The sequence below is a fragment of the Lampris incognitus genome, chromosome 7 (genome assembly GCF_029633865.1).
Source record: "Lampris incognitus isolate fLamInc1 chromosome 7, fLamInc1.hap2, whole genome shotgun sequence".
NCBI lineage: Eukaryota > Metazoa > Chordata > Actinopteri > Lampriformes > Lampridae > Lampris > Lampris incognitus.
In genome coordinates, this window is record NC_079217.1 from 12,987,171 (window position 1) to 13,046,165 (window position 58,995).

The following is a 58,995-nucleotide window of genomic DNA, read 5'->3' on the forward strand; positions in this document are numbered from 1 at the left end:
AGTGGGGTTTGTCATGGCCAAAGAAGGCCGAATCAGTTCGTCTTCAGACGGATGAGGTCACCTACATGAGTGATGAAGCACATCCGTCAATATATGTTGTGTCCGGATGAACTGATTCAGCCTTCCTTATCCGGATTATTGAGCATGCACCAAGACATGATTTTTCACGGTTTTATGAACATAAAACAGTGAAATATGACGGATGTGTTGTGGTGGACACGTATTGGGGACAGAATTCAACCCAGGAACTAAGGGTTAAGTCATGGTTGCCCTGGCAGGTTAACGCAGGGTTAAGTTATGGTTGTCCAGCCAGTTTTCGGGTTATCCTTGCCACCTCCGTTCAGTCGAGCTGTGGGTTTTGTTTGTCTCGCTGATTTACTGTGGATTAAAGAAAGTTGCCTACACGGCTAAAGTGTGAACCTACGGTCTTCTCCGTTACTTCGGCTCTACACTGGTGACCCCGACGTCGGTTTTCGGATAAGTTTTCTGAAACCACACACATTATGGCTACGAACGCCGTTGCAATTAAACTGCCGGAGTTTTGGGAGTCTTCCGCGGCTACATGGTTCGCGCAGGCTGAGGCACAGTTCGCGCTCAGAGACATAACAGCAGACGAGACCAGGTACTACTACGTAGTGGCAGCGCTGGGGTGCGATACGGCTTCCAGGATAAGCGGTTTCATAACCAACCCACCGGCCGATGGTAAATACGCCGCACTTAAACATCTCCTCCTTGAAACTTTTGAACTGTCAACAACGGAGAGAGCACGTCGCCTCTTCGCAATTCAGGGCTTGGGAGATGGCAAACCATCGGAGCTAATGAGCAGGATGTTAAACCTACTGGGTCAAGAAAAGCCATGTTTCCTGTTTATGGAGCTGTTTCTGCGCAACATGCCGCCCCACGTCCAGACTGCGCTCGCTAACTCCACCATCACTGATCCCCGTGAGCTGGCAAAGGAGGCTGACCGATTCTTCGTCGCTACACAACGTTCCTCCTATGCCGGGGTGCTGGCTCCTACCTTCATTGGCCCCCCGCCGACATCGCGGGCGTGGCCCGACGGTGGCGCCACAGCATCAGACCGCTACAAGCCCTCTGGACTCTGTATGTACCACGCTCGATTTGGTGCGAAAGCTAAACGGTGCCGTTCCCCCTGCAACTACAGGCCGACGGGAAACGAGAGGGCCAACACTCAGTAGTGGCCATGAGTGTTGGCGATACGAGCAGGCTACTCTTCATCCTCGACACCATCTCCGGTCGGCGATTTCTTTGTGACACGGGCGCACAGAGAAGCGTGCTCCCTGCTACTGACGTCGACATCATGGGCGGGGAGCGGGGCCCCCAGTTGGCGACGGCTGACGGCAGCCCTATCCACACCTACGGCGTGCGGTCTGTAGAACTGTGTTTTGGTGGACAACGTTTCACGTGGGAGTTCGTCATGGCCAATGTAACGCTTCCCCTCCTCGGAGCTGATTTTTTGTGCGCTTACGGTTTGCTAGTGGACATTCAGAACAGCCGTCTGGTCGATGCCTTAACCTTCTCCTCCTTCGCATGTACGCGGAGGGAAGCGGCCTATGCAGGTCTAGCCAACTCTCTCTCAGAGGCAGACAAGTTCACCCGCCTCCTCGCTGAGTTCCCTGACCTCACCCAGCCTACCTTCTCTGCACCCACCGCTAAGCATGGGGTGGAGCATCACATTGCTACGAAGGGGCCCCCGGTCTACGCCAGAGCCAGGCGTCTCGACCCCGCCAAACTCGCCATTGCCAAGTCTGAGTTCGAGCACCTGGAACGCATGGGGATCATCCGCCGCTCTGACAGCCCGTGGGCGTCCCCACTCCACATCGTCGCTAAGCCTGATGGAGGTTGGCGCCCATGCGGGGACTACCGCCGACTAAATGACGCCACCACGCCTGACCGCTATCCTGTCCCGCATATCCAGGACTTTTCTGCAAACCTGTCTGGCAAATGCGTCTTCTCAAAAGTCGACCTGGTCCGTGGTTATCATCAAGTTCCCGTGCACCCCTCAGACATCCCCAAGACAGCGGTGACAACCCCATTCGGCCTATTTGAATTCCTACGAATGCCATTTGGACTCAAAAACGCGGCCCAGTCCTTTCAGCGGCTGATGGATTCAGTGCTCCGTGGCCTTGATTTCATCTTCGTCTATTTGGACGACATACTCATCGCCAGCGCCTCCGAGGAAGAACACCTGTCCCATCTTCATGCCCTCTTCACACGCCTCAGCCAGCATGGGCTGATCGTCAACCCGGCGAAGTGCCGGTTCGGGCTGACAGCCATTGATTTCCTCGGGCACCGCATCACTGGGGACGGGGCAGTCCCCCTGCCCTCAAAGGTGGAAGCGGTGGCGGCCTTTCCGCGCCCCCAAACAGCTCGTGCGCTCAGGGAGTTCATCGGGATGGTGACATTCTACCACCGCTTCATTCCTCGAGCCGCCTTTATCATCCGGCCACTGTACGAGGCGCTGAAAGGCATGTCCCCCAACCAGGCGGTCGACTGGACAGCAGAGCGGGACCGTGCGTTCACCGAGACTAAAGCTGCGCTCTCCCAGGCTACCCTGCTAGCGCATCCTTCACCTACAGCGCCTATTTCCATAACCACGGATGCATCGGACTATGCTGTTGGTGCGGTTCACGAACAGTGGGTGGGGGGGGCTTGGCAGCCTTTGGCCTTTTTCAGTCGCCAGCTTACACCCCGAGAGCGCAAGTATAGTACTTTTGACAGGGAACTCCTCGGTCTCTGGCTCGCCGTCCGGCATTTCCGTTTCCTGCTAGAGGGCCGCGAGTTTACTGCGTACGTGGACCACAAGCCCCTCACGTTTGCCATGTCCAAGACGGCCGAGCCATGGTCCGCTCGCCAGCAGCGACAACTCTCCTACATTTCGGAATTCACTACCGACATCCAGCACGTCGCTGGTAAGTCTAACCAGGTAGCTGACTGCCTGTCTAGGGCAGTGATTGGAGCGGTCCACCTAGGCCTTGACTATGCACAGATGGCTGCGGACCAGGCCACGGACCCGAGCATCCTCCGTCTCCGGGCCTCCGACACGGGGCTCCGCCTGCAGGACGTTCCTTTCAGCGACACAGGTGTCACCCTCCTGTGTGACGTCTCCACAGGACAGCCCAGGCCCATCGTCCCGCACAGCTGGAGACGCCCCGTATTTGAAGCTGTGCACGGCCTCTCTCATCCAGGCGGTAAGCCATCCGTGCGCCTGACCTCTGCTAAGTTTGTGTGGGAGGGACTTAAGAGAGACGTGAAAGCGTGGGCCGACTCGTGTGTTGCCTGTCAGCGGGCTAAGATACACCGCCACATTAAGGCGCCCCTGGAACGCTTCGCAGTGCCGGAGAGACGATTTGACCATGTCCACATCGACCTGGTTGGTCCCCTACCCCCCTCCCATGGGTTCACCTACCTCTTCACTGTGGTGGACAGGACTACGCGCTGGCCTGAAGCTGTTCCCCTGGCATCCACGACGTCTGCTGATGTGGCCCGGGCTTTTATTGGGTCGTGGGTCTCACGTTTCGGTACGCCTTCCGACCTTTCATCTGACCGTGGGCCACAGTTTACCTCAGAGCTATGGAATGCTGTGGGTGAGGCTCTGGGCGTCAAGCTTCATCGCACTACCGCCTACCACCCTCAGGCGAACGGCCTATGTGAGCGCTTCCACCGGTCCATGAAGGCTGCGCTTCGGGCTACTCTCAAGGACTGCAACTGGGTCGACAAGCTCCCATGGGTCATGCTGGGCCTGCGGACCGCCCCAAAGGAAGACCTACAAGCCTCCTCTGCGGAGCTGGTGTACGGCACGCCGCTGCGAGTCCCAGGCGATTTCATGCCCAATGCAACGCGTCCCTGGTCAGCTGTGGACCAACGAGCCTCCTTGCTGGACGGGGTCAGAGCTTTCACACCCGTCCCTACCGCCCAACACGGCGCTCCGGTGTCCCAGGTGCCCCCAGGTCTGCAGTCAGCGGACTACGTGTTCATCCGTCACGACGCACACCGCCCCCCTCTGCAACCCCCTTATGACGGCCCCTTCCGCGTCCTGGAACGGGGAACTAAGCACCTGGTGGTGGATTTTGGGGGCACGGCCGAGCATGTTTCAGTGGACCGAGTTAAACCCGCACACCTGGACTTGACGCAGCCGTTGGAGTTAGCCCAACCTCCTCGTCGCGGTCGTCCCCCGGCTCCGCCTCCTCCCCCCGTGGAGGCCCGAGCTGCCTCTTCTGCTCCTCAGGCCGACCTCCACAGGCCCGCGTCAATGCCTCCCACAGACACTCCGGCCCCTGTTATCCGGAGCCGCCGCGGACGGCCTATCGTCCACCCGCGCCTGCCTGACTTCGATTACTAGGGCGAATTCTGGGGGGGCTCATGTGGTGGACACGTATTGGGGACAGAATTCAACCCAGGAACTAAGGGTTAAGTCATGGTTGCCCTGGCAGGTTAACGCAGGGTTAAGTTATGGTTGTCCAGCCAGTTTTCGGGTTATCCTTGCCACCTCCGTTCAGTCGAGCTGTGGGTTTTGTTTGTCTCGCTGATTTACTGTGGATTAAAGAAAGTTGCCTACACGGCTAAAGTGTGAACCTACGGTCTTCTCCGTTACTTCGGCTCTACAGTGTCAACATTATTACGAGGTACACAGCGTATATCCGCCTCGAATCTATTTAGAGTATTACTTAGTGGCACCCAACCGCTGAGCAACATGAATATGCATACATACCAGCGCTAATCTTACACCTGCAGGAAAAAAGACTCATTTAAGATGTGGAAATGCTCACCGATGCACCACCCACAAGCGCAAGTTAACCGCTTGCGTTTGTTGTGTTTGACACACACCCGCCGGTCAAGTTTGGCTGCAGTTTATGCACAAATTTGGACCCTTTTCCTGTGCACGTTCAGTTAGACACTTTAATTCAATCCGCCGGTTAATCTCAGTTGGAGATAGGTGGGGTGTAACGGACCTCAGTGACGTCTGTGAAACCCCTCCGTTCGGTGAGACCGCTACCAGATGCACCCGGGTGTCTACACACAATGAAGGCCTGCTTGAAGGTTAATTGCACTTCTTTGCCCTCGCTGGATAGGAGACGAGTCTGACAAAGACTGTCCCAACACGTCCCTGTCATTATCTAACAAGCTGTGAAATATTCTACTGTCGATATATCAATCCCACCATTTAATTGTCGCATTATAATTAATGAACAGTTTGGAAGGCTTAACTATGGCATCCCTGTTTGTCGATCAGTGAATAAAAATACATAGAACAAATTTTTTTGTGGAAATTTCCCCCCAATTGTACTTGGCCAATTACCCCGCTCTTCTGAGCCATCCTGGTCGCTGCTCCGCCCCCTCTGCTGATCCGGGGAGGGCTACAGACTACCACACGCCAGCGACTCCTTTTCACCTGACAGTGAGGAGTTTCACCATAGGGGGAAGTAGCGCGTGGGAGGATCACGCTATTCCCCCCCAGTTTCCCCTCCCCCTTGAACAGGCACCCCCAACTGACCAGAGGAGGCGCTAGTGCAGCGACCAGGACACACACCCACATCCGGCTTCCCATCCGCAGACACGGCCAATTGTGTGTGTAGGGATGCCCAACCAAGCCAGAGGTAACACGGGGCTTCGAACCGGCGATCCCCGTATTGATAGGCAACGGAATAGACCGCTTCGCAACCCCGACGCCCCCGCCAGGTGGAGGTTTTAAGCACCACACAGCTTTTTGAAAAGGCCTTTTTTTTATCAAACTGATGAGAATGAAGGATTCACTCCCCCCCCCCCCAACACGACAAAAACAAGGGAGTGAGAAAACAGGTCTCAGATTGACCGTTTCATCTGTCAACCAGTTGGGAATAGGCAGAATCAAGTGAGGAGTGTGATGTGTCTTTAACAAATATATACAACAGTTTGTTTTCACATTCAAAAGGAACCGTTTTATATTCAGAAGCAGTTCATCAAACGTAGCCAACATCTACTCACCGCAATAAAGCGTGTTAACTTAAGACCTTGGCAGTATTCAGCAAAGGCATAGCACGGAAACAGCACTGAACAGCCACATGTGCCCGCAAACAAACAAGAACAAGGAGGAAGTCTCGGGTCTTGAAGAAAACCATCATGCAGGCACAATGCGGATCACACAGGACCTAAGAGAGGACACAACGAGACCTCAGGAATGCCCTCGGGTCCTCTGGTTATGATCCGGCGAGTTTCACGAGCTGAAATCCAAAACTTGGAGCGTTCGAAAAAGATCTTGCGTCCGGAAAAAAGGAGGCAAGGCGGGCAGAGGAACCATGTGCTCGTACCAAAACCCAAGCAAGAAGAAACAAGAGGTGAAAGATGCGAGGTTTTCACACAACTTTAGTCATTCTGAAACAGTGCCTTTGAGACAGAACATCGACATGCATTTCCACAGATGTCAAATAATACAAAAAAAATGTGTAGACATAAAGCAAGTTAATGAACAAAAACTTGCTTTGAGGACTGCTCATTTGCCAACGTACCGGAAGCACTCTTTACTGCGTTAAGCAAAAGACGTGTTTGAATGGATCATCACATACAAAAGTGGCGTGAAGTTGTGTTGTTAAGCCAAAGTTTCTGTGTTGCCCTGTGAATATGAAAATTGCAAACATACAATGACAGCATACCCTTGTATCTACTGTAATAACTGCTAAATTCAGACAAGTTATTCCAGATATAGCAAATTAGCCGCAAGTGATACTGTACAGCGTCCATCACTTACCTACAGTATCATGGTATGACAATGAAATCTTTCTATAAATACATTATTAAACATCTTTTTTTACTGGATTCAAAAAGCAGCAAGGCCAAGATGGTCAAGCAGTCTGCTGTCAGAAGCCATAAACTATGTGTCATCATAAAAAGGGTTTAAAAGGTATTGTTCCAATTAAGAATAAAAAGTCCATATGCTCTACTCCAAACTACTATAAACACTACTCTACAATAAAGTATTTTGCTTGTGATTGCAAAACTGCAGTTTTTCACATACCGACATCTGCTTGTTTTTTTTTTCTTTTTTCCAGTTTTGGCCAAGTGAGTAATGCAGTCCCCAGAAGACAACAACAATAGATGCAAAACGTGTTAGGTTTGTGACAGTCTTAGGGTTCAGTCAATTTGCTTGTTAATACTTATTGTGCCACTCGCACTGACCGACACTCACCTCCTCAATGTCCAAGTTCTTCCTGGATTTGTAAATAAACTCTCCAATAGCTACGAAAACTGAGAGGACAAGTCCAGCAGCCAGCACAATGAAGATGCCCCCTATGTTCTCCACCCCAAGGGCGCTGGCTTCTTTGCTGTCCTCCTCGGGGCAGCCGTTTCCTCTCCACCACTTCTCCTTCATCATGTGCAGCTTTCCTTCTTCTTGCAGCTGCAAGATGGCTATGGTCACCTTGTCTCTGTAGGGGGACCCTGGAAATAGAGCACACATGTGCGAGTATGAAAAACATTGGCATTTTCACACCATATGCTTTATGAATTATTTAATATTTGATTTAAACTCTGACAGAGCACAAGCTGCTAACTAGTTTGTTAATTATTAGTCTTACCAATGGGGGTTCCCACTCCATAGCCCTTTGAATCAATCAAGCCCCCGATCTGCGTGAGGTTGCAGTTGCGCTGGCTGATGTACTCAATGCTGGTTGACTCCATGAGAAGGGCATAATCTGTGGTGAGGACTCTCTGAATGCCCTCCTGGTTGTTTTTCACCAAGGCGGTGTTTTTTCTGCTGCTCATAAATGCCCACATCTTCTCATAAGTGGAGATTTTAGATTTCTGTTGAAAAAGAAAAGAAAAGAGGGATATACAGGCCTTTAAGCGGTGTCCCTCACAGCAATTCACAACTTAAGCATGGATGTGGGCATTATTATAGTATCACTATAGGGTCACTGGTTCATGTTCACCCATTTACGGTACATCGAATGAAAATGAGAGTCTATGGGCTGATCTGGGGATTCATTCAGTAGCATAGAAGAGAAGAAAAAAAAAGAATCGCTGTCTGGCTCTCTGCTCTCCAACAGATGGGATGTGACAAGGGTGTCCAAATCTCCCAGCACTGATTCAATTTGTAGTCTACATTCAGATGTCCTATAGGCAAAGCAATCAATCCTCATAATCATGTGGATGAATTCCTAACAGGTCTTAGTTTGACAGCATGGGCTCCACAAGATGCTGGACTCCTAACCCTTACCTTTACACCCTGCTCGTCGAATGACCTTTCTCTCATCGTCCATTCGGCAACAGCATGACAATGGCATTGCTCTCATATCTGAGCACTGACAGCTCAAGGATTATTTTTTTTTGATTTTGAGATACTTTATTAATCCGCCTGGGAGAGTTACGCTCTGCATTTAACCCATCCTAGCTGTGTAGCTAGGAGCAGTGGGCAGCTGCCGTGCAGCATCCAGGGACCAACTCCAGTTTGTCTTGCCATGCCTTGGTCAGGGGCACAGACAGGAGTATTAACCCTAGCATACATGTGTTTTTGATGGTGGGGGCTACCGGAGCACCCGGAGAAAACCCATCACAGACACAGGGAGAACATGCAAACTCCACACAGAGGATGACCTGGGATGACCCCCAAGGTTGGACAACCCTGGGGTTCGAACCCAGGACCTTCTTGCTGTGAGGCGACAGCGCTAACCACTGCGCCACCGTGCTCCCACATGAATCCCAGTGTGTGTGTGTGTGTGTGTGTGTGTGTGTGTGGGGGGGGGGGGGTAAAGGCACTGTTCCTCGTTGTACTGTATCCCTCCTCCACTGTACACTCACTTTTCCGCCTTTTTGAATATATCTTTACCTTAAAAAAGGTCATGGTGGAGCCATCTCTCACAGCACCGTATTCTATTTTGGTTTGCTTTGCCAAGTCGTCTGCAGAATCAATCGGTGAATCCATTCTCTCCACAGTGAGAAAGGCAGCCAAGTTGGCAGTGTAGGATGAGATTATGATCAGTGTAAAAAACCACCATATCCCACCAACTATCCTCGTGGAAAGGGCTTTCGGCATCAGTTCGGATCCTGTAAGATAATAACAAAAGACGGATGAAAAGACGTGCAAAGAAAGTAGGACTTTTATGGGTATGGCTGAGAAAGAGAGGATACACCCCATGAATAGACACTTTGGATGAAACTGTGACAAAAATACCCAAGACTAAAAGAGTGTCTTATACTGTCTCAAGCACACCAAAAATATTCTCCATATAACAGTGGGGGTTAAAAAAAAACACACCGCATACTGAATGAAGCATCTGACAGGTATGGGGGAAAAACCACTGAAAAATAATAAATGAATGTTTTTCCAGAGAGCTGTACCTTGCTGCATAAGCGCTCCAACTCCGAACCAGACACTGTTTATCAGGGTGAAGTTGTTTTCAACCACATCTGAGTCGGGGTTGCAGGGGTGGGGGTTATACCACTCGTAGGGCGTGAACCTGCATGTAAATAACCACACGGAGGTGGTTGGAAAAAGAGATGTCATGGCTCAAAGATATTTTTTTTCAGCTCAGTAAAACGAGCTGGAAAATAACGAGATTCGATAAAGCAATTTTCAACAGCATTTAACTGGGACGAGCTTTAAAGCCCCTTTGTCTATTTCTCATTATTGATTATTCCGAATGTGCAAAAAAATTATTCCAAACAATCTTCCCATTGATGAAGAAAATGAAAATCAATGTGGAATATTAGTAAGGCTGCATACAAACAGATGGTTTCTGTGCAGCAACCCATTATGGACCTTTGAAGCTTGGCTCAGCGATGATTGTTGTGCTACCAGCGTTGTTCGAGACAAGATATATCGAAGTCAAGTCAAATTTATTCACAAAGCACATTTAGAAAAACAAAACAAAACACGTTGAGCGAAGTGCTGTACACAGTGGTGCCCCCAGAAATTTTTCATAGGGGTGGCCAAATGGGGCCACTGAAAATATTGGGGTGGCACACCAAAACCCAAAAGCCATGACTGAATTTCGGGAATTCTATGATGCTGTTGTAGTATACTGTATAGGCTAGTTGAAAACTGTCAATATGAGAGTTAAGAAAAATATACATTATTCATTTAAATGAACAGCACCTAATGCAAAATATCAGATAGAAGCATATTATGCATAATCAGAAGCATATTCTGCGTATGCAACTCGTGGCTGGGGGGGCCAGCGGGGCGGCCAGGGATAGTATCAGGGTGGCCGTGGCCACCCCTTGGGGGCGCCACTGGCTGTACAGAACAGAGCAAGTAGCTGAAGTGTGTCTTTGGGAAGCACTCTGACGACTCATGCTGTTGCTCATGGTGGTGCATGCAGCTAACCTTTCCTTGCCAAAACACAGCGGTGACCACTGACAATGCGAGACTAACTATATCCACCTGCTGGACGTTTTGATGCTCAGTATGTGTAGCTGTAGCAGGAAAATGTGCTTCTTTCTCAGTATTGTAACCGCGCTATTTTCTCGCCCGGTGCGGGATTCGATCTGCAGTGTACTGCACCACAAGGCGACATCGCTAACCACCCTGGCCGATTGGCCAGTGAGTCTTTTTTTTGTATTTTACAATATCTTAAAAACATTTCCAGAGGAAATAGTTAGTTTTGTATAATAAGTATTGTTGTGTGATCATATTGGAAATACTATATGTAAATATAACTTTGGGTTATATATGTTTTGGATAATAGTGTAACAATTTAATTTTTAGCCCGGTGCGGGATTCGATACGAGGTGTACTGCACCACAAGGCGACATCACTAACCGCTCGGCTAAAGGGTCAGACTCGTTAGCTAGGGGCTAACGTGTCTTATTAGTAGTTTACAGTCGTCACCCTCTCCCGGAAGCGCGCCCTCGCGCTTTGTTATTCCCGCGCTCCAAAGAGACTTCTGAGGATCTGCACACTTCCGGATCCCACCAATGTAACCGAGGGTTTGTAGATGTCGCCTATACTGTATGAAACTATAAAATAACAAATACGGAGGTTCCACTTTCACACGAGGACCACTTTATTTGGATTCTTCCCCCAACAGAACTCCACAGCAACAACGCTGCGCACAGCACTTCCGCTCTCTCTTCAGCCTTCAAAATAAGAGCTCAAGGCATATACTGTGGCAACAGCTTATAACGGGAACTTAAAATCACTAACAGGCAAGTCCAGAAAAATAGGTTACAATAGTGACACCTGCTGTTCCGACAAGTGAGCTACGTCGAATAGGCAAGATACTGGTCATGTGATCAAGTTGACTGGTTTGAGAGGAAACGCGTACATTGCCGGAACCGTTTGAAGTTACACACGGAGTGAAGTGTCTTTGCTAAAGAAGAGTGTCAGTGCGACATTAAAAGATTGTAATGACTCCTAATTTTCTGGTCAGAAGGCGCACGCGGTATGTGATTGTTTGTTAATCTTTATACCTTTGCGTAATTCGTTTATTGTTTCACAAGTTCACGTGAATGCAAGTTTGAAGAGGGCATTGATGCTAGGTTTTAGTCGGTAAGCTACATGGCTAACCACAGCCTCATGGACGCTAAATGTATTTGGCCAAGAAATGGCTGTTGGCCAACAGTCATGTTGTACTGATAATATTATAAAATGTAATATTTATTTCATTTCAGTTTTTCACGGTGTTTGAAGTTGTGAAAGAGGACGATAAAACGCTTGTCAAACATCTGGTCGGAACGTGGTTTTGTCCGCACCAGAAGAAAACCTTTGGGAGTAGTTACGGTGAACAACGTAGCCGTTCATGGGCGCGAGCGACGAGGTTGACCCGCGTTCTTGAGAAGGCTGTAAAAGCCCGCGTCTCTTCCGGACTCCATTACCACAACCCACGAGGAAGATCTGCCTGCGTAGCCCAGCACTCGTTCGACGTGACATCGCGAGCTTCAATCCTCCAATCCAGCGCGGAAGTGGAATCTAAGCGCAATAAGGAGACGGTGCTGCAGCTGCCAAGGACAGCAGTAAGGAAGGTATGACGTCTTTGGGCAGTTCTGTTTGCAATAACTTATAACACCCACACCAGGTCAGACTGTATCTCTTAAGTTTGGAAACCGTTTCTTTTCCCGGTTGATGTTATTATTAATATTTCTTGCAATTCAAAATATCCTTTGATAATTGATAGTGTGTATTTCCCTGGTGGTTCTATAGTTAGTAAGTAAGTACGTTTAGCAAAATGGAGCAAGGCGCACCAGAAATTCATGTACTAGATCAAGTAATCCAGGCGCTAGAAGATGAGAAGGTACAATTAGAGGGGAAATTAGAAACTGAAATTGAAGACTCGGAAAGACAAAAAAAATGGAGGAATGCATGGCTGAAATTTATGCAGATCTTGAAATACAAAAGGTAGGACTCCAGGAGCCATCATCTCAAGGTGGACAAGAGGTGGGGCGATCAGAAAGGGAGAAACGCCCAACAGAAAAAAAATGCTTGAGTTCAGAAAGGATGATATAGCACGGAAGGAAAGAACGTTTATGTTCCCATATGTAAACTTCAAGACAGAGGTTCAGTTCATCAGATCTAAACTTAAGGAGGAATGCACTAAAACTGAGTTAGGTGAAATGACCGTAGCTGTGGAAAAATGAGTCAGAACTAAAACAAGAATATGAGAGTTTACGTGCACTGACCACCCCATCTCAAGATATAAGAAGGAGAATGGATAGCTGCACCTCAGTTACTACTGAAATAATTGTACCCCTGAAAAGGTGTTATGCGGAAGCTGGTACTAAGGCATTTGATGCAGTGGCTGTGAAAGAAAATCTCCCCCAGTTACTCCAAAGAGAAGATGCCAGGTCAATATATGGATCAACTGTGTCAAGAGCTGGACAGGGTAGTCAGCAAGGAAGTTATATGTCAGTAAAGAAGGCAGAGGCAGCGACACGTTTGGCATCAAAACATGCTGAAACAAACAGGGAAAAAGAAATCTCTGCCCAGAGGAAGGAGGTGCTAGCCCAGCAAGAGAGGTTAAAAATGCTTGAAGATCAAAGGAACCTTGAAGCCATGGAGGCTGAAGATAATGTATATGCTAAAGAGGAATCAAAATTGAATGCTGAAATAGGAGATACTGGAGTACTAATCACTTTGCCTCCAAGTCAGCTTCGCAGCATGACAGCACTCCGTGCGCCCAGGTTCCCCAAGTTCCTCCTTGCTCTAAAAGTAAACTAGAGCCAAAAGCGAATGAAGGTTTGCTGGTTCAAGCATTAAAAGAGTCCCTGGTGATGACTAGACTTCCGGCACCAGAGCTGTTCATGTTTACAGGAGACCCACTCAAATTCACTGAATGGCGCACCTGCTTCAAGGCTTTAATCGAAACAAGCTGTACAATCCCAGCATATAGACTGTTCTATTTGAAAAAAATAAATAAATGGAGAGGCACTTTGTGTCTTAAAGGGAACATTTAATAGAAGTGATGAGGAAGCATACACACAGGCTTGGGATGCCTTGAACAAACGCTATGGCCACCCCTTCATTGTCCAAAGAGCATTCTGGGGAAAACTAAGTAGCTGGCCAAAGACAGGACCAAGAGAATCTCTGAAATTAAGGGGGTTTAGTGATTTCCTCATCTCCTGCAAGCATGCAGTGCCCCATGTACAGGGTCTAGGGGTTTTGGATGATTGTGAAGAAAATCAAATTGTTACAGAAACTTCCTGACTGGGCAACAACCCGCTGGAATCAGTATGTCACTAAAACACCAGATGAAGGGAAGCCATATCCAGGTTTCGAGGAATTTTCGGACTTTGTGACAGAGGAGGCATGCATTGCACGCAATCCTATTTCTTCCCTTTATGCATTAAAACTTGCAGATGAAAAACCTGGGAAGGTGCAGAAGCGTCTCAAAGTCAGCACCCTGGTGACGTCAACGAAGGTGTCTCAAAAGGCAAAACAAAAACTACCTCAAAGGACTCGAGTGCATCAGAAAATTACAAAGGTTCCAGAACCAGCCCTTAGAAGACATTCAATTTCTACAGCTGTTGAACGGAAAATTCAACAAAATGCAGAAGACATCTGGAAATGCCTCTACACTTCAGAGAGCGTCCGGACCTTCCTAATAATAATTAGCTCAAGAACAAGATGTTTTATAAATTAATCTAAATTTGAAATAACATCTGGTATGTGAACGTTAATTACCTGTTTATGAGACATTTACAAGATTTATTAATTCTGTTCAAACATGGCCAACATAAATCTTTGTAATTTTGGTAGCAGTGTAGCTGTAGCAGCTTCTTTCTTAATATCTTCAAAAACATTTCCAGAGGAAATAGTTTGTTTAGTATAATAAGTGTTATTGTGTAATCGTATTGTAAATTATATTTGTAAATATAACTTTTGGTCTCACAATGTTTTGGATAATAATGACACCTAGTGTTCAGATAAGTACCAGCAAGAGTTAAAGGGAACCAGCAGTGGTTAAAGGGAAGGTTTACAAGATGGTTGTGAGACCAGCTATTTTATATGGTTTGGAGACAGTGGCACTGATGAAAAGACAGGAGGCAGAGCTAGAGGTGGCAGAGTTGAAGATGCTAAGATTTTCATTGGGAGTGACGAACAAGGACAGGATTAGGAACGATTATATTAGAGGGACTGCTCAAGTTGGACGGTTTGGAGACAAAGTAAAAGAGGCAAGATTGAGATGGCTTGGACATGTGTGGAGGAGAGATGCTGGGTATATTGGGAGAAGGATGCTGAATATGGAGCTGCCAGGGAAGAGGAAAAGAGGAAGGCCATAGAGGAGGTTTATGGATGTGGTGAGGGAAGACATGCAGGTGGCTGGTGTGACAGAGGAAGATGCAGAAGACAGGAAGAGATGGAAATGGATGATCTGCTGTGGCGACCCCTAACGGGAGCAGCCGAAAGTAGTAGTAGTAGTAGTGTTCAGATAACTGAGCTACATTGAATAGGCAAGATACTGGTCATGTGATCAAGTTGACTAATTTAAGAGGAAATGCGTACATTGCCGGAACCATCTGAAGTTACACACAGAGTAAAGTGTCTTTGGAAAAGAAGAGTATCGGTGTGACATTAAAAGATAGTAATGACTCCTAAATTTCTGGTCAGAAGGCGCACATGGTATGTGATTGTTTGTTAATCTTTATACCTTTGTGTAATTCATTTATTGTTTCACAAGTTAATGTGAATACAAGTTTCAAGAGGGCACTGATGCTAGTTTTAGTTGGTAAGCTACATGGCTAACTCCTCATGGACACTAAAAGGTATTTTGCTAAGAAATGGCTGTTGGCCAACAGACCGATTTTGCATCGATAATATGATAAAATGTAATATTTATTTCATTTCAGTTTTTCACGGTGTTTGAAGTTGTGAAAGAAGACAATAAAACACTTGTCAAACACTCGGAACGTGGTTTTGTCTGTACCAGAAGAAAAACTTTGGGAGTAGTTGCAGTATGTTTGCGAGTGTGTGTGCATGTCCAAAAAGTCAGTAGTCACACACACACACAAACACAAACAAACTCATTTGTTTTATTTTTTTGCAGTCAGTGTGCCGATACAAATACAAGAAACACTGACATAGACAACAGGGCACATAGCTTGTAGGCACAAATAAACAACACATGGACGTAGGCACAAACTAGAAATCAGCCACATCAGGAGGACTCAAATGCTAGTGAATAAATGTAAGTTTTGAGCCAGGACTTAAAAGAGTTGATGGAGGGGGCAGATTTGATATGGAGGGGATGCTGGTCCTCAGTCTAAGGGCTGCAACCGCAAAGGCGCGGTCACCCCTGAGCTAACATTTAGTTTGCCAATTGGCATCCTTTTTTTTTTACCCCCCCCCCTTTTCTCCCTAATTGTATCCAGCCAATTACCCCACTCTTCCGAGCCGTCCTGGTTGCTGCTCCACCCCCTCTGCCGATCCGGGGAGGGCTGCAGACTACCATATGCCTCCTCTGATACATGTGGAGTCACCAGCTGCTTCTTTTCACCTGACAGTGAGGAGTTTCGCCAGGGGGACGTAGCGCGTGGGAGGATCACGCTATTCCCCCCAGTTCCCCATCCCCCCTAAACAGGCACCCCAACTGACCAGAGGAGGTGCTAGTGCAGCAACCAGGACACATACCCACATCCGGCTTCCCACCTGCTTCCCAATCAAGTTGCATCCAAACAGACACAACTGTGTCTGTAGGGACACCCGACCAAGCCGGAGATAACACGGGGATGCGAATCGACGATCCCTGTGTTGGTAGACAATGGAATAGACTGCTACACTACCCGGACACCCTAGCATCCGTTTTAAAGTTGCATTTTAATTACACAGTGACCTGCAATCAAGTGAATTCAGCTCAGTCTCATTTGCAGTAATTTTAATTCCTTTGGATACAGGGCTGAGGGGCTCGTACCCTTTTGATATACATCCACACCTGACCCCACAGTGTAACACAAATCAAGTTGCATCCAAACTTTTTTCTTTTTTTTTATGTGGCAATTTACCTGGCAATGACAAATAATACGCAGCTGACTCCGAGGCATGCCAGCAGCACATACATCCAGATATCAGGAGACAGTGGGTTGAGGAAGGAGAAAACTCCTGGATTAGTGCCATTGGGTTTGTGGTACAGGATGCTAATCCCAAGTGTCATGAAGGGCTTAGAGAAGTCAATCACTTTCTCCCTCACATACGTGATGGTAAGAGGCGCCACAGCCAGGTCAGCCACCTAGAACAGAAAAAAAAAAAAAAAAACCCTGGGATATTGTCAGACTAACAGACCGGTGGCACTGTTGATCCATTTATTTTCTTTCATTGATGAGACTGATAAAAGACGATCATTTACTCACATGGTCAATGAGTTCTCGCACCATACCGTTCCACTCCCCCTTGTCATTCTGAGCGCCGTACTTCCCATCAGACACCAGCTTTACCTCATAGGCAAAGCCCAAGATGTTGGACAGCTCTTTCAGCAGGTCTAGACAGTAGCCCTCAAAGCGGTCATTTCCATACAGTGGCTTATCGGATTTCTTATACATGACGTAAGGATTTTCCTGCCACATGTCAGAGCATAGATAACATAGAATTTTTTTTTTAAAATACTTCTGATTCCTGATTAAATAATAGCAAATGCTGCCTGATGGTGATTTACTTTCAACAAATCCATACCAGAATAGTAGTGACAATCAGGGTCCTGTTGGCCATCGAATCGGTCACATTTGTTGACGAGTCTTTGTTGTTTTCAGTCAAATTAAGGCCAGTCTGAGAATTCCACACTCCAATCTGGAAAGAACAAATAAATACATAAATAAGAAAACATTTGCTTCAAGCTCACTGACTGAATAATGTGTTCTCACTTCTTGTCACAGTTAGAAAATGAATATAAATTCCCGCTGTTATTTGCAGATTAAACTAACTTTATTTAAAGTAGTGTGGACGGGGGTGCAGAAAATGAGGACTTGGGGATCTAAACATACAATAGGAGAGGGAGTGGAGGAGTGGGGGATGAAAAAGACAAGAGACATGAAATACAATACCGTCGAAATGCCGTACCCTGTATGGAAGGGTTGCACACATTGTCTTAGGAACAGGGGGACATCACAAAGGCAGTGAACTATTCTGGTAAACAGCTTTATCATATTTCAGTCTGTCAGGCAGCCAAAGTACAAACCTTTTTCCACACTTTATTCAGACGGTTGTTGCCCGCGATTGTCTTGCAAAAATAATAAAGAGAAAGCATTTAAATTTAATAGTGCTCCACTTAAAGAAAAAGGTTAATACCAGTGATATGGCCTACTCTATACTTGTTCAACCCAGTTTGTGGTTATGTATTGCATTGGTTCTCAACCTGGGGGTCGGGACCCCCAAGGGGGTCGCGAGATAATCTCCGGGGGTCACCAGATGGTCGTGGAGAAAAAAAATAAAATAACGTATTTAAGACTGGGGAATGGTTTTTACATTACATTGCCTGTATCAGTGATATGATTAGCCTTAGAACAGATTTTATTGAGGGTGTTTGTGAGAGTCAGAGTGTGTGTGCATGGGGGCGTCTGGGTAGCGTAGTGGTCTATTCCGTTGTCTACCAACACAGGGATTGCCAGTTTGAATCCCCGTGTTACTTCCGGCTTTGTCGGGCATCCGTACAGACCCAATTGGCTGTGTCTGAGGGTGGGAAGTTGGATGTGGGTATATGTCCTGGTCACTGCCTTATTAGCACCTCCTCTGGTCGGTTGGGGCGCCTGTTTGGGGGGGGTAACTGGGGGGAATAGCGTGATCCTCCTACGTGTTATGTGCCCCTGGCGAAACTCCTCACTGTCAGGTAAAAAGAAGCAGCTGGCGACTCCACGTGTATCGGAAGGAGACGTGGTAGTCTGCAGCCCTCCCCAGATCGGCAGAGGGGTCGGAGCAGCGACCAGGATGGCTCGGAAGAGTGGGGTAATTGGACACAGGTACAAATGGGGCGAAAAAGGGGGAAATTATTTTTTTAAAAGTGTGTGTGCACGTGATGTCGTTATTTCAATGAAGCTAAAAACACTAATTAAAGCTAATATGGACTTAGTTCTGTCTGTAGGCAAAGCAGTGGGCTTCCTGTGTGAGTTTGGTAGCTTTCATGGAGTTTTGGTAGCTTTCATTACAGTAATCCCTAACAGTCTTGGACAGACAGTTCATGAGCGATCAGTGTGTTTGTATTAGGGTGTCCCAGTGCTATGGGGGGGGGTCGCGAACACCAACCTGATTTTTTTGGGGGGGGGGTCGCGACTCGAAAAGGTTGAGAACCATTGATCTATTGTATACCTCAAAAGTAGTTTCGAGTTCATCTTCTGTTTCCCATACTTTCTAATACTTTTGCAGGTCAGTACATTCACATCTACTTAAGTAAACTGAAGTTATTCTGGATCTCTCCTGATATAATTAATACTAGCAATGATCATGGTTAGTCCCAAAAAATTTGGTTTTGTAAATACCCCTGTAGTATAATTTCGATTATTTCTAGAGGACTAGAGGCCAAAACAAATAGAGTCAAATTTTGGAAACACAACTGAGAAACATTCACAATATATTGACGATATACTTTTTTACTTAGTTATTATTTGAACTTGGGTAGGTCCAGTGGTAAAATTCCAATTCAATGACAAAACTTCTCTTTGACTACATTTATTTGTATTCCCCTACTACTGTACAACTATGTTGCAATTTTTTGGTCAATGTCATGTCATTTGGAGTGATGGGTTAAAAAGTTCACCTTCTCCAGGCCATCTTCCTTTAAGCTGATGACATCGAGATCAAATTCTTTCCGGAGGCCATCTGTCTTGTTAACAATTATCTGTCCTGTCAAGCCGTTCCATTGTGCCTGCAGGAAAGGAGGGTCAAAAACCAAACAAAATGAATCTCTCGCTTCTTCCTTTTACAGGAATATACTCAAAACAAAGACCCCTAGAACAGGAGAATAGAAAATGGAAACACTAGAAAATATGGCGTTGAAAAATGGATGGGTTGTGCCTCAAGCGATGATCTCTGACAAAGGCTTGTTTAACTCGTACTGCATCTTAATGGGCATTTGTGCAGTGGTGATCATTTGTGCATATCAATCTCCAGTACGAACCGTTTTTTAGAGCTTCATAATATTTCATAATGCCGTAAAGCAGCTTGAATGATACAGAGCAGGGATGGGCAACATGATCCAGAAAGGGCCGGTATGGGTGCAGGTCTTGTTCCAACCAAGCAGTTACACACCTGAGTCTATTAGTCAACCAATAGCCCTTGCTAAGAACCTTGGTTTGTAGACTCAGGTGTGTAACTGCTTGGTTGGAACAAAGACCTGCACCCACACTGGCCCTTTCTGGATCATGTTGCCCATCCCTGATATATAGAGTATCTAAGAATGCAGATGTACTTGGATGAGGCAGGCAAGGTAAATTTCCTATAAGAGAGCAGTGTGTGGGCAACAGAGAAGGTGCCTGTGTTCAACGATATTTGGATGGAGTTGATGATGAAGTTAACTGAGTTGGGTACAAGTCATCTCAGAACTTGAAATTCAATGAAATTCTGAATCACTGAATTGATTCAGGGCATTAGTGTTAGGGTGTTAATACAAATTGGTAAGGTATTAACTGTATTTGGAAACTACTAGTATAAAGTATGAGTTTGATGTATGGATTTGTATATCACTTCAGATTATTGGCAACGGCTTATCTGTATGTTATATCCTGCTCATTTACATGTTCGAAGTAAATCATCATTCATTCATTCATTCATTCAAACTGTACTTGGCAGTTCCAGACAAGATTCCTTAAAATCAATTGAGGTCTTAATTTCAACCTTTGTTTTCTTCAACAAATCGACAATGGATGTGCATACACAGACTGCTGCATTGATAAATGATAATAAATAAAAAAAAACTACTGATGACAAGGTGGTATTTTGTGTGGCAATTTGCACATACTTGCATGTATACTTTCACATAAATGCACAAATATACACTTTAAAAAAAGCAAATGTCAAAAATCTGTTCATGCTAAGGCCATGACAAGGAACGGTATCATGTTAGAGGAGAAAACATGACAAAATCCACATGCAGCCTGTTCCATGTGAGTGAAATGCAGCTTTGTGAGCTGGTCTCCATGTAACCAACACTAAACTGAGATGTGTAGGGCTTGGCTATCTACGGGGAGTAATAGGGAATCATTTGTGTCGTTGCGCGTTGATTAGAACATTTCACAGTCTCGTTGCACACATCTGTTTGACCTACTTGACCCCATGTAGAGCTTTATTTCTCTCATCAAATCAAGTTCCTTTGTAAATCCTCACCAATCAAAAATGTCTGCCACCATGTGTTTGTCTCATTACTGTGCAAAACATGTGGGACCCTCTTTGATTGCTGCATCCAGGCTGTACGAAGGGTTAAGAGGGAAACTGAATTGCCACTGGAACCTCTGGAACCATCCATTAATTTTAGCAGAGCCTTTCTATCTGAGGACGTCCTGGCCCCTTCACAGACTTATCTGCATTTACCATTAGTCATATGCCAGGCTGCCATAAGTCACCGTCACCCACGACAAGCCTGCTCAACATGGACCGGAGTGTGGATTTATTCTATGGACTGAGATTAGACTGTACAGATTGTTCACTCATTTGTAATACCCACTTAATCCAGTTCAGGTTTGTTCGGGGATGAAGCCTATCCCAGCATGCAATGGAGAGGGTCCACACATACACCATTCATACCTATCTGTGGCCCACCATGCATGTCTTTCAACCTTTAAGGCAACCGTGCTCACGACTCACCGAATACGCCACCCGACACAGTTTAGCTTAATTTGGTTAGTTTCTCAAAAAGGCTCGATAATTATTTCATAGTTCATTGATACCAGTAGGGGGAAGTGTTTACAGTTTGCCAGCCTCCAAAGGGAGGTGACAATAAAGTGTAAGCAACTGAACGCGCACCCAAATGTATTGCCTTGCTCAAGGACACTTCGGCATAACAGCTAATACAGTAAAGTGCAGATGATTTTTTTTCCCTGGTCAGTTCATCTTCTGTGGGTTTGTTTTCTTCATAAGTTATGCCGTGGTGCACAAGTTTAACAAAGAAATTAACAGATCTTATTTAAATATGTAAATGGCAAAATCTCATGCTTATCTCTAAGCAGACGGAATCCAATTGCTCAGGCACCAATAAGTAAAATGCATACCCCTAAATTAGTTTATGGGTGTATGCCGATCATAAAAAATCAACTAAGAGTAAATATCTGATCATGCATACGGCAAAATATATCATTTATTCTCTATTCACGCCCGTCTGGGCTGTTTTATTTTTTTCTGCTAAGAAGGCATTGTGTCATTCAATACCACCAACAACTAAATAACTTATTTTTCAAACAAACAAACTAATTACAGAGTGCAACAGGACAAAATAGCTTTTTACATTGAAATTAATATGTCTGGGGACAGCTAATACAGTCATCCTCAGTGATTGAACTTGTGTAATTACAACTGGTCTGATGGCATCGTTCCTTAAACTTGAAATTACGGTTACCCTCTGTCTGTTTGTGTACCAGGCTTTTGTTCGCTCCGCCAACAGATCCACAGCTTATGGAGAGGCGAACACTTCATTTTCAAATACATGACATTAACATGCAGCTCATTATTGTGTCCTTCAAAATCACATGACTGCCCAAAGACCCATGTGATAACCTCTCCGAAAGAGAAATTGTAACAACTCTTTCTTAAAAAGATAGTGTTTAATTTGTGTCAAAATGTCTCAAAAAGTTCAAAATGTCCCAAAAATTATATATATATAATTATTTTTTTGGCGTTTTCCCCCCTTTATCTCCCCAATTGTATCCAGCCAATCACCCCACTCTTCCGAGCCGTCCCGGTTGCTGCTCCACCCCCTCTGCCGATCCGGGGAGGGCAGCAGACTACCACATGACTCCTCTGATGCATGTGGAATCGCTAGCCGCTTCTTTTCACCTGACAGTGAGGAGTTTCACCAGGGGGACGTAGCACGTGGGAGGATCAAGCTATTCCCCCCAGTTCCCCCTCCCCCCTAAACAGGCACCCCGACCGACCAGAGAAGGCGCTAGTGCAGCGACCAGGACACATACCCACATCCGGCTTCCCACCCGCAGACACAGCCAATTGTGTCTGTAGGGACGCCCGACCAAGCCGGAGGTAACACGGGGATTCGAACCGGTGACCCCCCGTGTTGGTAGGCAATGGAATAGACCGCCACACTACCTTAAAGTGGGTGTTTGAAGAGGCACCCATTCTCTATCACCATTTCAGCCATCTGACAGCCTGCCAGGCAGACAATGCTAGCCACCAACAATACATGACACAAACCCTCAACTATGGAAAGAGACAACTGCCAGTATGATGGATCATATCCTTTACCCAATTTCCCCTCGGGGATGAATAAAGTGTTCTGGTTCTGATTACTCCTTTATGACATCTTATCTTCCCACTCTGTTGTTTACTCCTGTGCCCATGCGAAATAAAACACAGGCAGCGAGCAGGCCGGGACCGATGTAGGTTGAGGATGGGGGCAGGGGGGCACATTCATGATCCTTACTCACATCTTTGAACATGTTCATGAAGCGCGATCCGAAGCGCCAGGGTTTGTGTCGGTGGCACTGAAGAGAGCTGACAGTGATCTGGGAGGCGCGCTGGGAGGCAGCAGCCACCATGTAGACGGCGTCATACATCAGAGCCGCTTCAGTCTGCAAAAACACACAGCCAACATCACCGTGGCTCTCCGGGGATCACAAATCGCACTTATCACACAGGCACAACACAAGAGTATCCTGAAACAAACCCGACCGAAACAGGCAGAGGTGTGTTAGCTAGTCGCACACAATAAAAATTATACCTTATAACCAAACAGAGGTTGAATCGGTCAAACGGTCGTATCGATCTACTTACGACTTATTTAACACAGCAAACACGCTTGACACAATTTAATGAGTGAATGTACCCGAAGCACTTTTCAGTCCGTTGGAGGGTATACTTTTAAATTATGGGACAGCTTGTTGTTTACACCAGATGCATAGCGTTTAGGCACGTCTCTCTATGTGTTACAGTTTTCATTTGGAAAGTGAAGTTTTATAGGAGGTCCAATATATCATGTCTGTGGTTACTGTTAATTTACGTTGGTGCTAATATGGGAAATATACAGCCAATAACTACAAGAAGACACAATTATAGACTGCGAGATGGTGGAGAATGAAGCCTGGGCCAGTATGGTTCAGAGATGTGATGCATAAATGGTCTCAGTGTTTTATTGTGAAAGCTATGTGTGGCGCACAGGGAAAATAGACAAGATGCCAAAACTATATTTTACTTTGTTAACATGGATGGCGAGTAGGAATGGGCGATGCTTCGCTGTCTAATTCTGAATGTAGCCAGACAGGACGACTTGGGACCAGATTAACATTAGGAATGAGGAGGGGTCAAGGTCGCCTCACCGTCATCATTCCTTCCATCATCCCGTTCTCGGCTTTGGAAGGGGCCTGCATTCGTTCCATGGCCCACCGCTCCACCACAGACGCCACCTGGGGGTTGTCTATGTTCAGGAGTCGGAAACCTGTCATGTTGACCCCGCTGTAACGGTAGGGCTCCAGGTCAAGGGCAAATAGGTCCTACGGAAGCAAACAAAAATGCCATCACTGCTGACTTTGTCTTTCTTACAACTATAATTAAATCAAATCAAATGTCTTTGTTTCGAACATGCAAAATAAAATAAAAAATGACCAAGCATAGATAAAGCAAAAAAAAAAAAAAGATAAAAATAAAACCAGAAGAATTCAACAAGAATTCTCAGTAGAGAATCCAACAAATATATGTTCAAAAAAGGAGCAAGAGGAAGTTACTACGTACAATTTCCTGCCCCCTCTCTAATGCCCAATTAATAAATCTAAATAAGAAACTTAGTTTTTCACACATCAGAGTATGTCATTCTCAATATCTATCTCAGAATGATGCAATAAAAAACAGTAAAACCAATAAAAATGATAAAAAAAAACCAATAACAATGATTTCCATCAACAACATTAACAGCATCTGCCATGGGTGTCACGGTCATGAGAGGAGCAAAACCTCCCCCTCATCCTTGTACCTCTTTAAAACAATCTTTTTGTACCTCTTTTTGAATTGATTTAAACTTGCGGTTTCCTTGAGTTCAAACCATTCCACAAACTTACCCCACAATTTGAAATACACATACTTTTGCGAGTGGCACGAGCGCGGTGTTTCTTAAAATTTAATTTCCCTCTTAAATTGAACACCCCCCCCCATCTGAGAACTGTTGTATGTTGTGAGGAAGAAGAAGTAGTAGTAGTAGAAGAAGAAGAAGTATAATCATCATCATCATCATCATTACCATCGTCATAATTGTTGGTGAAGGGTTCGAGGGACTTTCCTTTAAACAGCTAATAGATGCATTTCACTCTACAAGGGTAAAATAACTCTTGATTAAAACAGCGAACAATATAAAAAGCCTTAGCTCTCTGCAACACATCCAGTGATCTGATAATAAAAGAGAATACAGATGTATGACCCCCCCCCCCCCCGCCGCCCACCAGTCCTTATATAACATAACCTCAAAGTGAACGCTTATCCAGCAGAGGGCTTGGCTTGCTTGGGATAGAAAGACACTTAATTAAGACAATGGAACAATGTGTAATATTATGGCATCCTACCAAGGTGCATCAGTCACACCCTACAGTCCACTTTTAAGACAACCCACAGATGTTTAAGCTCTCATGAATATGCGCCAAGTAAAATAATCTCAAGAAGTGCTATTGAACACAGAAAGTTGAACAAGTTGGTGTGACGCCAGCATATTTCTTACCAAAGTAGTGAAGAAGAAGTGATAGTATTCAGTCATCATCCCCATGGACAGGATCTAGAGCACAAACAGGATGGAGAGGTTTAAAAAGTTTTCCCTCTGACTGCACACTCACCAGAATTCTGCCCCTGCCCGCACAAATCACATTTACTACCTCCAACACCACCCGTCCATTTCTACACCCGCGCCCCTGGAGACTTACAAATTACACATTTCATTCTGAGCAGCTTCATTATGTATTGTTTGCATGGTTTGCACTAACAAGTATCTGAGTGAGTCAATGTCTTAATTTGCTCATGTTTGCGTGGAGTTTCCAATTAATCTTCTCTTCAGCCGTTGGTTTTAAATGTGTATGTCTGGCTGGAAAATAGGCTGTGCTTGGATTTGGAAATGAACATTGGATTTCAGAAGGGATAGAATTTGACTAATCTTGTGCATAGTGGATATTAAACAGAAAGCAATGCAGAAATGCCAAAATAACATTGGGTGTATGCTCCATTGAAGACCTCTGTGGAAATGTTCTGTTTTTGGATTTGAAGTCCTCAAATGCAGACTGAAAAACAAAGAAGCTTTACCGGTGAAGGAAGGCGTAGATGGTGGCAGAGGTTTTGTTATGGACTCACCTGCTTTAAAACATCAGCTGACGTTTGATAGGAACAGTCAAAGATCACGTAGAACTCCTTCCCCTTCTTCATCTCCTTCAAGAGAGGACGGGCGTCTTTACTTCCTGTTGGCAGCTGGCGGATCTTGATTTTGATGCTGTACCTGGATGGCGCTTTAATTAATTCTTGCAGACGAATCAGCCCTTGGATAAAAAAAGACAGGCGTATTATTTTTCAGACTCAAGATGAGCGGCAAATAGACTTGGTGAAAGATTTATCAACTCCCGATTGGTGCCTACAAGACACAGGGTAAAATATATATACAAATAAAACAAACAGTAGATAAGATTGAGGACACCAAGGCCAGTTAAGGACGGCATTGTTAAATTTTGATTTTGTTTTGTCAATTGCAAATTTTCCAAAACCCATTTTTAACAGGATTAAACCCAAGTTTATACATGAGAGTCAGACTTGGTTTTCATCACAGCTAGTCTCCCTCTCAGTTTCTACTTCTTCTTTCGGCTTGTCCTTGCTTCTCAGGGGGTGTCACAGGGGATTTTTGCCCTCCATAGTGTTCTGTCTGACACATCCCTCTTGCGTAGTCCAACCCTCCTCATGTCCTCCTCTGTCTGATCTCTCCATCTTTTCCATGGTCTTCCTTTTTTTCTTTTGCCAGGTATTTCCATGTCCACTACCTTCTTTCCCATATAATCTGCCTCCTCTCTGTACGTGTCAAAACCATCTCAATCTTGTCTCTCTCAATTTCTGAATCCATTCCTCTGATCCTGAATGTAGCTCTCACTTCTTCGTTTCTCTACCGATCTTTTCTAGTCACTCCCAAGGACCAGTGCAGATGTTCATCTCTGCTACCTGTAATGTAGAGCCTCTCTGTTGTTGTCACTGCTTCCATACCATAGAGCATGGCAAGCCTAACCATTGATTTGTATACCTTGCCCTTTGCCCTCATCGGCATTATTTTGTCACAAAGTACTCGTCAGTTACCTTTCTCTATGAATTCCACCCAGATTGTGTCCTTTTCTAGACTTCCTTCTCACCACTGCCTTCCATCTGTATTGTCGATCCTAAGTAGACTACTCAAATTCATTCACTTCTGGGACATCTCCTCCTCCTAGGGTCAATCCTGGACTTTCTACTTACTCATCAGTCCTCTGATCTCTAGCTCTTCTGCCCTCACAGTTTCTGCAAAAATATCAAGTATGGCATCCACTGTGTGTTCCATCTGAGCTCATTCCTTTGTATGCTGTATTACCAACAGTAATTTGCCAGCTAAAAGTGTTAGCTGAGATACATCCTTATCAACTTTTCTCAACTAATTTTTGCCAGCCACTGACTGTGAATAATGAACAGTTTATAATATCCCCCCCCCTTTTTTTTTTCTCCTCAGTTGTACCCGGCCAATTACCCCACCCTTCTGAGCCATCCCAGTCGCTGCTCCAAACCCTCTGCCGACCCGGGGAAGGATGCAGACTACCACATGCCTCCTCCGATACATGTGGAGTCGCCAGCCGCTTCTTTTTCATCTGACAGTAAGGAGTTTCACCAGGGTGACGTAGCACGTGGGAGGATCACACTATTCCCCCTCCCCCCGGTGCCCTGACCGACCAGGGGAGGCGCTAGTGCAGCGACCAGGACATATACCCACATCCGGCTTTCCTCCCGCAGACACGGCCAATTGTGTTTGTAGAGCTGCCCGACCAAGCTGGAGGTAAGACAGGGATTTGAACCAAAGACCCCTGTGTTGGTAGGCAACGGAATAGACCACTACGCTACCCGGAAGCCCCCGTATATAATGTCTTTTAGCATCTTTAGTCTTGCAGTGATTTACCATAGAGCTCACAGAAAGTTTTTATGTCGTTTAGAAAACCAGAAATTGGTCAATTTCTACAATTTCGTCAAGACAGACTCGTCCATAATTGTTGTTTAGAAAACAGCTGCTGTTCTCAGGGGTTCCTTGGATGTAGGATTTCATATTTGATGTTTTGTATCCACAAAGTGGCATCTAATAATGAATTTTTTTTCCATCTCAGAGGCTTTTAAAAAATCTGAAAACAATTGTAAATTGAACCAAATCGAGGACTATGAAAAAAAAGGCCATGCCGTAAATTTACAAAGTCTGCACGACATGACCCAGCAACCTGTGTAACAAGCTACAGGTATGACCAACTACGAGCAAAGCTTGGGGTCACAAATAGAGCACAAGCAACATCAGAATCCTTGACATACTTCCTGCGGTGACAGAACACAATAGATCGACCTCATTATTTAGCTGTTGCCCTCTTTCTGGGGCATCTTGAAGCTTTTGTTCATGACGATTGCTCAGAAGAGACTCGGTTACATGACTGCTGTCGTTTAGCAGCTCTTCTGAGCCGAGGACCTTTTCTTCCTGTGCGGAGACTAAATTTTGGTGCCTTCCTGCCTTCCAACTTCAGTGACATTTATGATAAATAGTCACCCCTACACATCCATGTGCATACACAGTATACACACACACACACACACGGAAACATGACGTGTGACCACAGATGCAAATGCACGAACATGCATGCAGACAGAAACAAGCAAGCCCACATACCGTTCTCATTTTACTTATATAAATGTAATGTGTAGTAATCCCCAATATTGCGGATAATTACAGCGCCCCATTTTGGACTGCATCATGTATCAAACATTGCTGAAATGTTGTCTGGAATGTGTCTGTGAATGTTCTCATTCATCCAGGTCATGGTTATCCAAATGAACTGAATCAAATGCAAGTGGACTTGGTATATATCCGTGAAGACATTTCACCTCTCATCCAAGAGGCTTCATCAGGCACGAACTGATGAAGCCTCTTGGATGGGAGGCGAAACGTCTTCACGGATATATACCAAGTCCTCTTGCACTTGATTCAATTCCTTTGGTTGTCTGGAATGGGTTTTTATGCTTTGCTGATGACGGGCTGTCCCTCTGGATTTAATTAAGTATAGCCCTGTGATGGACTGGAGCCCTGTGGTGGACTGGAGCCCTGTGATGGGCTGGCGGCCTGTCCAGGGTGTCTCCCCACCTGCTGCCCAATGGCTGCTGGGATAGGCTCCAGCATCCCTGTGACCCTGAGAGCAGGGTAAGTGGTTTGGATAATGGCTTGATGGACATCACACCTAATTTCATCATCCTCCATCATCCTTCTGGACCAAATTACTCACCAGTGGCATCCTCGTACACAACCGTGACTGTCTTCCACTTGTAGAACTGTACTATATCCAGTACGGCCCGGCTTATGGAGGCATATTCAGGATAGAGGTTGATATAGAAGCTGTCTTTGTTATCCACTGATGGGTGTTTCCACCGGGTCTGGATGTGGGGCACCTCCAGGGCATTACAAATCGACTGGACCGCGCTGACAGAGGAGCTGTGAGAGGGGCCAAATACTGCTCCCACACCCAGGGCCAACTGATCACAGGCTGAGGTAAGGGAACAAACAGTGGAGACAGAATAATAAAAAGTGGCCTTGCAGGTACGACACTCAATACCATCTCTCACCATCATCTTTGATGCACCATTGAAAACTAATTGCATGCAGAAGCATCAAAACATTAGCTGAGATTATCCTTACCTCGTCTCGAGGCCTCAAAACTGTCAAACAAATTTATTCTCTGGATGTCATAGGTCAATGTGGTGTTTGGCATTAAGGTCCGATTCCTGTTTATATTGGTTACGGCAAATTTAAAGGCCAGCTCTTCAACACTGATAGGCTCATTCTCAAGGGTCTCAAAGATGCCCCCTGTAAGTTGGAGAAAGAAGGGGTTCAGCGAAACAGAACAGTGGCAGATCATATTAACACAATAATCAAAGAAAGATAATGAAAAGGGGTGCTAGAAGAGCATGCTAAATTGACACCTCGTGGTTTTCCACTTCCACTTAAAAGGTTATGTCAAAATTTGCGGGGCAAAGCTACCGCATTATAAAAGTTGCATAATGTGGCCCAAATTTCATGGTACTTCTATCACATAATGCCACCGAGCAACTTGACTGAGATGACAGGATTTAATCAAATTCAGAGAGGCTTGACCTTGTGTAACTTAACCCCACTTACACGGCCTCAATTTCACAAGCTGACGAAACAATAGCTTTGATGAAACGGTGCCGATGATTGCGGACACGACACGCTTTTCCGTGCACCGAAAGCTTACACAGCGTCACATTCACTGCACCGTTCACTGACTCGATTATCTACAAACCTCACAGAGAATAATTGTACCCATTCACAAGTTATTACGGCATAGAACGAAATGTCACACTACCAAAATTGATTTTACACTCACTTTTGATAAAATAATGAATGCAGAATTCATAAGATGGCACGCTACACTCATCAACCTTGTCCAGTCGTATTGAATTTCCTTCAATTTGCTGCTCCATGACAAATATATATTTTTTTTTAATATATATATATATGTTTGTGTGTGTGTGTGTGTGTGTGTGTACCAATTCATAACCGATCACTCATATAAGCAGGCAGCTGATAATATAATGTCATGTAATTTTGGTATAGTGATTATAAGACAAGTGTCTCTGCTCAGACTGAGAAACAGCGTGCTGCAAAAAGCAGGCGTGTTTAACTCTGACGTTTCAACGCCTTACTCTCTACATGCTAGAGACGTATGACCCAATACATAAGTAGTGACAGTATATTTATGATGTCTTTATGTTGCTTTTAACTTCGCTGGCCTGCATCCATTGGGATTCACAATTAGGCTTTTGAAAAGGTTAAATGTTTTGCACAATTGGAATGAAGTTATATTCAAAATCCTGAAAATGAATTTGAAATTAATTCAGAATCCTGAACATGCGCACATGCATGTTCAACTACATGCTGTACTGTCTAAACTGTAGCTGTAACACATTTACTGCTGTGTATCTGTGTACACTGATATGATGGCTCCTTATTGTGTGTTCTAGGGGGTAGGTCATCATCTTTCAGTGGTTTTGCTCCTATACAGGTCATGCACAGTTCTGTTGTCTGTGTTAATTAAAACAAGCAGGCATTACCTGAAATTTATCACAAAACGAGGCCACAAATTCTGGAGGGAATATTTGAAAACTGGTTTGGTTTTATACTATAATTTGCATTAGCATCGAGTCTCTATGTGATGAATCTTGGTCAAACCTAAAGAATTTTATAATGGCTCTTCAGCTCATCTGTTGGCTCAGCAGTCTGAGGGTTGGATGGCTGAGGTTCACTTCTATCACACAAAAGGAAGGAATTATGAAAAATAAACACAATATCCGAGTTGTGAACATCATTTCAAAGATCGTACTGTACCAGATTCTTTTGCCCCTTTTCCACTACATGGTACTGGCTCGGCTCGACTCGATTCGCAGAGTGTCGTTCCATTACCGTAACAGTACCCCCTCAGTGTAGCAGGTCTGCATTGATTTTGGTACCCGTTCCATTTTTTTGGAACCTCGACAAAGGTGGTACCAGAAAGGTGGTAACAGTTACCAAAACGCCGGTATTTTCCAGTAATGGAAAACAAAAAAGTCGAGTCGAGCCAGTACCATGTAGTGGAAAAGAGGCATTTGACTCGTGTATCCTATTTATTTCTTTGGCAATCTGGTGGTAGTTAACATGAAAAGCCATTATTTGGTCCTTTTGCACAATAATCAGAGGCCAGTGACAGTTGTCTATTATCGAAGGACTGTCAAATAGCCTAGTGATGGAAAAAAAAGATGCTAATAAATGCCTCTCAAATGATGAATGACCCAGTTGCATACAACCCATGTGACCACGACAATGAAACTGTCTTGTAAATCTTCTAGAAACCGGCTCCACGGGCGCAGTGTGACAGTGACATCTCTGGATAAGAAAGGGAGATAAAACACAAACTAATGGCTTTAAAAATTGAGCTGTGACTAAGTCTGTCAAAATCTAATTTCAAGATACATTTCTCTTTAAATACAATCACTTCTCTGCTGTATGTGTGTGTGCCAGGAGGCGGGGGAGCGGAGGGGTTTGGGGGGGTTGAGGAGATCATTCTGAAAACCATCCAACTCTTAATCCGCTGCGGTGCTCCAGAAAGATGATGGTTCTAGCATGCGACGGCCAGCAATATGGTCATATATTACTCCGGCTACGCACAAGCAATGTGTGCAACTTTTGCACATGTCACTTAACGCAGACTGCGCCACGGAAACACAATAATGACCAGGAAAACACCAGATTGTCACCACCTGCTTTAAATGGCAAGGCTGGTCTACCCCCCCCCCCACAAGTCAATTTTACCGGTCTTTCACATGTAAATTATCCAAAACATCTGGGTCTGCAGTGATACGATTCCAGGAAAGATGCATTTAAAGATAAATATTTGCTCTCACTAAACTGCATGCAGGGCACAGACATCCAAACATTCAGCAGGCAAGTCAGACAGAAGCATCAATGTTAGGACCAAAACACTCGGATTGGGCTTTTTTTTGTTTGTGTATGTGTGTGTGAGGCTAAACAGAGACAAACGTGATCAAATGCTCTCAGATTATATCAATTAATTTTCAAATTCGTGAATCAGAAACACAAATCTCGTTATTACTGCAATGCAGTTTGCAAACCCATCTTCTGGAAGATTGTGGCCACACGTGGCAAAAGAGCTCATCGTACTTTCCAGCAAAATCACTTGTGAAGTTGTCACTGACGTTGAAGGAGAAAATGGCATTTAAAAAGCTCCCCCTGGGGACCTTGATTGTGAATGACCTTTTTCTTTGGTCTGGCAGCGTAGCCTCCAACCCCAAACTGAGAGAGCCTTGTCTGGACTCCCCAGTCACTAGAAGCATGCTTGAAAGTGCCAATCCTAATTATGGTTACCAAGCTTCAGTGAGCAGCTGCTAGGACCTGGTTAAATCCCTAATTCTATTCATTGGAATATGAAATTCCCAGGTGAAAACACAGCAACTCTCTCTCTCTCTCTCAACACCGCCAGGGCTGTGCATCCCATCTCGCATTTCCCTCGAGATGCCTGCAATTTGTTTGCACAAAAAAAAGACAAACACATTGTGTGAGATTTTCATTTTTTTCTAGCCAAGTTATAATGTTTGTTTGCATCAAGTGCAGAGACTCAGTTAATTCCCTAGACCTTGTTTTCTAGGAATGTAGAGATAAACATTCAGGTCACCCTGTCCTGGTTTAGTATTTACAGATTGAGGGGTATGGTTATGCTATTTTCAAAAAGCATCGTACTTGAACAAGGTTATAGCTTGTCTTGTATTTTTTATTTATTTTTTTGTTTATTTCTTTTGGAGAGGAAAAATAGACCGTCTTCGGTGATTTTCTCTCCAAGGTTTCTGTTTTTGTAGCCTCAGATCACTTGGCGTGCATCTCATCAAACTCAATCTATCTCCGCGCTGCTGTAGATTTCATTACAGGGGTATACGCTGTGAATGGACGACCACTGATCGAGGACACAGACACATTCAGGGACGTATCCGCTGCCTAAATAAAGAATAAGGGCAGCCTCTTATTTCGGTATGGTCAGTCAGAAGCACTTGAACTAGAATGACATGCTACTGTAGCCCGGCATTGTTAACTGGCTGATCAAACCGATGCAGAAATGAATTACGTCCAAATAACCCACCTCATAATAAATGTAAAAACAGACATTCAAGACTACTATAATGTGAATGAAAAATGTTGATCGCCAAAAAACAAAAAAAATGTTGGTTTACCAAGGCGAGAATAAATATAAACACATTGCTGTCAAACGGTGCCGATGTGCCCTAACTATGCGTTGATGACCGCCATGTGCAGACACAGAAATGCAGTGCAGAGAGATGAGGGGAAGTAATGGTCGAGTGCGCTCCTGTGCCACACAGATAGATTTCTAGCAATCTCATCATACTTTCAGATCCTCGATGCCTCTGAAGGAGGAGCTGACTATGTGAGTCCAATTTGCTAGGCAGCAGTCTGTCAGCATCCTTGAAGCACAGAGAAATGTAAAGTCAATTAGATATTTTGAGCAGCCTTTTGACGTTGTCTGTCTTTAAAGCAATTAAGAAAGATTGGCACAATACGGTTGTGGTAAATGACTAATCCTTCATTATTATTCAGTCAGCAGTGACGCACAAGTATAGTTTTTAAGCATTTTAAATATGCAGCGGAGGCCGCTGAAGGACTCTGAATGCTTTATGATATTGTTGTTAAAAGCCAGCGTGTACACACACACACACACACACACGCGTGCACAGTCTCCTTTGTAATTTTGCTTTATTGGACATGCGTTTTCAAAGAAAAAAACATTCATCCTCCTAACTTGAGAAAAATATTTCTGTGTAATGAAGAATTTTACCAATCCATGCTTGGCCACACAACTTCCTAAGTACAACTAATTCTCTCCCTCTCTCTCTCTCTCTCTGTGAAGTAACTTTGTAAATATGGTCTGTCTTTGCACAGCCCATAATGCTTAAATGTTCATTCACGAATATACCGATGGTTGTATGCAGTATTGGAAGATAAGTGGTTCAAGGCTTCTGCATCAGGGCACCATCATATAGCTATGATCATTCACTTATTATCATTTACATGGCTACTTTTAATGGTCTGGATTTTTGTACAGTAGCAACACCAAGACCATTACTTTAACAGTTAAAATATTACCTTCAATTTGACCAATGCAGAGATGCTGTGAAAACTGAGACAAGAATCAGAAAATTAAATATGAATTCCAAATCAGGGGAATTTTGATAACTAATTTTCGACCTCTTTATCATCATTTGTACAACATTTCTAATATCTTACGCTAATTTAAACATCTTAATGGTTTTGGGGTATTTCAATCCAGTATTTATCTTGGATTTTTTTTTTCTGACCAATGCAAATGTTGATAAAGCTGAATGTCCAAAATGACATTTATGTCCGAGTCAAATCATCCTCTCCGCCTAGCATGAAAAGTTACAATCTAGCACCTGGATACCCTGTTCGAGCCTAATCGATTGTAGTTCAGGCTGAACTGATCTGATTGATTTAAGACTAGTAACTGTACTGTAACTGAGTGTAAAAGTCATTGTAAGCTGCAACACTTCTTAATTATCATAAAAAAACAAATAATTGATGAAATTATTCACTTAGATAAAAGCTGACATACTTGAAAAATAGTGTATATTGTACACACTAACAATTACTATCCGTCTTTCTGACATGAATTTGACCCTATGTGGTCTCTGGTATACAAAATTGTATTTGCCCCACAGACTAATTAGCCTGACCACAAACCACTCAAAATTAAGAGTTGCCATACATGCTACCACACTGATCACAGATCATTACACTTTCATGTCCTCTGCAGCATTTCATGGCGTAGGCCAGCAATAAATCAAAGCGCTGAAAATAATTCAGCGAAGCAATAAAACCAAAACTGTGAATACATTCGTTTTAGACAGTCACTCAGACAGTTACTCAACAAACGTGGAAAAAAAGATTGTCCTATCTCACACGTCTTTTTTGCAAATGGCACATAGATGAATGTGTTCCAATTTAATAAGCTATTGGTAAACAAACGATTAAAAGGACAGGAAAGTCGGAAATAACAGGATAAATTGTGCTTCGGCAGCTGTGCTAGAGGTGTACCAAATCCTGTCAAAGCAGCAGAGCATGTATTCTCCCCTTGTACTTATCACTGTGCCTGAAGTCTAAAGAAACCAAGATAAAATCAATGTTTTATATTATAATAATAATAAACTTTATTTATACAGCTTTTTCAAAACAAGGTTACAAAGTGCTTCACAGAACAGAATAAAACATCATTAAAATGACACAAAAAACATTGTAAGAGAATAAAATAAAAAGCACCTCACAAATAGCACTATAAAATAAGAGGAAAAGGGAAGAGAGCAATTTGTTAACTGAAAAATTACAAAAAATAAAATAAAGCTACTATGAAAAAGCTTTTACATAAAAGTGAGTTTTGAGAAGAGACTTAAAAGATGTCACTGCAGGGGCGCCCCAGTGGCTCACCTGGTAGTGTGCGTACCACATAAGGCTGAGTCCTTACTGCAGTGGCCTGGGTTCGAATCCAGCCCAGGCCCTTTGCTGCATGTCATCCCCCCTCTATCCCCTGCCTTTCCTTTCTCTCTCTCTCTCTCTCTCTCTCTCTCTCTCTCTCTCTCTCTCTCTCTCTCTCTCTCTCTCTCTACTATTGCTATCAAATACAGGCAGAAAATACCAAAAAAAAAAAAGAAGATGTCACTGAATTTGCAAGTCTGAGATTCCCAGGCAGGGGGTTCCACAACTGAGGGGCCCGGACAACAAAAGCCTGGTCACCTTTGGTGATAAGGCGTGTTTTAGGAACAACCAGAAGACCCCTACCCGAGGATCTCAGGCTCAAAGGGGACTAACAGTTCTGAAATGTAACTTGGACCCTGACTTGTAAAGCTCTAAAAGTTATCAATGACATCTTAAAATCAACTCTAAAAACTACAGGTGACCAATGAAGAGAGGCAAAGATGGGTGTAACATGGTCTCATCTCCTAGAGTTAGTTAAAAGTACCAACTGGAGGTAGGAAGTGCCTTTCTGACTCAGCCCTAAGTATACAGAGTTACAGTAATCTAAACATGAAGAAATAAAAGCATGGATAACCTTTTCAAGGTTTGTAAAATATATGAAGGATCTAATTTTAGTGATGTTCCTCAGCTGGAGAAAACACGATTTTACAACTCCAGTTATTTGGCCATCAAAAGAGAGATTAGGGTCAAAAATCACCCTCAGATTATGGGCAGCAGACTTAACATTGGTGGACAGACTGCCAAGATTAGACTGCAGGGAGCTGGTAGCATTTGGTGGGCGAAATAGAAGAATTTCAGATTTTCTAAGACATCCAGCACTTAATGTCAGTGAGACATGACATGACACAGACCAAGTCACCTGTCTCACCAGATTTAAGCAGGACATAGAGCTGAGTGCCATCCGCATAGCACCAGAACTGGACATTGTGTTTACGAATGATGTACCCCAAGAGAAGCATGTAAATTGAAAACAACAAGGGACTCACAATCGACCCCTGAGGAACACCACGAGAGAGGGGCGGCCAGAGAGCAAGAGGCTTTACCTATAATAACAGAAACACTTCCATCAGTGAGATCAAAGCAAAAACAATCAAGAGCCGAGCTCCAGATGCCAACCATTTTTCCAAGACGGTTAGAGTAGTATGATCAACTGTGTCAAAAGCAGAGCTCAGATCGAGGAGGATTAAAATTGAACAATCACCAGAATCAGCAGCGAATGGTAGATCATTTATGACCTTGACAAGAGCTGTTTCGGTGCTGTGTAGCACACAAAAGCCTGATTGGAATTCCTTGGAAATGTTATTGTTATTCATAAGAGGAAATGCTCATGAGGAAATGCTCTTTTCTAGAATTTTTGATAAAAATTATAGTTTAGAAATTGGTCTAAAATCATTTAAATCAAGAGGATCAAGATTAGGTTTCTTAAGCAAAGGTTGAACTATTGCTTGCTTAAGGTTGGTGCAATTGATATATGTTCAGGTGCCCGGGGGAAATATATGAACATCTAATATAGTGGATGCCCTCTCCTTTTACTTAAATGCCATACTGGGTTTTTTCCCCCCCATTTGTTTACTTTTATAATTATTGGCTTACGGTTAACATAATTTACAAAGTACAGACAAACTGAAATCATTGCTATGTAATTCTCAGGATAACTGAGCTCCCATCTAAACTTCAATATGCCAGACAATGCTGTAGGGAGATACAAAGGGGTAATAAAAAAGAAAATTCTCCCCATGCTGCAGGCAGAACCCCAGGCTAAACCTTCTTCTTTTCTTCCACTCTCTCTTTGTGGTGTGGGGAGCTGGCAAAATAGCAAAATAACATGTCTTAGGTTTAGACTGCTGAGTGGACCTGTCTTTTAAACCCCGAGATAGCAATCAAATGAAGCCAGACTCCATTATGTGACTCTGTGCAATAATCATGTGAAGGGAAACCTTTTAGGACCAGGGAGCACAATGACGTAGTGTTTTTTTTCTTCTCTCCACTGCCACCCCAACCACCCCACCATCACCCCCCACACTGCCCATCCTGGTCCAGTTACCGCTGATAGCCCCCACCACACACACCACTCCAACCTGGGCCCATGCCAGACTGTGAATGAACGAAAGGGTCCAATAACCAGTCAACTAGCATCCTTTGATGTGCACCACTGAGACTTCTCTGTTAAAAGGATAGTGAGCGGCGCTCTCCAACCTAACCAGAAAATAGCAGAATTAATACCAATATCACTAAATCAGGAAAGTCAACCAACATCTAATGAATTTGTCAACTGAGAATAAAGCTGCTACACGGGATGATAAATTAGATATGTAATTTCATTTCCCAGTAGTGCCCATCACATCTGAGCTTTGAGTGGACCCACTGGCTGATATTCATTTTAGAAATTATCAATACAATAAGCAGCAGAGGAAATAGCAATATAATGGCATAAGTGTATGGGATGTCCAAGTTTAAAAACACAGCAAAGATAGGGTGGAGGTCAACACATAAGCTGCTGCTTCTGTCCTCTACCCAGTGATGAGATTTTGTTGCTGCCTAAGTACCATATTTGGGGAAGAGACCTTCGGCATAAAGAAGATTAGTGTTAGTTGTTTAAGGGCTTGGGGGAAAAGATTTACCATTATTACCAGCCCCACTGAAAGGAATGAATGCCAGTCACAATCTGATGCCAATACTTGCCAAGAAATGTTAATTGAACCAAGCCACATACCATATGGGAGAGATTATGTGTGTGTGTGTGTGTGTGTGTGTGTGTGTGTGTGTGTGTGTGTGTGTGTGTGTGTGTGTGTGTGTGTGTGTGTGTGTGTGTGTTTCTCAGTGGGGTCATGGAGAGAATGACAAAGATTAGGTGTCCTCAGAGCGTGATAGATGATTTAGAGAGATTAACAAAATAAAGTACACATCAGGACTATCCGTGGAGGATACACTGGCCGATTAGCCTTTGCAATTATGCAATACACATGATGTGGATTTTTCTATTCTCACCTCGGGACGTGGAACAAGTTTAGAACAAGAGTGAAACTTGCCCATGACATTCACTGGAGCAGAGTGCGAATGCCTCAGCTTAACAGACATTTTCTGTGATGCAATCTTCTATTATAAGGGATAACCCATGGGAAATGTGCAAAGACCAAAATATTTGCTTGCAAACACCATCTCAATGTGTGCTTTCGTCAAAGTTGGCGTACTTCAGAAAGCAAAACGGCTGAGTCCTTGCAATGGCTCTGTTTGCTAAACTGGAGTTTGGAGCGAGGTTGCACGTGAACAGGACGGCCTTTTGACAGCTCACTGTGCAGGCAACTTGGATAAACAAGGCCCCGGTTTACAGATACCATTGGCCGAACGCCTGAAAAGCCACTTAGTCGATACAATCCATGTGGCTCTGCTGAGTATAATATTGAATCTCATCGTGGCAACTATTTAGCGTCATTTCGCCAAGCCCCCCCCCCCCAACAGACATCACGTTCACCTTTCGCCAGCAGCCCTGATCCGCATGTTTTGAAATGGAAAAACTGATAGAACTGGTGATCTAGCACATTTTGACGTTAAAATGTTATCACCTTCTCTCTGCATCCCTAACATCCACCTGCCACTTGGAGGGGGGGGGGGGGTGATCAGTTTTTACTGGCCTACTTGTCACTGCAAAAGTGGCCCTATAGGCAAATAAAGACTCCGTCCACTTTGAATCACGTGCATTGCATTCGCTTAATAGATGTATTATAACGAAGGAAGTCATTAAGATCAGAAAACCTAAAGACCCCAAATATCAAAAGTATCAAACAGGTCTTAAGGAGAGGAAAAAATAGACATGCTGGTCCCGGTCCACTTACCGATTCTGAGGACTTGCTGAGAACTGAGCCAGAACTCCCCTATAAAGTATAGCAGCGAAAATAAGAGTCCCTTCCTTTTCGCCATGGTACTCGCTCCAGGGTCAGATTTAACATTGATGTTGTTATTTTTTTCTTTCTTTCCTCGTTATTTTACGCTGGTAACTTGCCAGTCCTTGTATCCACAACGCGGAGGAATTGGCGTCCGACCCACATCTCTGCCTCACACATTGTGATGTATAACAGGAAAAGAAAGAAAAAAGAAAGAAACCTCCACTTGTAGTTGCCGCGGATCAGCTCAAAACAACTCCGCTTGTTCCCATCCCCAACTCCGCTGCGTTCCCCAAAGCGTCATCGCCGCCCCGGTTCTCGGTCTCGGTGCTCCGGGCGACGGAGCTACGGCTTCATGTTTCCCGCCGCCTCCTTGACTCGCGGGCTGCAGCGGAGCGGGACCGCCTGTGCGCGCGGCGCGGCTAAATCGAGGGCGCAGTCAAGCCGCTGATCCGCAAACATGGATCCCCGCGTCCCGAAGATTAACTTCAAATCTGGCAGCGGCCGACCTCGACAACGTCTTTGCTTCGGTACACCGAGGAATGATTAAATCTTTGCCCCAGTCCTGATGGAAACGCGGATCTAATCTTCTAACTGGTCAGTGACGCCCCCCCCACCCCGAAGATTAACTACCTCGAACTGTCTCTCTGCCTGCCTGTCTCTCTGCCTGCCTGTCTGTCTGCCTGCCCGCAGTTTTATAAAAGGCAACAACAACAAAGTTTCACGTTTCCTGGCGTTCAGAGGGAGGCACATCTTACCTTGGAGGTGGGCGGAGAGCAGGTGGATCAGCAGCTGCTGATGCTTTAAGTGGTGTCGACCCGCAGACATCAGCTAGTCAACTTAACTAAATGTCATGATCCTAATTGGCCAATCGGCGGACGGTGTACTCAATGATAAATGTATTTGGCCTCCTGTTCTTTCATAGACCGCAAACCTCAATTGTTCAATTCAGCTCGTGAAACTGTGTCACACACTAACTTTATGGACTGAATTGAAACCAATCAAAACGAATTACTCAAACCTATCGAGGGGAATATCCAGGTACCATGTTTTTGTTGATCCTATTTGCATCCCTACCCGATACTTTCACATTTGATTAAGGTATATAATGATTACATTGTGAGCTGAAAATATTGTGTCCAGTATTCCGTAGTGTCTTTATGCATGCTCAGTAACCCATGTAAGGAAATCACAGAAAATTGAGTCAGTTCATCTGGACACAACGTTTATTGAGAGAAACGTTTCATCATTCATCTAATTAGGCCCCTTTTCCACAACATGGTACCGGCTCAACTCGACCCGAGTCGGCTCGCCCTTTTTTCGTTTTCCATTAGTGGAAAGTACCGGCATTTTGGTAACTGTTACCACTTTTCTGGTACCGCCTTTGTCGAGGTTCCAAAAACACTGGAGCGGGTACCAAAATCAATGCAGACCTCTGATTGGTCAGAGAAACGCGTCACTGCGTCACTGCGTCATCAACGCGCGCGAAAAAATTCAGGCGAGGAGGTTACGGTAATGGAAAACGACACAGAAGCGAATCGAGTCGAGCTGAGCCGGTACCATGTAGTGGAAAAGGGGCGTTAGCGACCTCCTCAGTCTCAGCTGGCTGCCGGTGACTAGTTAATGGTCACGGAGATTTGCATATGAAACCGATCGTTGGTTTCGGTCGTCATGCCGCTGTATTGTTTATCAGGGTGGGGATACCTACGAGGTCACTTAGATGAGTGAGGAAACATTTCTCTCGATAAACGTTGTGCCCAGATGAACTGATTCAAACCTTTCCGTGTATTCTGTAGTGTTTAACATGTTTTTCTTTCTTTATTATTATTATTATTAATTCAATCCAGATCAAGTTTTTGTCAACTGATAAGAGGCAGTGCAAGGAGGCTGTCCGGTGTCCAGGACGCACGGCATCTTATTTGGTGTCATCTGCTGGTGGGTGATAACACGGACTTTTAATTTAAAGTTTTGAAGTTCAGCGTCTATTGGGAAAAACGAGAGAATACATTTCAGACCTCCGCTATTCATATCGCAAATAAACCCATCTGCCTGTAGTTTCCCCTTTTCCTGAGACATTAATTCTGATATGCAGCTCTCTTTGTGAATCCTAAGGACAGTCTGCATCCAGGATCCCTTTCAATATTCTACACATCAGCTTTCTCATCAGACTGGTGGTTTCTAGGTGACGTTTTTCCACGTCCTCTCTTAGAAGGAAAAAAAAATGTAGGCTACTTCAGTGCACTTGAAGTTTACAATTGAAAAAAATGTTTTAAGCTATAATAAAGTTTTATTTTGTTGTACCAGCAAAAGATACATTTGAAAAAAAGTATACTTAAATTTTAGTTTTAGACTTGCTGAATACGTAACATAAATCTCTAGCTTCTTTTAAATCTATTCTTAAAACGTTTCTCTATGTGAAAGCTTTGGGAAATGTTTGACACGTGTTTTTATTTATTCTGTATTTATTCTTGTTTAGTCAATCTTGTTCATTTATTGTCTATACCTCCTCTGTGCTCGTGTCCTTTGGTCTTATTCTCATTTCATTTGCCTTGTCTAGTTTTCTTTCTTTTGTAAAGCACTTTGTAACATTGTTAACAAAAGTGCTATATAAATAAAGTTCATTATTATTACTATATAGCAAAATGTAACAATAATATAGGCTGATACTTGCACTTTAGATAAAACTTTGTCCCAACAAACGTTCTTATGAACGCCATACTCAGTACTTTTTTAGTTTGAAAGTTAGTATATTTTGTATACTTAAAGTACCCCTCCATTCAAAAATGTGTTTTTCTTACGTTTGTGTCCCCCAAAATGTCTGGCCTTCACTATACTGACTTGTATCCGTGTAGTTTGCCACCAGGGCGGTGTTTTCATATTCCTCTACTGCAGGGGGGAGATGTCTGTGTACTTCCCTAAAATCTGAGATTCAAATGTACCCCGGGTACAATAGAGTTGGTACGTCACAAATCCGAAAGCCAATCGCTGTCTAATATGCAAATGCAGGGTGGGTAAAGAAACCTGAAACCTCCGGCGCAGAGCGGACTTGTCAGTACAGAGAGCGAGTTTGCATTAGCATAGTGAAAGTTTTGACAGCAAACATGGTGGAGTGTGCAGTTTTGGGGGTGTAAACTGGACCCTGGGGCGTCCCCAGCTGAAACGGTTGGACTTTATTTACAGTCATCCGGCTCACATGCCTACAAACAAGAATACATTACCATTCTGATATGTCCACTTGTACGCAACTGTGGCAAGTCTAATACCACAGGGGTTTGGACAGAGGGATGGAGGCAAATATCGTCAGCCACTACATTTATTATGACACTTACATAAAGACACAAAGAGCAGACAGAGCCAGCCACAGATCTGGCTGGCACGGAGAGCTTTCCCTGTCTTTCCCTGGTGCACCTCGCACCCCTTCTCCCCTTCTCCAGCTCTGCTTCCTCGTGGTGACAGCGAATTGGCAGTGGCCCTTCCCAGCATGCCTTGCTGTCCATGGCACACGTGGCATCTCCCTCGATCCTGTGCCCATGGCCCAGCCTTCCCCCGCGTTGTCAGTCCACTCCAGCTCTCCCTCCGTCTCTCTCTTTATCCACGGCAGCCTGCCATCTCTCTTGTCTGTCTCATCCATCCTGGTCGTCTGGTACATTCACCTCCGCCCGGTGTGGCGGTGGTGTTGAGGCTCTGCTTGCCATGCCGACCCAAGAGAGCGAACTGGTGGCTCAGCGGCCAGCGGGGAGGTTAAAGGCTCCACAATCATACCAACTCACCTTGGGTGTGTCCTCCTCCCGGCTGGCCCTAACAAGCTACAGTGACCCTGTACGATTTGCTCTTCTTAGGAATCGGTTTCTGGTTCGAACGTCCATCCATTATCTCAACTGCTTATCCTGCTCTCAGGGTCGCGGGGATGCTGGAGCCTATCCCAGCAGTCACTGGGCGGCAGGCGGGGAGACACCCTGGACAGTCCGCCAGGCCATCACACAGGGCCGACACATATACACACACACACACACACCTAGTGAAAATTTAGTATGGCCGATTCACCTGACCTACATGTCTTTGGACTGTGGGAGGAAACCGGAGCCCCCGCACGAAACCCACGCAGACACGGGGAGAACATGCAAACTCTACACAGGATGACCTGGGATGACCCCCAAGGTTGGACAACCCGAGGGCTCGAACCCAGGACCTTCTTGCTGTGAGGCGACCGCACTAAGCACTGTGACGCCCTGGGGCCTCATGCATCAATCATTAATATGGGCAAATTTGTGCGTACACACCCATGGGATTTTTTTAGCCCTGAAGTTTGTCTCAGAGACCAGTGTAGAACCTGGGTAACCCCTGAATTTAGACACCGGTTGGCTAACACTGATGTCTTTGCAGGTCTGGGTGACTGCTCGTTGCAAGAGGAAGACAATAGATATTAGGAGAAAGGAATTACAAATAACCATCATGCTTTGCTGCTGCTGTCAGACAATCTGGAGGGCTAAAAAAACCCATGGGTGTGTACGTACAAATTTGTGCGTACAGTAACGGTTGATACAGGAGGTCCCTGATTCGAGCATGTATGGCTGAATTACTCCTATACTAACACTTGCCATCGTGTAGCGTACAGTAGCAAGCAAAACAGAAAACCAGCAGAGGCGGTAGGGGGTGGGAAAATATGAAGTGAGGGTGGGAATAATTTACATATTCATAGATTATGGATTTTTTTTTAATGAGGGATAAGGAGTAGATGTGATCTTCATGATTTTAGCAAGATAATTGAACTTATTTTGAAGGGGAAAAAACTCATCAGAGAATTTATTATATCAAGCAGAGCATTTTATGGCTTAAAACATGACTGGAGGGGGACTTTTAAGTATACTGCACAAAATATACTTCAAGTATACTGCACAAAATATACTTTAAGTATGTCATTCTCCGCAAGGAATGTCCCCCTTTCATGAAATGTGGTAAGAATGAATTTTGAGCCCTTAAAAATCTGATCTAAATTCACACGAGTAGACACCCGCTAACCGAGGTGGTAACTGGGCCGTACCGCATATCACCGGCTGAAGTTGTACAAACCGTGCAGTTTGTGGAGGGCTTTAAACCAACTAACACCTACAGCGACTTATTATTAGTCATTGTGGCTCTCAGGGACCAAATCAATACTGTGTGTTTGGAGAGAGTACCTTTATTCCCTTTAGCGTAGCATTCTCATTTGGTTTTTGTGGCATTCCTTGCAGAGGAAACTATGATTTAAAAAAAAACCAAACACACAATACACTCAAACAATAACAAACTGAGATGCAGACAGAGACAATACAGGACATCCTGAGAATAAATTAACCCCGTAGCGATTAGGAAAACAGCGCCTCTATTTAGGTTAAAAACAGTGTCTGCTGTGCTGAGCAGGTTTATCTGGGTCATTGTGTTATCTACAAAACAGAGTACTACAACAACAGCATACACTCGTTTGTTCCTGCAGTTCGATAATCCTTATTAACCATCTTGATTTAGGGGTTTTTAACCTGACGTCACTATATACATAATGTTAGTACCTCAATATAAACTCAGTGATGTGATAGTATGGTTTTTACAGCTGAGCAGTGCAACTTCTCCCCATTTCATTATATGTACAAACCAACACTGCTGCCGCCGTGAGACTCAGGTGCAACTACTGATTTGCTGTATCCGATGAAAACAGGATTTTGTGGAACCGCATGAAAACTGGAGTTGTAGGACACGGACGGATTGCCTGCATAACTTAATGAATATGGAGAAGTCTGCTGACTCGTGTACAAAGAGTTTCCTGGTGTAGGCAGGCTTCCAACAAAGTTAGAGCTCCGAGTAGAGGGATGGCGACTCGAGTTGCTTTGGTAAAGCAACAGCCCGTTTCCTACCAGCCGTGGGTCGTACACAGCGGGGAGGCTGCTGAGGCCGACGTTGTTTGACAGAGGTGCATTTTGCATCACTTGAGCTGGTTGGTTACCAACAAAGCTGTTGCTCTGCAGAATGGGCTGGTTTGGAGTTGCCCTCATACTGGAAATGCTTGAAACAGGCTCATACCTGAACGGGGCTGGTTGGTTCAGCACTGGCTTGTACCTGACCATATTGACCGGGTGGTACGGGTCGAACGAGTCCTTGTTTGATGAAACACGCCGACACACAAACAACACAGCTGAGGCGAAGAGAAAAGCACCTGTCACCCAGCCGATATACAAAGCCTCTCCCAGCTCCCTGCGCTGGGCGTCAATCAGCAAAGGGTTGTAGAAGTCTCTGATGATCACATGACCTGTCCACGACACGGGGATGAAGACACATATGGACGCCATGAACTGCATGCCACCCGCAACCATCAAGATGATGGTTTTCACACGATCGTTATTTTGAACACAGGAGGTACATCGCATCCCTGCCAGGGCCACTAGGAGCCCCAGTCCGGAAAGGGCCAGAGAGCAGCACATCAGCCCCCTGGCTGCCTGTAAGTCTGGGGGCAGAAATAGGAGGGAGTCGTACACCTTACACTGCATTCTGATGTTGGCCTGTCTGTAGCAGTTCATCCACAAACCTTCCCAGCGGGTCTCCATAACAATGATGTTCTCCTCGATGAAGGCGGTCACCTTCCACATCGGCATCCCGGTGGTCGCAGCTGCCCCTATCAGGCCGACTAGGCCAACACACACCGCAGCTATTTCAGAAATCCCTTGAACCATTGTGAAGCGTGGTCGTGCTTTCCAAATCAGTCCAAGGCCCAGGTCAACACGACATGTCCTTATCGCACAACATTTCAGGAAGGGGAAAAAAAAAAGAAGCCCGTTGTTACTCCAGTGGTATGACAGCGCTTCGGAGTAGGGATGATGTGCTGAATTTGAGACGTGTCCAAGGCACGCAAGGGCGTCTGCTGATGTGAGGGGGGGAGAGTGTGGTGTGAGGTAGTGTTTGTTATGGGAGAGGTGCTCTACAGCTACCTGGTTGGCCCAGGGTAATGGGGGTAAGAAGGGCTTCTGCTGATTTTCTGTTTATGGTTCGTTCTCTCGTAGCGGTGCCTCCAGTATCTCAGCCGTCAGCTGATCACATCATAAATATAAGATATGAGATAAAGACAATGTTGATATTCTTAGATGTGACGCATCTCATCACCCTGGCTTCTTACTCACTCACTCATAAACTGACATGTAGTCTCACGTTTAGCTGCATCATCTGCATAATTCTCTTTTTTTGGGGGGGGGTCGGTTATGATTTCTCCAAATATGTTTGTGAGTGGGTGCATCCAAAGATATTTGCTGTTGTAAGATTTAAAGAATTTGCATTGTTTTGATGAATATTTTAATCTTCATTGGTAAGAAAACTGTCCAAATACATTTCTACTGCACCCCCACCACTTTTCTCTCTTGGCCTCTCCCCTGTGTTGTCTCACCTGATATTGCCTATGGTTTCACTCAGGTCAGGATTTCATAGAAACACTGTCGACAGAGACACAAATAAGATGTGTTTTACCTTTATTTTTACAGGCTCAAATATATCAATCTAGTGATAAAAGTTCTGAGTATTTCTGAAGTGTCAGCGTGCTTCTCTGGGTTGTTGGTGAGCTGAAAGCGTGACCCGGATGAGCCAACTTTAGTGCTGTCGAACCTGCCAAAGCATCTTTTTCACGGTGTTAGACAGGATCTGTTCCCACATGACCGTGGTGCCAAATGTCATAGCAGCGTAGGGAAATTGGCAGATGATACCACAGTAATTGGACTGATAAATGACAACAGCTGAAGATGCCTATAGGAAGGAGGTGAGGGACGTGTCCACGTGGTGTCAAGATACCCACCTCTCCCTAAATGTTGAGGAAACAAAGGAGGTAACTGTTGATTTTAGGAAATCCAAAACGGTTCAGACACCGGTTTACATCAACAACGTCCCCTGTTGAAATTGTGAAGAACTTCAGATCTCAGACTCCCTCCCCTGGGGCCTCGTGCACAAACGTTGCGTGCGCACAAAAACGTTGCGCGCGCCATCGTTCACGCTCACGTTCAGGTGTATGACGAGTGAAATGAACGGGAGAACGTGCGTTCCTCCGCGCCAGCCTCACGTCTGTCTGGCGTGCGCGTGTTTCTAACGGGTTTTAGTCAATTAGCGACACCTAGAGGCGATGCGTGACACTACTAAGAGTCCGTCGGACCAAATGTGAACTCAATCACTCCCCAAATTGCTACGCACAGCGTAGAGGGGTGGGCCTTATTGGAAGCAATGACACGTCCACGTGTATGCAATTAAATAAGTGGCTATAAAAGCACCGTTATTAGGGTGCAACACACACCCTAATAACGGTGGTAGCTGTGGCCTTATTAGAAGACGTTGCCAGTGGCAGAATTAGAAGGGAACGGGTATTTAGAGACCATGCCAGTTTTCTGGCCCATGATGATAACTGGCTTATCAGCCGGTTCAGATTTCCAAGAGCAGTCCTCTGGAACTGTGTGCTGAGGTGATCAGCCGGGTATGTGAAGTTCCCATACGATCTGGTTGACCAGGCTAACATTAAAGCGCAGTTTGCAGCGGGAGCTGGTTTCCCTGATGTAATCGGAGCGATCGACTGCACACATGTTGCTATAAAGGCACCATCAGAGAATGCATTTGCCTGTGTGAACAGAAAGCATTTTCACTCCACCGACGTGCAAATAACATGGGATGCACACGTGCAACTAACTAATATTGTGGCAAGGTGGCCTGGATCAGCCCACGACCCATTTATCCTAACAAGCAGCGGGAACAGGCTACAAACTGGCATGGTGCGCGATGGGTGGCTTCTTGGTAAGTAATTAATTTATAAGTTAAACTGATTTAAAACCAACTCCTCTGAAGCTCACGGGAGCGCATACACCCCACATATCATGTTGTCTTGCAGGGGTGGGCAGTCTTATCCAGAAGGGGCCGGTGTGGTTGCAGGATTTTTTTGTTCCAATCAAGCAGTTGCACACCTGATCCCACTAATCAACCAGTTGAGTCTTTGCTAGGAGACACAGGTGCGTAACTGCTTGGTTGGAACAAAAACCTTCACCCCCACCCCCACCAGCCCTTTCTGGATAAGATTGCCCACCCCTGCTTTAGAGCATCAGTACTCCTCGATGGTTTGAGGTAGAGACGTGCCGTTTGTTTCCTGTTAAACTAGAGGACCAGCGCTTTCCAGCAAGCTGCTGTTTATCCGTGCCTGTCATTTACTTCCGTCAATAAACTAATGCGTAAAGTTGGAAAAGATTTAGATAGTCTTACCTTTTACCCGCATGGCGCATAGCTGCATCCCATCCGTATGTATATCGAAAATAGTGTATGGTGGAAATATGTGAAATAAACCCAATACTACTGGGAACTACTTTAGTCGTTTAAATCAATAGGAAGTGCATGATGTAGAAGAAAAATACTCCGTTCTGCTGCAAGGCATGTAGGTGCCCCTGTGTGCGGTTTGGGACAGGAACTACCATGACGCATATCGGGTGTAGGAGTATGCAGGCAGGAAAAGCTGAAACCTTCAGATCACCTGTAGCACAGACCAGAGACGTGTACAACCCTCTGCTTGTTTCGCTATGATGGTTTGCATTTCCGTTTTGGAACAAAATAAGCAGAAATCGAAGTTCCGTTTAATGGGCTAATATCCCCTGTTATAGTGCCCCGAAGACTTTGAGTGACATATGTGGGCTAATTAGCTGAAGTTGTGCCGATTCTGCGATGTGTGAAACTTGATGTTGTACTGTAAGAAATTATTTATCAGGCAAAACACGAGGCATGCAAAAACGGAGAGGTCTTAACGTGTGCAGCTACTCTATTTGTTCAACTACCCATCGGGAGACCGCGGTTACCCCCTGGAGACGTGGCTGCTGACCCCCCCCCCCTTGCCAACCTCCAAACTGGCCGAGAGAGGAGGTGCAATGACCTCAGATGCCGCACTCGGGTCAGTTGTCGAGAGAGCGACAGGCCAGCTAGAGAGTCGGTGGCGCTGCCTTGACGGGACCGGTGGCCCTCTTCTGTACCGGCCTGACAAGGTGTTCCGCATCATGCTGGCATGGGGGGGGGGGGGGTCCTGCACAATGCTGCACACAGGCACGGCACACCGCTGCAAGAGGTGCCCAACCTCCCGGAGGACCCGGACCCTTTCAAGTTCCAGCAGATGAAGGTACCATTCAGGCCCGTCTGAATTTAATTGGAACAATATAAGTGGTAAGCAGGCAGAATTCATTTTTCTTAATGAATCGCTTATTATGTCTGTGAGAGCATCGGTCATTTTCCTTGGTTGGTTGTGGATGCCCCCGATTGCCCCTCACAGTTTCTCTTTGTGATCCAAGGGCGGCGTTGGTCGGGACACGGCCGGCCGGGTGGGCCTCGGCACACGAGGGATGCGGAGCGCTGCAGACGCCGGAGACACGTGGTTGCTCCGGAGGGACGGAGTGCGTGCCAGAGGGGGGTCCTGCCGTTGCACCGTCTGCTGCAACGAAATAAAACCACTTTAACCAAAGAACATATGCTACAGCCTGCTTATTAAATTGGGGGGTAAAATATTATCTACTATGCTATGGGGAGGCTTTTGCATAAAGCACAATAGGCCTAAACGAAAGGCTAGTAGTCTACCCAAATAAGTGGCTTTTTTTTAACCTTCATTGCGATCTTGTATGTAATCAGTGTCTCTATCACATGCTGCCAATACCCCACAGCAGAGGCAACTCTTTGCTCAGAGAGGGTGAGGTCCTCGACTCCAGACCCTCCGCCTGTTCCGGACACGCTTTGGCGGTGGGCGGAAGTCCTCCGCTTCACCTCGGCCTTAATGTCAGACCACTAACTTTTTATTTCATTTATTGTGCTGTTCTCGGACCCCACCACATTAACTGCTTCTGCCACAGTCTCCCACTCCACCCCCCAACCCCCCGTTTGTTGTTGACAGAGTACCAAATAAGATATTTTTCCTGGACTCGACCTCTGACGACAGCACCTCCACCACGCACGCACTGATTTTTTATTTTTTTTTTGTGGCCTTTCCGCTTGTCCAAAGGAGTTGGATCAAGTGCAACTGGACTTGGTATATATCCGCGAAGACGTTTCGCCTCTCATCCAAGAGGCTTCCTCTGTTCGTGCCTTTCTGACTAGACCAAGCTAGTCAGAAAGAAGCTAGAGAGGCGAAACGTCTTCACGGATATATACCAAGTCCAGTTGCACTTGATTCAACTCCTTTGGATAACCATGACCTGGATGAATGAGAACATTCACAGACACTTTCCGCTTGCTTTTGCCATGTTCTCTGATTCTGAAGACAGGCGTATTTACACTCATTAACATATTGTAACGTACACGAAGAAGTAGACACGTTAGCACTTGGCTAACGAGTCAGACCCTGTAGTCGACTGGTTAACGTTGTCGCCCGCGGTGCGGGAGCCACGGGTTCGCGTCCCGGCTGTGACGGTCCGGTCGTGCTGCCCCCCCGAATTCGCCACAATATTTAATTTAGGGCGGAGAGAGGGTGGAGTGTGGTGCTCCTGCATGTGCGCTCAATTTCCTGTTGATTGAGTTGTACAAAGAAAACGTGCGCGGAATCCTGCGCACGCACAGTTTCATACGTTTGAATGTTTTTGGTGCGCGCGCAGCTTTCCAGCTTCGTGCGTACGCTACGTTCCAGTACGAATTCCACGCAAGGCTTTGTACACGAGGCCACAGGTGTCTAATCACCAGTTGTGTCATTAAGAAGCCCCAACAGAGACTATCCTTTCTGAGATGTCTTTAAAAACCCAGAATGTCCACAAAGACCCAGTCCAGTTTCTGTCAGACCACCACAGAGAGTGTCCTTACTGGAAGCATGCTGGAGTGGTTTGGCAGCCTGATTGAACAGGACCACAGACCACTGAGAAGGACAGTAAAAACGGATTCAAACTTCACAGGAACAGCACTGCCACAGCTTCAGGACATGTACACCACCCGCCGCAGAAGGAAGACCCTTAGTCTGATGGAGGACACCAGCCAGCCAGCACATGGTCTGTTGTCGTCCTTCCCTCAGGACAACTCTTACAGAGCATCAGAGCCCAGACCAGCCGCCTCAAAGACAGTTTTTACCCCCAGATGGTCAGTATAATGAACAGCACGCTCCTTGCATAACTTTCATTGATTTATTATTTTGTGGGATTTCTGATTTCTTATTTATTGTTTTTGTTATTTCCTTATATACAATTTTAAGGGCTGGGCGAGCCAGGGAACATGCATTTCATTGCATTGGAAGGTACACGGTACTTTTTATAAGTATATAAAAGATTGAAACTGGAACTTAAGCATCAGGATATGATGATGTAAATAATATGCAACATTGGCTAATCAACTGAGAATGTGCAGCAAGTACTAGAGGCCTGCTTCCATTTACAAAGCTACTCAACACAACGGTCCTGTCTCATTCTGTTCACAAGAGTCACCGCGCAATTGTGCCTCACATCTATGACACTATGCACCCTGCTTGATTAATTTACTGGCTACATGCTAATCATTCATTATTGAAAACAAAGGAAATACGTGTACATGTAGATGTATTCAGCTGATTTCCCTACAGAGACCTAAATATAGTGTGACTTTATCACAGTTGCCCAGAAGATTAACTACCACATCACTGCCCCCCCCCCCCCCGATTGTACTTGGCCAGTTACCTCACTCTTCTGAGCCGTCCCGGTCGTTGCTCCAGCCCCTGTGCCGATCCGGGGAGGGCTGCAGACTACCACATGCCTCCTCCGATACATGTGGAGTCCCCAGCCGCTGCTTTTCACCTGACAGTGAGGAGTTTCGCCAGGGGGACGTAGCGCGTGGGAGGATCACGCTATTCCCCTCAGTCCCCTCCCCGTGTGTCCGTGTGTGCGCGCGCGCGTGCAGCGACCAGGACACATACCCGCATCCGGCTTCCCACCCGCAGACACGGCTAATTGTGTCTGTAGGGACGCCCAACCAAGCCGGAGGTAACACGGGGATTCGAACCGACGATCCCCGTGTTGGTAGGCAACGGAATAGACCGTTATGCTACCCGGACGCCCCAGATCATTGATCATATTGAACATAGACAGTTGATCATATTTGGGGGGGGGGGGTGATGAAATGTTTACAAATACACGTTACACTATTGAAGTACCCGTTTTCTCCACAAGAGAGCAGAGGGGAACTTACAGACGATGACGCAGAGGGGAGAGTGCGCATCATCGCCTCAAAATATTACCATTCATGGTGATCGATAACCCTTCTCTGTTCTGATAACCCAAACTTGGCATGTGCTCCCGTGCAGCCGGTTGTGTGGCTATTCAGGAGTCACGTTGTGGTCAACTGGATCGTTGTGAAGCCTTTACAAATGTGTTAAGATAAAACCGAGTCATCCTGGCAGTCTCTTCTAATCGGGGCTACTCAATCCATGGTGTACGTTTCCTTTCTGCCATGGAAGCACAATTATATCCTTTTAAAAGAGACGACACATGATTTATAGATATGATTGAAATTGACAGCTCCATTATCATTATTTGAATTGCAGCTTCGTTTTGCTCTGACTGGGTTTAAATGACTTGATCCAACCCCCTCATTTCATGGCTGAAACGCTAACACACTTAATGGAAATGGGAGACAGAGATGTTCATTTAGAAGACAGTCAGATAGGGCTGTGATTAGCCGGGAAATGAACAATACCGGTTTTCATCCACGGCTCTTTGCATCTCATTAAAAGTGACTTGCAAATTCTGGTCACGTGACAGCACCGCGAGGTCGGTCTCTTCGTTTCCTGTTTCCACGGAGGAAACGGCCCCTGGCTGCAGCGTGCTGCTTCCGGGCCCACACCTTCAACAAGCAGGTTACAACCGCGCCGCGTGTTTACACAGTTAGATCCCTGGTTCTAGAAGTGTCCACGAACCCCTCCACATCCGCAGACAGGTGGACATACCTACACATGCCCTCCACATCCGCAGACAGGTGCAGATACCCACACATGCCCTCCACATCCGCAGACAGGTGGACATACCTACACATGCCCTCCACATCCGCAGACAGGTGGACATACCTGCACATGCCCTCCACATCCGCAGACAGGTGGACATACCTACACATGCCCTCCACATCCGCAGACAGGTGGACATACCTACACATGCCCTCCACATCCGCAGACAGGTGGACATACCTACACATGCCCTCCACATCCGCAGACAGGTGCAGATACCTACACATGCCCTCCACATCCGCAGACAGGTGGACATACCTACACATGCCCTCCACATCCGCAGACAGGTGCAGATCCCCACACATGCCCTCCACATCCGCAGACAGGTGCAGATACCTACACATGCCCTCCACATCCGCAGACAGGTGGACATACCTGCACATGCCCTCCACATCCGCAGACAGGTGCAGATCCCCACACATGCCCTCCACATCCGCAGACAGGTGGACATACCTACACATGCCCTCCACATCCGCAGACAGGTGCAGATCCCCACACATGCCCTCCACATCCGCAGACAGGTGGACATACCTACACATGCCCTCCACATCCGCAGACAGGTGCAGATCCCCACACATGCCCTCCACATCCGCAGACAGGTGGACATACCTACACATGCCCTCCACATCCGCAGACAGGTGCAGATCCCCACACATGCCCTCCACATCCGCAGACAGGTGCAGATCCCCACACATGCCCTCCACATCTGCAGACAGGTGCACATACCTACACATGCCCTCCACATCCGCAGACAGGTGGACATACCTACACATGCCCTCCACATCCGCAGACAGGTGGACATACCTACACATGCCCTCCACATCCGCAGACAGGTGGACATACCTACACATGCCCTCCACATCCGCAGACAGGTGCAGATACCTACACATGCCCTCCACATCCGCAGACAGGTGCAGATACCTACACATGCCCTCCACATCCGCAGACAGGTGGACATACCTACACATGCCCTCCACATCCGCAGACAGGTGGACATACCTACACATGCCCTCCACATCCGCAGACAGGTGCAGATACCTACACATGCCCTCCACATCCGCAGACAGGTGCAGATCCCCACACATGCCCTCCACATCCGCAGACAGGTGGACATACCTGCACATGCCCTCCACATCCGCAGACAGGTGCAGATCCCCACACATGCCCTCCACATCCGCAGACAGGTGGACATACCTACACATGCCCTCCACATCCGCAGACAGGTGCAGATCCCCACACATGCCCTCCACATCCGCAGACAGGTGGACATACCTACACATGCCCTCCACATCCGCAGACAGGTGCAGATCCCCACACATGCCCTCCACATCTGCAGACAGGTGCACATACCTACACATGCCCTCCACATCCGCAGACAGGTGGACATACCTACACATGCCCTCCACATCCGCAGACAGGTGGACATACCTACACATGCCCTCCACATCCGCAGACAGGTGGACATACCTACACATGCCCTCCACATCCGCAGACAGGTGCAGATACCTACACATGCCCTCCACATCCGCAGACAGGTGGACATACCTGCACATGCCCTCCACATCCGCAGACAGGTGCAGATCCCCACACATGCCCTCCACATCCGCAGACAGGTGGACATACCTACACATGCCCTCCACATCCGCAGACAGGTGCAGATACCCACACATGCCCTCCACATCCGCAGACAGGTGGACATACCTACACATGCCCTCCACATCTGCAGACAGGTGCACATACCTACACATGCCCTCCACATCCGCAGACAGGTGCACATACCTACACATGGGGCATTTTCTTTCTGGTGCGGACAGTTTGGAAATGTTCGTGATTGACCTCCATTGTTATTTGTTTTGTTTTTTTGTGTGTTTTTTTTTATTCCCCCACCCCCTCTTTTCTCCCCAATTGTATCCGGCCAATTACCCCACTCTTCCGAGCTCCACCCCCTCTGCCGATCCGGGGAGGGCTGCGGACTACCACGTGCCTCCTCCGATACATGAGGAGTCGCCAGCCGCTTCTTTTCACCTGACCGTGAGGAGTTTCGCCAGGGGGACGTAGCACGTGGGAGGATCACGCTACCCCCCCCCCCCCCAGTCCCCCTCTCCCCCTTGAACAGGCGCCCCGACCGATCAGAGGAGGCACTGGTGCAGTGACCAGGACACACATCCGGCTTCCCATCTGCAGACACGTGTTGTGGCTAGATGGGATAGGCTATCTATCGCCATAGCAACGAAATACGCCCGGCGAGATTTTGCGTCACGTCCGTCCGTGGCTGTATCCCATCTAGCCGCAGACACGGTCAATTGTGTCTTTATAGGGACGCCCAACCAAAGCCGGAGGTAACGCGCGGATTCGAACCAGCGATCCCCGTGTTGACAGGCAACGAATAGACCGCTAAGCAGCCCGGACGCCCCATGAAATCCAGACTTGCTGTATCTTATTTTAAGTGACATTTCATGATGCTTTTTAGCATTTGTACAGTAGTATGTGTGATACTGCTCACCTCATGTAGGTTCACAACCCCTGGGATCGAACCCATTTGTTCCTGCCTGCCTGTGGAAGTGTCACTGCTTCATGTTTCCTGTGTGTGGGGGGGAGTCCCCCCCCCCCGTCAGTGCCCTTTGGCAGCTTTTAGATGTTATTTTGAAGTCATTTTGCCTCTGGGCTTCATTAAACCGTGTGAAAGAAGCTGCAGCTGTATTGAATATGAATTTCGAGACGTCTTTTGTACGACTCACTTTTGGGGTTATTTTCAAATAAGGCTGAAATATCTCCACCGCTGTCATCACTCTCGCCCCCTTCACATCTAATATTACTAACAATAATCGCTAATAACTGGTGTTTGAACAACACACTCAAATGCAACATTTAATTTTTAGCCTTTAACTTTAACATAGAGACGTCATTATGCACTTATACAGTCATTACTATAATGATTTATTCTCCATAACGGGTGATTTGACAAATAGAAAAATAAACGATACAATAATTGTAATTATGCATAAGACATACAGGCTGTGTGTGAGGTGGAGCGTGTGTGCTGGCCTAGATTCACACGGCAAGCCATGTTTTCAGGTGCCGGCATCAAGTTTCGACTGCTGGCGCACCTCCACAAGACGGTGTTACAACAACAGTTATAAAATATTACGCAAGTCCTTGTAAATGTAAAAAGAGTGGTGATTGAAAATACCACATATCTCCCAATTGTGTCTCTCATGAACTGACAACAAATCTCCCCATTAAACTTTAAACCACTCCCGAAACCTCTCCCCAGGCGTTTGATTTGTTTCAAAGCTTGAAATTCATCTTTTGATAGTTGAAACGCGTCACTGACGAGAGGAGAGAAATCGCTCGCCTACAGTTTGACCCCGGCTGAGATCACCGTTGCCTAAAGATAGGCGACGGCGCTGCGCACCGAGGGGTGTCCGGAGTAGTAGCTGTAGTTGGTGGACGGGTGTCGTGACAGAAGCGGCTGGGGCTGAGGCTGGGGAGGCAGCACCAGCTGCTGCGGTAGCAGCTGCTGTGGGGGGTAGGCCACGTACTGAGAGTTCCTGGAGTACATGTACCTCTCGGATCCTTTGTCTCCGGACTGCAGGTTGCAACAGGTGAACATGCACCCACCGGCGAAGAGGAAGGCGGAGGACACCCAGCCAATATAGAGAGCCTCACCCAGTTCCCTGCGCTGGGCGTCGATCAGCAAGGGGTTGTAAAAGTCCCTGATGATGACGTGGCCGGTCCAGGACACGGGGATGAGGACGCAGATGCAAGACATGATGATCATGCATCCTGCGATGATGAGGACCGTGCGTTTGGCCCGGTCGTTGTTTTGGATGCAGGAGGTGCACTGCAGGCCTACCAAGCTGATCAGAAGGCCCAGTCCACCCAGCGCCAGGGAGCAGCACATGAGCCCGCGTGCCGCCTGCAGATCAGGAGATAGCGCCAGGAGCGAGTCGTACACCTTGCACTGCATCCTGATGTCGGCCTGCCTGAAGCAGTTCATCCAGAGGCCCTCATAGCGGGTCTCGAACACGATGATGTTCTCCCCGATGAAAGCTGTCACCCGCCACATCGGCATCCCAGTGCTCGCAGCCGCCCCAATGAGCCCAATGAGGGTTAGTAACAGGCCCACTATCTCCAGCGCCGAGTTGGCCATCCTCACCCTATTCCCGCAGCCTTCGGAGACGAGGTGGTGTCTATGTGATGAGGAATAGGAAGCAGATTCCCTTAATACACTTGCTTTGCATCCCCAGGAAGAGGAACTGGATAGCATATACCCGTACCGCCTCCTCCCTTTGGATAGGACACCAGAAAAGGAGGGGTGGGAGCTGTGTCCCGTTGCTATGAAATGTAATCCCCCGAGGAACTTTTTTTTTTTTCTCCGTCGGCGTACACCTAGCCAAGGTGGAGCAACAGTAAGCTGCTGTTTTGTTTGCTCACCAGTCTCAGTTTACATCCCCGGGTCTTGTTTTACAAGGAGCTCTGGCTGTAATAGGTGATTATAGTAACATGTTTAATTTCCAAAAGAACAGAATTTAATTCGCTCGTGTTTGGGTTTTAATTCATTTTTCATTGCGTCTTTGTTTATCCAGGAAGTCCACTTGAGATGCAGAATCTACTTTGCAAGGGAGCCCCGGTCAAGACGGCAGCATGCAAAATTAGTAAAAGAGTACCTAACAACATTAATGCATACAATTAAAACATGAAATTAAAACATATTGTGGAGCAAGAGCTGAGCGGAGAGATAACAGACTATAAAAGGCAAGAGCAAGATCCAGTGGACTTTTCTACAATAGCTTTAATAGAAGCTCTACAGTCAGGCAGCAGGATGTAAGACTTGACTCTGAAGTCTTTTTGCAGACAGTTGCAAGCACGACCGACAACCTCTGTACAGGATTCCTTGCCCAGCTCTCCGTGGGCTTTGGGTATAACCAAATTAAAAGGAAAAAAAATAAGAAGAAACATCATATCTCAGGCTATAAAAACCCTGCATCTTCTTTCATACAACAGCGCATATCTATATATATCTATATCTATATATATATATATATATATATATCTATATATATATCTATATCTATCTATATATATATATATATATATATATATATAGCATTTTTTCCCCTGAAAACCACCAATGGTGTTGATAAAAGTGCTCGACAAATGAGGAGCGGAATATATATATATATATAATTCAATTCAATATGTGCTTTATTGGCATGACATACGTTTGTGTACA

At 45.8% G+C, this 58,995-nt stretch overlaps 3 protein-coding genes across 4 annotated transcripts; all 3 read right to left on the reverse strand.

Moving 5' to 3' along the window:
- Nucleotides 1–5,930: 5,930 nt before the first annotated feature.
- LOC130116038 (glutamate receptor ionotropic, kainate 1) lies at nucleotides 5,931–40,343 on the reverse strand. Of its 2 annotated transcripts, XM_056283962.1 has the most exons (15): nucleotides 39,749–40,343; nucleotides 29,484–29,651; nucleotides 29,074–29,331; nucleotides 25,892–26,073; nucleotides 25,272–25,325; nucleotides 23,887–24,060; nucleotides 22,999–23,142; nucleotides 19,167–19,274; nucleotides 17,093–17,206; nucleotides 16,774–16,977; nucleotides 16,429–16,652; nucleotides 9,331–9,449; nucleotides 8,819–9,036; nucleotides 7,569–7,794; nucleotides 5,931–7,431 (listed from the first exon to the last, which is right to left on the reverse strand). In XM_056283962.1, the coding sequence occupies exons 1-15, from the start codon at nucleotides 39,831–39,833 to the stop codon at nucleotides 7,142–7,144; spliced, it is 2,568 nt and encodes an 855-aa protein (XP_056139937.1). In that variant the 5' UTR covers nucleotides 39,834–40,343; the 3' UTR covers nucleotides 5,931–7,141. The 2 variants fall into 2 exon arrangements, with proteins under 2 accessions (XP_056139937.1, XP_056139939.1); XM_056283964.1 differs by lacking the exons at nucleotides 5,931–7,431; nucleotides 7,569–7,794; nucleotides 8,819–9,036; nucleotides 9,331–9,449; nucleotides 16,429–16,652 and having other exon boundaries at nucleotides 16,810–16,901.
- A 5,035-nt stretch (nucleotides 40,344–45,378) lies between these two features.
- Nucleotides 45,379–46,497, reverse strand: LOC130115959 (claudin-8-like). Its single transcript, XM_056283850.1, has one exon. It carries the CDS (start codon nucleotides 46,495–46,497, stop codon nucleotides 45,412–45,414), a length of 1,086 nt encoding a protein of 361 aa, XP_056139825.1. The 3' UTR covers nucleotides 45,379–45,411.
- Nucleotides 46,498–56,704: 10,207 nt separating this feature from the next.
- On the reverse strand, nucleotides 56,705–57,936 carry cldn8.1 (claudin 8.1). The gene has a single exon (XM_056283375.1). The coding sequence runs from the start codon at nucleotides 57,910–57,912 to the stop codon at nucleotides 57,148–57,150; it is 765 nt and encodes a 254-aa protein (XP_056139350.1). The 5' UTR covers nucleotides 57,913–57,936; the 3' UTR covers nucleotides 56,705–57,147.
- Between the last annotated feature and the right edge of the window lie 1,059 nt (nucleotides 57,937–58,995).

Coding starts and splice junctions, on each gene's coding strand:
- cldn8.1 (XM_056283375.1), bottom strand. CDS start 57,912: ATGGCCAACTCGGCGCTGGAGATAGTGGGCCTGTTACTAACCCTCATT.
- LOC130116038 (XM_056283962.1), bottom strand. CDS start 39,833: ATGGCGAAAAGGAAGGGACTCTTATTTTCGCTGCTATACTTTATAGGG. Junction 23,143..23,886: donor TGATGGAAGGAATGATGACG/GTGAGGCGACCT, acceptor GTGTTTTTGCAG/ACTGAAGCGGCTCTGATGTA. Junction 19,275..22,998: donor TCATGAACATGTTCAAAGAT/GTGAGTAAGGAT, acceptor CCTTTCCTGCAG/GCACAATGGAACGGCTTGAC.
- LOC130115959 (XM_056283850.1), bottom strand. CDS start 46,497: ATGGTTCAAGGGATTTCTGAAATAGCTGCGGTGTGTGTTGGCCTAGTC.